Here is a 67,547-nt window from a genome sequence, read left to right as displayed (position 1 = left end):
TAAAGCAATTGTATAAAAAATCAAGACATTCCCCAATTGATAAATGGGCAAGAGACATGAATAGGCAATTTTCAGGTAAAGAAATCAAAACTATCAATAAGCACATGAGAAAGTGTTCTAAATCTCTAATAATTAGAGAAATGCAAATCAAAACAACTCTGAGGTATCACCTCACACCTAGCAGATTGGCTAAAATGAAAGAAGGGGAGAGTAATGAATGTTGGAGGGGATGTGGGAAAATCGGGACATTGATGCATTGCTGGTGGAGTTGTGAAATGATCCAGCCATTCTCGCTGGCAATTTGGAACTATGCCCAAAGGGCTATAAAAGACTGCCTGCCCTTTGATCCAGCCATACCATTGCTGGGCTTGTACCCCAAACAGATCATAGATAAACAGACTTGTACGAAAATATTTATAGCTGTTCTTTTTGTAGTGGCAAAAAACTGGAAAATGAGGGGATGTCCTTCAACTGGGGAATGGCTGAACAAATTGTGGCATATGCTGGTGATGGAATACTATTGTGCTAAAAGGAATAATAAACTGGAGGAATTCCATGCAAATTGGAGAGACCTCCAGGAAGTGATGCAGAGCGAAAGGAGCAGAGCCAGAAGAACATTGTACACAGAGACTGATATACTATGGTAAAATCAAATGTAATGGGCTCCTGTACCAGCAGCACTGCAATGACACAAGACAGCTCTGAGGGATTTATGGTAAAGATGCTACCCACATTCAGAGGAAGGACTGCAGGAGAGGAAACATATAAGATAAACAATTGCTTGAATGCATGGGCTCAGTCGGACATGAATGGGAAATAGACCCTGAACAAGGACACATGTTACAACCAGTGGAAATGTGCGTTGGCCATGGGTGGGGGGAGAGCGGGGGGTGAAGGGGAAAGTAGGGGCATAAAGTATGTAAACAGATTAAAAACGAATATTAATAAATGTCTAATAAAAAAAGAAACAATAAAGCAGAATCAAAGAAATGAAAAAAAAAGAGGAAAGCATGAAATATCTTACTGGAAAAAATAACTGACCTAGAAAATAGATCTAGGAGAGACAATTTGAGAATTATTGGACTACCTGGAAGCCATGATGAAGAAAAAACTTTAAACATTATACTATAAGAAATTATCAAAGATAACTTCCCAGAGATCCTTGAGCAAGAAAATAAAATTGAAATTGAAAGAATTCACAGATTATCTCCAGAAAGAAATCCTCAAATGATGACTTCCAGGAATATAATAGCTAAATTCAAGAGCCACCAAGTCAAGGAAAAAATACTTCAAACAGCCAGAAAGAAACCATTCAAATACCATGGAGCTATAAGCAGGACCAACAGGACCTAGTGGCTTCTACATTAAAGGATCAAAAGGCATGGCATGTGATATTCAGAAAGAGAAAGATTTGAGTTTACAACCCAGGGTCACCTATCCAGCAAAACTGAGTATATTCTTTCAGGGGAAAAAATGGACATTCAATAAGAGAAGATTTCCAATCATTCCTGAGGAATAAGCCAGACCAAATTAAAAAAAAAAAAGTGGAAGTCCAAGCACAAGACACAAGAAATGTCCAAAAAGGCAAATAAGAAAGAGAAATTGAAGGGACTCATTAAGGTCAAAATTTTTATATGTCTACATGGAAAGAGGATTTCTGTAATTCTCAAAAGTTACTCTTAGTAGTAGAGAAGATAGAAGAAATTTACTCAGAAAAAGGGTGAAATAAGCTAATTATGATGATATGATATATGTAAATGTGATGATATGGAACAATATGTATGTATGATATGATATGTATGGATATGAATGATATGTAAAAAATCAATCAGGGGCTGATAGAGAGGGTTGCATTGAGAGAAAAGGGAAGGGAAAGATAGAATGGGATACGTTATATAACATAAAGAGGCATGAAAAATCTCTACAGAGAGGGGAGGATAAGGGTGGTGACAGGTAATACTTAAACTTTTCTCTCATCTTAAAGGGCTCAGAGAGGTTAAAACAAGTATACTCAGTGTTGTATAGATTTCTATCTTACACTCTTCAGTGGGGTATAGAATTCTATCTTACCTCACAGAGAAGTAGAATGGGAATAAGAAAAGGGAAGAAGGAGATAATTGGAGGGAGAGGGAAGAGAGAGGGTGATAAAAAGCAAAACACTGATGATGTAGGGCAATACACAGTTAGTAATCATAATGCAAAATGTGAATGAGATGAATTCACCCATTAAAAGGAAGCAGATAGCAGAGTGGATTAAAAATTGGAATCCTACTATGTGTTGTTTACAAGAAACACATTTGAGACAAAGTGACACACACACAGGTAAAAGACTAGAGCAGAATATATTATGCATTTTCTAAAGTAGGAGTAGCAATAATGATACCAGACAAAGCCAAAATAGAAATTGATCTGATTAAAAAAAAGATAAGGAAGAAAATTATAATCTGTTAAAGGTTACTATAAACAATGAAGTAATATCATTATTAAAGATTTATGCAGCAAATGGCAGAGTATCTAGATTTCTAAAGGAAAAGGAGCTCAAGGAGGAGATAGATAGTAAGACCATATTAGTGGGAGATCTCAATCATCCCCTTTCAAAACTAGATAAATTGAATGAAAAAATAAATAATAAAGTAAGGGAAATGAATGAAATGCTAGAAAAATTAGAGTTAATAGATACCTAGAGAAAACTGAATAGGAATAAAAAGATATCTACTTTCTTCCCAGCAGTACATGGTACATATGCAAAAATCAACCACGTACTAGGACATAGAAATATTGCAAGCAAATGCAGAAAAGCAGAAATAATAAATACAACTTTTTCAGGCCATAATATGATAACAATTATACTTAACAAGTGTACATGGAAAGGCAAATTTAAAATTAACTGGAAACTAACCTAATTCTTCAAAACTTGTGGGTTAAAGAAGAAATTATAAAAACAAATATGGACTTCATTAAAGAGAATGACAATGAGAAGACAACACATCAAAACCTATGGAATACAACTAAAGCAGTATTCAGGGGAAAATTTATATCTCTGAGTGCCTGTAACAACTAAATCCAAAGGGAAGAGATCAATGAATTGGGCTTGCAACTTAAAAAATTAGAAAAAGAACAAATTAAAAATCCCCAGTTAAAAACTAAATTGGAAATCCTAAAAATTAAAGGAGAAATAAATAAAATTGAAGGTAAGAGAACTATTGAATTAATAAATAAGACAATGAGCTGGTACTTTGAAAAAAGAAATAAAAGAGATGAGGTACTGCTTAATCTATTAAAAAAAGGAAGAGAATTAAATTAACAGTATCAAAGATGAAAAGTGCAAATTCATCTCTAATGAAAAGGAAATTAAGGTAATTATTAAGAACTATTTCGCCAAATTATATGGCAATAAATATGACAATCTAGGTGAAGTGGGTAAATATTTACAAAAATATAAATTGCCTAATTGTAAATGGAACATTTTCCATATTACACTAGTTTAACAAAAGAGGAAATAGAATACTTAAATAATCTCATTTCAGAAAAAGAAATTGAACAAGCTATCAAGGAAAATACTGTGAAAAAAACCCCAGGGCCAAATGGATTCACAAGTGAATTCTATCAAATATTTAAAGAACAACCAATCCCAATACTATTCAAATTATTAGACAAAAATAAGCAAAGAAGGAGTCTTACAAAATTCTTTTTATGACACAAAAATGGTACTGATTCCAAAGTCAGGAAGACCAAAAACAGAGAAAGAAAATTATAGACCAACATCCTTAATGAACACAAATTTCAAAATATTAAATAAAATACTAGCTAAAAGACTATAGAAGTTTTATGAGAAGGATTATTCATTATGACCAGGCGGGATTTATACCAGGAATGCAAGGAGAGTCCAATATTAGGAAAACCATTTGCATAATTGACCATATCAACAACCAAACTAATAGAAATCACATGAATATCTCAATAGATTCAGAAAAAGCCTTTGACATAATACAATACCCATTCCTATTGAAAACACTAGAAAGTTTAGGAATAAAAGGGTCTGTACTAAAAATAATAAGCAATGTTTATTTAAAACCATTAGCAAGTATAATTTTCAATGGGGATAAATTAGAAGCACTCCCAATAAGATCAGGATTGTAGAATGGATGCCCATCATCACTTCTACTATTTAATATTGTACAAGAAATGCTAGCAGTAGCAATTAGGAAAGAGGAAAAAAATTGAAGGGCTCAAAGTAGGGAATGTTCGAACTAAATTATCACTCTTTGCAGATGACATGAATCCTAGAAAATCAACTAAAAGGCTAGTGGAAATAATTAACAACTTTAGAAAATGTGTGTGTGCAACTGCAGAAAAAGAGAAAGAATATTTTTATATAATGGTTTAAGATTTTCAGAGAACTTTATGTATATTATCTCATTTGATCTTTACAACAATCTCATGAGGTAGATGATATTAAAAACTCTATTTTGTAGGTTAGGAAACTGAGGTTGTAAATATACAAATATTTAGACAATCAGCCATTCCTTAATGAATAAATTATCAAAGGACATAAAGTTATAAGATTTATAAACTTTATTTAAATGAAAATTTCTTACAAATCACTAATAAAAAATTAAATGCAAATCAAAACAACTCTAAGGTTTCCTACCATACCAATAAATTGATAAAGATAACAAAGGATGCAAAGAGTCAATTTTGGAGGGACTATAAGTACTCTAATGTGGGGTTAGTGGATGAAAATTGATCAAAACATTTTATAAAAGCATGTGGAATTTTGTGGGAATAGCATTGGGAATATAAAGAAAGGAAAAAAATAGTATCTCCTCTCAAGGAATTCATACCCTAATGGGAGATAAAATATGTAGACAAATATGTACAATCAAGATATATAGTAAAATCTGGAGAAAATTAATAGAGAGAAGGCATTAGATAGTATGGTGAAAATTTATTAGAATATTCATACCTTTTGACCCAAGGATTCTATTGCTAGGCATATGAAACAAGGATGTTAAAGACAGAAGGAAAGGTCCCATGTATACTAAAATATTCATGGTAGCACTTTTTTGCATGAGCTAGTAATTAGAAACAAAGTGCTCATAGATTAGAGAGTTGTGGTCAGTAGAATATAATTTCACTTTAATAAGCAACAAATATGAGAATAGCAGAAAATCATATAAACTGATCCCATCAGAACAATAACATAACAGGAAAAAAAAAGAACACTTTTGAAGTATAATGATCAAACTTGCAATTATAATGATAAGAAAATTACCTCTTTTTATTTTTGGCAGACAAGGGAACCTATGATTGGGAAATATTGCATCTATTAATAGAAATGGTTAAACTCATGGGTTTTAAAAAACTATTATTACTTTCCCTCCTTTCAATTAATCAATTATTAAAAGAGATAATCTCATGAGAGGATATATTGGGAACATTAATTTTTTAAATTAATGAATTAAAAATATAAAAAGATGTCCTTTTTAACTAATAAGATTTTTAAATCTAAAAATTCTTCTGTATGACTTCCTCTTTTGCCATAAATAAGAGAAAACATAATAAAAATGCATTATCCTAAGTGAAGCCTTAATCTCTAATTAAACTATTCATCTTTAATTATAAGAGAATAACAAATTTGAGGGAAAGTAGGAATTGTATTCTTTAAAGAGATTATAAATTCCTTCAGAGCAGAGTCTTTTCTTGTGCTGTACTAATCTTTGTATTTCACAGGGGAAAATGTAAATTAAAAAAATTATAAAAGCTATAAATATTCTTACAGCATTTGATCACTAAGCAAATTTTTTAAGCAGTGGTTCATTAAATTGGAAGTAGGTATTTGCTGCTTACTACATTATATTATAAATGTTTAGCAATGATTAGTGATTCCATTTTTATAACAGCATTTGTACAAGGCTGGGTAACCTTTGAAAAATTTATAGACTAATAAAAAAGATGTTATTAAAATATTTTATAGAGTTACAGTTGTAGATCCTACTTTGACCTTAAAACTTTATTTTTCTGCATTCAATAAAATGGAAGTAACCCTAGGAAAGGCAGGAAATAAAAGACATAGCTGTGATTATGCTATCTGAAGCAATTCTTGATAATCTGTGTTATCAAGAAATAAATAAGTTAAATAAGCTGAGTAGGTGGGTGTGAGGAAAGATAAAGGGGAATATGGGATTATAAGGTGATTGGAGGAGGAAATGAAGGTATAGGAAGGTATATGAGATAAGGGAAATGGGGTATGTAGGAGAGGGCAGCTCAAACAAGTTTATTCCCAGAGGCTTGAGAAAGAAGATACAGGGAGGAAACTAGGGCCAGTAAGAAATGTTTAGGATTGACTGGAGGGTTTCTCTTGTTAGTTTCAAAATCTCTTGAGGGAGGAGTCTAGGGGGGCCCCTCCCTGCCAATCAAACTGATGGATGGAGGAAGTCTTGAGGGAGGTACTTCCTTCCAAGATGGATGCCTGAGTTTTCTCAAGAAATAAAAGAAAATGATTCCTTCCTCTTGAGCCCTTGTCTTAATTTTTGACACAATGACTCACCACAGGGTTTGAATAGGTAACAAGGGGATTTATTAATACCAGGGTCAGTCAGGAGGGGAAGGGGTTCAGGGTTTCCTAACTGCTGCTAGGGAGAGGGGTGAGGGTGGGGGATGGGTCGCAGAGAGGTTTAGACAGAGAGAGAGTCTGGCTCTCCCAGTCAGGAAGATTTGACTGCCTTTTAAGTAAAGTCTTTATCAAACCTAGGGGTAACTTATTTGAGGATATTCCAATTATCTAAAAAAAAACTAAAACCCACAATGTTTAATCACCAAGCCTTCCCTTCCAACCAGAACCCAAAGGAAAATCAAGGAAGGGGAGGGATGGAGATGGAAGATCGGGGAGAGGTCCAGAGAAGTGAGATAGGTCCAAATTTCCCCAAAACAAAGTAAGCACAGGCCAAGGCCGAAGCAAATAGGCCAAAGCAAAAACCTCCAGCCACAGCGAAAGCCAGAAGGCAAAAGCCCCCTCAGATGGAACTTCACCTCTATTTATAGCTTTAAGTTCTAACTGACTTTCTGAAGATTCTAAGATGTTTAACTGACTTTTTGTATCCGTTAGAAATTACAGAAGCAAAAAGTTTCTGTTAGCCACCTTGCATTACATCTGCGATCACTTTTTTCTTCCCATTCTCTGTCTTTTCCTCTTTTATTTCATCTTTTTTCTCTTCCTATTCACTTGTTTATGCATTACACTTTACACCTGAATGCCCATTACATTCTGCTGAGAGATGGAATATATTTGGAGTATAATATTTGATTCTGGAAATGACATTTTAGGACATCAGCTATCTGTAAAACATCCAGAAGAGAGAGATAAGACTAGTGTGAAGATGATCTGTGGTCAACTGAAAGAATTGAGAATATTTAACCTTAAGAGAAAAAAACCTAACAAGTTTAGGAAGAATTTATGTCTTCAAGTATTTGAAGGATTCTCATACAGAAAAAAACAAAATTATTTTCTTAGCCTCAGAGAGCAAAAGTAAGACTGATAGGTAGAAATTGAAAGGAGATAGATTTAGAAATGAGGTAAAGAAATCTACCTAATGACTTAAAAACGGGGGTGGGGAATGGAATGGGGTTACTTAAGAAGGAATGGAATTCCCCTTAATAATATTCTTCAAGTGAAGGCTGAACAACCACCTGATGGATATTGTGCAGATTTTTATTTGGGAACAGGTTGCAATAGATAGACTTCTGAGTGAGGGGAAATTCTGAGATTATTTATTCTACTGGCAGTAGAAACAATAATAGTTTATGGAAACAATATAGAAGAAACTAGGCACAGACCAACATCTCATACTGTATACCAAGGTAAAGTCAAAATGGATACATGCTTTATAAGTAAAAGTTGATACCATAAAACAAATTAGAGGCATATGGCACCTGTCAGATCTATGAATAAAGGAAGAATTTGTGTTCAAAGGAGACATGGAGAGTATTGTGAGATGTAAAATAGATAACTGTGATGACACTAAATTTATAAGTTTTCATACAACAATACCAATGCACCCAAGATTAGAAGGGAACCAACAAACTGGGAAAAAAAAAATTCGTTTCAAGATCTGTGACAAAGGCCTCATTTCTCACATATAAAGAGAAATGAGTCAAGTATATAAGAAAAAAAAAGCATTTCCCAATTGACAAATGGTCAAAGATATGAATAGGCAGTTCTCAAATGAAAAATTTAAGACTGTCTTCAGTCATGTAAAAAAGTATGCCAAATCACTATTAATTAAAGGAATGTAAACTAAAACAATCCTGAGACACCTCCTCAAACCTATCAGATTGGCTAAAATGGCAAAGGAAAATGATAAATGTTCGATGGGTTGTAGAAAAACTGGGGCATTGTTGGTATATCTGTGAATTGATTGAACCATTCTGGAGAGCAATCTAGAACCAGGCCCAAAGGACCATAAAAAATGTGTACTCTTTGTCTCTGTATCCTAAAGAGATCAAGGATAGGAGAAAAAGACCTACCTGTAAAAAAAAAAAAAAAAAAAAAAAATAGCAGCTTTCTTTGTGGTAGTAAAGAGCTGGAAACTGAAGGGATATTCATCAATTGGGGAAATATCTGATCAAGTTCTGGTATCTGAATGAAATAGAATATTATTGTGCCATAAGAAATGACAAACAAAATAATCACAAAAAAACCTGGACTTACATGAAGGGAAGGATGCAAAACGAAGTGAGCAGAAACAGGTGAATGTTTTACACAATAACAACAATAATGTAAGATGACTAACTATATTTAATTATTATCAGCATTTCAAGGATTCAGGACATCTTCAAGGGACTACTTAGTTGCTGTTGATACTAGGGGCAAGAGAGGAAGAAATCCCTTTGTTCTGTCTTGGAAATTCCAAGGGAGTGTGATTGGTGTCCAAAGTCACATGATTAGAAGTGAAGAAGACAGAAAGAATAGTAGTCATTCCTTTAAAGCTGGGTGAATAAGCAACTTTTGCTTCTCAGGGGCCAATCCTCTTTTACGCATCCTCTTTCATGGAGGTGGGTAGGGCCTGTGGGACACATAGGGACAAAACAGAAGCTTCTGCTTGTGCAAAAAGTCAAATTGCATGTATTCATGGAAACGACCAGGGCATAGGTTCACACTACACATGCTCCAAAGGATGGAATGGTGGACCAATCTCCAACTATGCTCCCTGGAGAAGATTCCAAAACAATCTCTGTCTTTCTCACCCTACTATGTTATTAAAAAAAAAAAATCCAAATGGTATGGGATGATAGTACAAACTTATTAAACCCATCTCCTGGTACCAAAGTTTAAAAACTTGGCCAACTTTAGTTTAATTTAATCCCTTAAATTCCATTCCCAGGTAAAGAACATTGCTCAGATATGTCATTGTTTTCTTAATATAAGTATGATGTTCTCATAGGTGAGATAGGCTGATTTATTTGTCTGTCACTAGGTTTATAGGTGTCAGGCAGCTTTCTTATCCTAACCCAAGTCTTCCACCCTCCACACCATGTGTCCTGATATCAATCAGACTGTGCCTTAATATAGCTTCTCTGGATTGGCAAGATGTTAGTGAACTGCAGACAGTGTAGTATTAACATGCTTCATGTTAGAAAGAATGAATTCTTTAAATATTGGCAAAATTACTTTTTACATAGGTTGCTTAGACGCCTTCAAAAAGTATGCCATTTTCCAGTAGCCACAACTAAGTCACTTAGTACCTCTATTCTGAAGGTTCTACAGGCTCAGCTTGCCCTAAACCCGGGATCTCCACGTGCACGCCCTCTGCGTGTAACGTCACCTGACGCTTTCTTTCAGGGCCCCTCCCTCCTTTCCGCTCCCTCCCCCTTCGCCATTTTATAGCAACCAGAAGCGTCCTTAGTAGCCGGGGCGTCTCTGGAGATGTGCAAACTTCCGGTTCCCCCACAGGCCCAGGCCTGGCCTCAGCCGCTGGTTCCTCCTCCTTGGCGTCCGCCTCCTCCTCGGCTGCGCCCATGGTTCCTCTCGGAGCCCGGGCCTGGGCTAAGGCCGGTCCGACAGGGCTGGAGACTGCGACGTGGTGAGCCGGCGGCGCGGGGATAATGCAGGCCTCGCGTCGCCGCTGCTGCTGCTGCTGCCGCCGCTTATTATCAGTCGCGCTGCTGCTGGCGCTAAGCGGGCAGCTGTCCTCGCTGCTGCTGCTACTGCTGTTGCACGACGGAGCGGCCACCGATATCTCCCCACCGTTATCGCGGGGGGCCCCACTGCCGCCTTCCGGTCCCCCGCCGCCGCCCCTGGCCTCGGGTTCTGCCATTGCGGCCGGGTCCGGCCTCCCGGGCAGCAGCCGGACGGAGTCACCTTCCGGGCAAACTGGGCTTAGCGGCAATGGCAGCGGCCCTGGAGCTGGGCCTGCCGAGGTGGGAGGGGGCGGGCTGTCAGTGTCCCCCAGTCCCCGAGACAAGCCGATGACCCAGCGGGCCCTGTTGGTGTTGATGGTGGTGAGTGCCGCGGTCCTCGTGTACTTCGTGATCAGAACCATCAGGTAAGGCCGGCCTGGATGGGAAGGAAGGAAGGCCCGGGGTGGGGGGTCGGAGGGGAGATGGAGAGGGCTTAGATCTAGGGTGCACTACCTTAAGACTTCAAGCATGTGGATGACGCTGGAAGTCTTTGAAACGGATTACAATGTCCAGTTTAATTATGAGACTGTGATTATGAGACTGAGACTTCTGCGGATTTCTAAGTAGTGTTAGAGCTGTCAAAAATGGTATTTCCAGTGTCAATAATTACGGAGTTCTATTTATTACAAATATTTTGTCAGAATTCCCAGGATATCTTGTGTCTGTTGTCAGCCTCCAGGTTTTCTGCAAGGTGATGAGTTTTTCACCTAGAGCAACTCTTGAACCATTCTCCAATTTAGGTTATCTGAGGAGGGAATAGCCACATCAGGAAAATTACTCATTGATATGTAAAATATTATGATGTTTAAAAACAAAAAAAATTTACATATAAAGCCTATCTTTGTTATCGTTACCCAATTTATGAACTGTAAATTCTTTACTGACTTTGTTTGCATTATTTTCAGTATAGGGGTCAGAAGGAGGTGAGGCAGGACTAGATCTTGTGAGTCACTTAACTTCTCTGGGTCTCGGTTTCCAGGCCTATAAAGTGAAGACATTGAATTAGGTTGTATCTGAAGGCTCTTGCTAGTTATATATCTATAGACTCTTATGAGAGTCCTACTGTAATTTTGCCTTGCTTAGCCTATAACCTTAATATTGAATTTATTTCTTGGTCCACATTATATTAACTGCAGGCATACCTTTTATTGTGCTTCTTATTATTGCTTCACAGATACTTTTTTAAAAAAACAAATTGAAGGTTTGTGGAAATTCAGAAGGAACAAGTCTGTTCTGTGCCATTTTCCCAACAGCATATGCTCATATCATGTCTCTGTGTCACATTTTGGTATTTCTTTCAATATTTCAAACTTTTTCATTATTATATCCATTATGGTGATTTCTAATCAGTGATTTTTTATGATACTTTTGTAATTGATTGAAGGTGCCATAGACCATCCCCATATAAGAAGTTTAAATGTGGTGAATTCTAACTACTCAATTAACCAGTCATTGTCAACCTCCTGGACCTTCCTATTTCCTGAGACACAACAATACAGAAGAATATTGCATAAACTTAGTTGATAAAGCAGCAACAGGATTTGAGAGGATTGATGCCAGTTTTCAAATTTTACTATAGATAAAATGCTATCAAACAGCATTACATGCTACAGAGAAATCTTTTGTGAAAGGAAGAGTCATTTGGTAGGTCAAACTTCATTGATGTCTTATTTGAAGAAATTGCCACAGCCACCCCAGTCTTCAGCAGCCACCACCCTGAGTTAGTACCTTTCAATATGGAGGCAAGGCCTTTCACCAATAAAAAAATTAGACTCATTGAAGGCTCAGATGATGGTTAGCATTTTTCAGCAATAAAGTATTTTAAATTTATATATATATATACTTGATGCTATTGCACAACAATAAAACTTTAATATGGGCTAGGAAACCAAAAAATTTGTGTGACTCATAGTAATATTCACTTTATTTTGGCACTCTGGAACCTATCCACAATATTTCAGAGGTATGCATCAGCTGACAAGCTTAAGCTCATCCAAGAAATGGTGATCTCCAAAATTATGAAGCTACTCAAAAAAAAAACCCACTGGTAATTCCATTGAAGTTACTGTGGATACTTACCAAGGGGAAGAAAATACTTATGTTAGGGTACGATGATAGTTCTTTAAGAGAACTACGTGTAAGATATATAAGGTGAATTAGACTTTTTTTTTTTAACTTTTACTCAACAGAACTATATGAATAGGTGGAAATAATAAAGAGGCAGTTTCAGCTAATTAAAAAAAAACAACTTACTAAAAATTAATAGAAAGTAGTGAATTTCCCATCACTGGAGGTCATCAAACTGGAACCCCTCTTGTCAGGGATATTTTAAAGAAGGTTCCTGCATACATATGATTACACTACAGTCATTCAGGTCTCTTCTAAGTCTGCCATATGAGATTCTGTGAATGAAAAGATGCTTGTTGTAAAAGTCAAAGCAATCAGTTTTTACTCTCAAAGAGCTTATGTTGTAATACCGGGATGATATTTTTGTTATCTAATAAGGTAATATTAATAGTTTGTCAAGTTAAGTCAACACACTTATTTATTATTCACTTCATAATATGTGAGACACTAGCTTAAATGCCAGGGACAAAAATTTGTATTTGAAACTCTTAAAGTGCATCATATGAAACTGTAAACAATGAAGTAGATAAATTAGAATATCTTAAAAAGAATTAAATTTTTAATGAACAAATATCTCCTCCCTGCCATCTCTATTGAGAAAACAGAAAAAGAAAAGGAAAAACAAAACGGTTTTTTAAATTACATATAGTTGATCAATATATATCTTTTGGATAAACTCTTAAGGAGGATATTGAGCTGGGCATAGAATTGAGTCTGAGGAAGAGAGCAAGCTGGTACTTTTGCTCCCTTATGCCACACTTTATTTTTATTTTTATTTTTAAAGTTTTATTAATGTATTTTTGTTGTTTGCACACATTTCAAGATTACCCCCTCTCTATGAGAGCTCTTGTGCAGATTAAATAATTAAGCAAAATTAATAATACTGCAACTGTTTATCCTCTTCCATGTGGATTCAACTCAAGACTTACTTTATGAATGAAATGAGCATGCACTTCAAACATATCTCTTTATTTCATTTGTTACTAACCTAATTAGAAGATCAAACAAACAAAAACAAAATATTCATAGTAGATAAGAAAGCAAAATAAGTTCCAGCATTAGCCATGTTCCCAAATGCATTCCTTCATTCTGAATCCTGAGTCTAATACCTCTCTTTTAAGAAGTAGAAAGTGTACTTCATCATTGGCTTTGTGTAATTTTGATTGGTCATTAGGTTTTTATCAGAGTTCTTAAGTCTTTCAAAGTTGTTTGTCTTTACAATATTGTTATTGTCTTAATTTTTTTCTGGTTCTGCTCACTTTATTCTGCATTAATTCATTCAACTCTTTCCATGTTTTCCTGAAACCATCTCTTTTATAATTTCTCATGGTTCAATAGTGTTCCATTACATTCATATATATTATGTTGTTCATCCATTCTTTTAATTGATGGACACCATTTCCAGATTTTTACCATAACAAAAAATTTTTATAAGTATTTTTGTACAAATTAGTCCTCCTTCCTTGATATATTTTGGGAATGAACCCAGGAAGATTAGCCAAGAATCGAAGAGGATACAGAGTTAAGTAACGATGGGACATAGTTGTAAATCTCTTTCTAGAATAGCTAGACCAATACATTGCTCTCCCAACATTGCAATAATGTGCCTGTTTTCCCACAGTCCTTTACAAGATTTGCTTTTTTCCCATTTTATCAACTTTTCTAGTCTTGTGTGTGTATGATGGCTCCTGAGAATTTAGTTAATATGCTGTTCTCCAATTTTTGGTACTTTGGAGCCTTTTTTCAAAAAGTTTTGATGACTTGAATTTTTTTTTCTTTAAAAAACTGCTATGTTATAACTTTAGTTCACTTATTACTTGGGAGAATGTGGTACTGAAGTCATGATTTAATTTTGTTAGTATTGCAATATTTTCATTAGTTCTTCCTAATCATGAAAAACCAACACTTCTATAAATATTTAGGTCTGTCTTTGTATAGTGTTTTTAGTTGTATATGTTTAGTACTTGTATGTATCTTCATGGGTAGAATCCCAAGAATTTTAATACATTCTGTAGTTTCTTTATAGAATTTATCTCTTTCTTTGAGTTTTGATGGCAATATATGGAAATACCAATGATTAAGTAAATTTATTTCATACCTTACAACTTTATTGAACTGTCTCAAATTTTGCTTAAATCTTCTAGGGTTCATATATTATCATTTGCAAAAAGTGCTAACTTTCCATCAATTTCTTTTTTTTTTTTCCCTTCCATACTAAATACTCTGAGATCCTTCAACTGATCTTTATGTGTCATGGACTCAAGGTCCTTCACCATCCTGGTTACCCTCATTTATACATTCCCTAGCTGTGGTTTGCAAAAGTGAATACTGTCCTTCATTCTTTGACTTTGAGCTTGCCATCAACTAAACTCTCCAGAGCTTTTTCATTAAAAAAAAAAAAAAAATCAGGACATCTTGCCTGCCTTTCATCTTGTCGTTATATAAATGAGAAACCAAATTCCCTTATTAATCACTGAGTGGGAAGGGCTGTTGACTCAGAAGATATTAAAAAGGGAATGAATCCTCCCCTATTCTCTCTGGACTTCTTATGAGAATTGGTAGATCATGAGCATATATTAGGCAAGTCTGAGCCTAATTCTGGTTGCCTCTTCTTTTTTGAGTTCTCCCCTAAGCCTAGATGATCAAGCCTGGAGTACAAGGTTCTACTTGTGTATTCAAGGAGTTTCGAGAATTTAAGACTCTCAGAGCTGCCTGGCAATAGGAGTTCCAGCATTGGAGAAAGTGTCACCACTAATAGGAAAAACTCTACCTCTGGCCTACTTTGCTGGAAGATATGGTCTTTCCTGTAAGGTCATATTTGATATTGAGGTGAAATCACTCACAAGTCATTGACTATTTAACAAAAGAGATTTACTTTGCTCTAACGAGAAGAATATACAACAAGAATATAGGGACCTTTAGTTTCTCTGGATGAAGAAGGTATAAGAATTTTATATAGTGCCAACTATGTGTCAGGCACAGTGCTAAGTGCTTTACAAATATTATCTCATTTGATCTTCACAATAACTGGATGAGGTAGGTGCTGTTATCCCAGATTTACAGATGAAGACCCAGAGAAGAGGTTAAGTGACTTGCCCAAGGTCACACAGCCATTACATGTCTGGGATTCAAATTTAGGTTTTCCTGATTATAGGCCAAGCATTTTATCTACTGCGCTACCTAGCTACCCTCATTTTGGGGAACAAGTTCCTACAAAACATCTGCTCAATTGTGTCATGGGGCTTTGGCAACTTGTGGACTTTAGGAACCCATCATATATAAGAGGCCTAGATTCTACATGGCTTTGACTTTTTTTTTTTTTTTTAGTACTCCTAAGTGCCCCAGAAAGTCAGGGAAGGTGGATACAGTCAGGTGGCAGCTTTTATCTTGAGCCCACTCTATGTTTGATGAGAGGGTGGGGAAGAAAACTAGGCCAGTCAAGTCTCAGCCTTGTTCTATTAGAAACTGGATGAAGTAATTTATTCAGTCCACAGAAAAACGAACAGGCAAAATGCCATTTTAGTAGTCCTACTTCATAGTACGGGGAATGGCAATACTTATGTTACTTTTTCCTTATTTCCAGTCTCCTGGTCTATATTGAACATTGAATATTCTTCTGTTCTTTGACTTTTGTTTTTGTTTTGTTTTTGTTTTTTTTTAAAACCCTTAACTTATGTGTATTGGCTCCTAGGTGGAAGAGTGGCAAGGGTAGGGAATGGGGGTCAAGTGACTTGTCTAGGGTCACACAGCTGGGAAGTGTCTGAGGCCAGATTTGAATCTAGGACCTCCCGTCTCTAGGCCTGACTCTCAATCCACTGAGCTATCCAGCTGCCCCCCTGTTCTTTGACTTTTGAAGAGACCCTAGTCCTATATGGGAGCCAAACCAAAGCTTTAAATGATTTTCTTCAGGACTCTGGGGTAGGGTCATAATGAATCAGAGAGTTGAAGAAAAGGAATATATGTTCCAAATTTAAGATGGCCAGCATGCATGGATTATGGGGAGCTGTTAGTAGAGGGGGAACACTCAAGTATCCTAGATTCATTGGATCTCAGCATCATTTCTTATTGTTATTGTTATTCTCTTTCTTATTCTTATTCTTAATAAAATAATAATAGAACTATAAAATCTGTATTGAAAAGGAACTTTAACTCATGTTGTTTTAATACCAGATTTTACAAAGGACAAAACTGAGGCCTAGAGAGATGAAATGAAGTGTTGTAAGAAAGGAGACTAGATATTTAAGGTATGGTCGCCAGAAATTGATTAACTCGATTTCAAAATAAAATAGACCTAAGTCAAGATGACTTTTATGGTGGTTTATTTACAATTAGGAAGGTTGAAGGTAGGGAAATTGAGAGAGAGAAGCTCTGGCCCAGACCAGAGTCCCGAACCAGGTAGGAATTTATAGGCCCCAGCAGAGGGGGAAAGAGGTGAATTTAACAAGGCTTCTAGCCATAAGGCCTCCTCTAAGAAGAGAGGCCTCCTTGAGGATAGAGCCTCCAGAAGAGCCAAGGGAAGAGAAAGAGAGTCAGCCTGACTTATCCACGTGACAATTCACAGGGAAGCACTCTGAGGTCTCACCAGAGATCCTTCCACACCAAGTTCAAAGTGCCAAGTCTTTCCACAGGAAGTTACCATCATATTTAACAGATAGCATCTTTCGTCACTTCCTGCATCCACCTCCAATTTCAAGTGGACAAATGGCAACCTCAGCACTGTTTTGGACTGCCCAAAGGGCAGTCCCTTATTTTTTATTTTTCACTTACTATCATGTGTGGGTCACGGACCTCCCCCCTCCCCACTTAATTCTAAGTTGGGTGGGGTGACATTATTCCTGGTGGCTAAAATCTAAAGAATGAATGAGGGTGAGCTAATTCCATTTACACAGTGTCTAAGCTTATACAGATAATCAGGACAAAGTAAGAAAGGTTATGCAAGTCTCTTGACTGTTAGTGTTATGTTCTTGTTTAATGTACTGTAACAATGTCCATATTAGTTTCCCTCTCTTCCCCATTGTGATTTTCACTGTTTCCTTTTGTAAAGTCATTTTTCTCATTTTACTATTCTGCATTCTGAAAGTGCAACTGTTACTGAAAAGTATCAAACTCTTCATTGATCTAAAATTTTGAGTGATCAAAAAGCAAAACAAAACTCTATGCAATAAAACACAGCCTAGAAAAGCTAGTTGGAGATTTATTTTATTTATAATCCAGTGAGGTCCCATTAGTGTGATAAGACAAATGATGTCAAATTTCAACCAGAAGCCAAAGTGTGAAGACTTGGACAAAAACAGGAAAAGACCCTATTTTCTGTGACTTTGTGCTTGTGATTTACCTCTGTTGTATATTGTTTTTACCTCCAGAATTACCTCAAATATACATTTTCATTTTATGCTTTTAAGAGAAAGATAGTATTGTTTGAAAAGAAAAGGTCATGAGCCTAGAAATGAGATTTTTAAAAAGTTTTATCAAAAACTTAACATTAAAAATCAATACAGGGGGCAGCTGGGTAGCTCAGTGGAGTGAGAGTCAGGCCTAGAGACAGGAGGTCTTAGGTTCAAACCCGGCCTCAGCCACTTCCCAGCTGTGTGACGCTGGGCAAGTCACTTGACCCCCATTGCCCACCCTTACCAATCTTCCACCTATGAGACAATACACTGAAGTAAAAGGGTTTAAAAATTAACAAAAAACAAAACAAAAAAAATCAATACAAACAACTTTGTGTCAAAACACTTTTTTATTTTCTCCCTTATAAATCCTCACCCAGATTTTCTGTCCATTCTCATTTGCCTTTCCTCCTATAATTGTAATTGATATATACTCTCTGTGTGGTTCTGCAATTTTTGCTTTGCTTCATTTCTTAAAAAACTTTTTAGATTTCTTTATTATACACATCCCTGTCCATTTAACTTGCTTTCTAGTTCCCATTACTTTAATATACCATGAATTATAGTACTTTAATATGTTGTTCTTCTATTATTGAACATTTTATATGCTTCCAACTTTTTTCTAATTAAATAAAATTCACAAAATGAATAGGCAGCTCTTTTCACTGTTTTTGATAACATTTTCAGGATATTCTTAAGGGAATCATTGAATAAGCAATAGGATTTTTTCCTTTGGAATCTTTGTTGTTTTTCATATTTTGATATTTTTCTTGGTTTCTAGTTTTTGTTTTCCTCCAAAGGACCCTTTATTGACCAAATGAATCAGTGACTCAGAGTTTCCTTAACTGCAAAATGGAAATGATAAAAGCTCCTACAGTTGTAGGAAGGGTCAAGTGAGAAAATATTTGTATAAATTTTAAATTAGGAACTTTTAAATGCTTATTTTCTTCTTTTTTAGAATTATATACATGAAAGCTAAGTTGTTTTTAAAGATACATTTGGAATATAACAGACACTTTTCCTCTTTTCTTAAAGACAGAAACTTTTGTTGACTTTAGATACAGAGGCACACATTTTGATACAGGCTTTTGCCATAGGAATTTTTGGGAGGTATTATTCTCAGAGGTTTCTTTTATCCCAGGGATAAAGATGCTCTATCTCCATGTAAAACTATTGAGCTATCTTCTTCTTCTTTTTTTTTTTTGTGGAGAACTTTTTAAAATTTTAATCTTTTATACTCATGTTTATTCTTTATCCTTAAAAATTTTATTATAAAAGATCATTGTTTTCCTAATTGGGGTGAAAATTGTTTGGGGGTTGAAAATTGTTTGGCAAGTGTTTAAAAAATTTTTGAGCCAGTAATTTTTCTTTTGATTATAAAATAATAAAATCAATATGTCTTTTGGGGGCTATTAACTAGAAATAGAAAGAGAATTTTCCAGAATACATTTTGAACAGAACAGGACCAAAAATCAATTTGATGCCCAGATAGAATGCAAAATCCAGACTGTTTTTCCTAAATGTTTTTGTTGTATAAAATAAATGCACAATACATATGACATTTTCCTCCAGCCTAACTCCAACTGCCAAAAGTGTTGCTTTAAATTTTTATTTTTGCATATACATTTAACACTTGTCACATTCAGGAAAAAAAAACAAACTCGAGTCTAATAAAAAAAAAGGTAGGCTCAGTGAATTACATTGATCTATTCTCTTTCCCTGTCATAATAGTAAAATGAAATAGACTTTTATTCTGTTATGTTTAGTTTATCTGCAGCATACAATTTGTGTAAAATTTTATCATGCTTATTTTAGTAGTTTTTATTTTTTTTCTATAGCTTATGAGAAGTAGTATGGGCTTAGTGGATAGAAAGCTAAATCTAGAGATAAGAAGGACAGGTTGAAAGCTCTTTCTCTGATGTATTTTAGCACTATAGCATTGAGCAAGTCATTTCATCCCTCAGTAGCAATGGACACTACATGTATTGATAATTATTTCATAATAACATTTCTTACAAATTTTTATCCATTAAAATTATTATTTAGAGAAGTTTAAATTTTTGACTTTTCAATATTGTTCATAATTTTTTGTATTTATTCTATATTAGTTATTTAATTGTTTTTAAATCCTTGAAATAACACAATTTTATAATTATAAAATTATATAATGTTGGTCCCTTTAGTAAGATTCTTATTTTTACTATATTTAGTCACTGGATTTTAAAACATCTTACTAGAATTTGATTATTATACTTATTTAATAGTAATACCTCTACTATTTCATTTAGTAACCTTTTTTGGACATAAAATAGCTTTTATGAATTTAGAGAAATAGTTCTGAAGATACATTTCCCCTCAAAAGGCCAATGAAGATTTAAATTTCTCTTATTCAATTAAAATAAGAAATATTGAAATTAGTTTAGTTATATTCAGCAGATATTTAAGTGTCTGATTAATAATTGCAATGTATACAATTAACAAATATTTTAAGCATATATATATATATTTTTTTATAATTAGATTTTATTTATTTATTTTTAATTTTAAACCCTTAACTTCTGTGTATTGACTTATAGGTGGAAGAGTTGGTAAGGGTAGGCAATGGGGGTCAAGTGACTTGCCCAGGGTCACACAGCTGGGAAGTGTCTGAGGCGGGATTTGAACCTAGGACCTCCCGTCTCTAGGCCTAGCTCTCAATCCACTGAGCTACCCAGCTGCCCCTTAAGCATATATATTTTTAAAGTATACACTGTTAGATAGTAGAGGATATACAAATTATAACAGTTTAACAGTGTGCCAGAACTCAAAAAGATTAGTTTCCTAGGCAAAAAGGTTACTAGTACAGCTGGAATAAATATAAATGTGTTTATATACAAATACACAGAGATAAATACAAGCCAATTCAATAAAGGGTTAATAGGAAGGGCCTCACAGAAGAGGTGTTATGAACTGAGATTTGGAAGGAAGATAAGGTTTTGTGTTAGGCAGAGTTGGAGTACAATAGGAGGCATGCTTTTAAGGTACTTTGATTAATATCATTGATGCTTATCACAGACTAGACATAACCTCTCATCTTGTTTGACTTTTGCCCATAAATCTGTAAGCAGTCTACCCAGTGTGGTAGGAGCAGAGCTTCTCTTTGATTTCTTGACTTTGCTTGGATACCAATGAAGTATCAGTTTAATTTTTAGTCAAAAAACTCTGATATTCGTGTTCCTTCTTTTTAATTTAATAATTTGCTACACTCTAGTTTTGCCCAGCAAGTACTACTTCTTTGCTCTTTGGGTGACTTACAGATATTCTGTCACTTACAGCCATAAATAACACTTCCATCTAAATGTCTCATTAGATATTTCAAATTCAAAATATCTTGAGACAGAACTTATTTTCCATTAAACTTATCCCTTCTCCAAATGTTCTTCTTTTGGTTGACACTGTACTTGTAGTCACTCAAGTTCACAGCCTGAGAATTATCCCTGACTTTTCTCTCATTAGTTGCCAAGATTTGAAATTTTTTTTAAAAAAGCATGCCTGTATAATATTTTTAATTATTAACTTTACTCACATATCCACTTAGTTCAGACCCCCCTTCCCCCCATTTTTTACTTCAAACCTACATTATTATAGTATTCCCCTAATTGACCTCCTTCCCTCCAGTCTCTCCCTAGCTGTTCATTTCATATATGGCTACAGATAGTTTTTCTGAAGTATATGTCTGTCTATTTCATCTTCTCTTCTCTCTTGAAAATTTTCAGTGATCCTTTTGCCTCCAAAAAATAAAAAATAAAAACTCAGCCTGGTATTTAAAATATTTCAACTATCTTTCTGGCTTTTATTTGTTATTATAACAGACCTTGTTCATTCTGACTGATCTGCTCCTCTGGCTGTTCCCAGGCATTTCATCTTCTGCCTCCTTGCCTTTGCACAAGTGATCCTCAATATCTGAAATGCATTCTCATTTTGACTCTCTGTCATAGAACTTCTGGCTTCTTTCTATGCATAAGCATAGCTTAGACATACTTCCTCTATGAAGACTTTCCTGTCCCTCCCCTCCTCATGCTCCTAGCTGGCCTCTCCCAAAATTACCTTGTAATTTTATTCTGTATATACTTGCAGAGTAGGCACTTAATAAATGCATATTTCCTTCCCTTCACCTTTTTGATCTCTTTATCCAGTCTTCCATTTACCCCCAGCCTCACCCTCAGTGCATTTATCATGAAATTACTTCCTATCTACAGTGTATGGCTTTAATGTATATGTATATGTATATATATATATTCATATATATATAGTTATTTACATGGTATTTGCCTCCTTAAAATATATTCTTTTAATTCAAGAATTCTTTCCCCATAGTATCACTAACATTTGACATAGTGCCTTGTTGTTATAGTTACCATAGTAATAGCTTAAAAAATGCTCCTTGATTGATTCAAGTTTTTCTCACACTATGTTCAGTTCCACCAATAGTGTATTAATGTACTTATTTGTCTTTCCACATTCCTTCCATGTTAACTTTTTACTTTTTGTTTCATCTTAATCACTTTTTAGGGTGTGAAGTCGAACCTCAGAGTTTTAATTTGTATTGCTCTTAATAGTGATTTGGATTGTGTGTTTATATTGTCATGTATCGTATCTCCTTGAACTCTTTTCTTAAATCCTTAGACTCCAGTTTCTGGCCTTATTCCACTGAAACTACTCTCCAAAGTTAAAAATGAACTTTTAGCTGCCAAATCCAATGATCTGTTCTCAATCCCAGTTCTTCTTGACCTCTCTGTATTCTTTGACACGGTTAATCACTCTCAACTACTGGAAAATCTCTTCTCTTTAGATTTTTCTGACCACTGCTCTACTGGTTATCATCCTATCTATCTAATGACACTGTCTCCCTTGTTGGATCATCTTCTAAATCATTCTCTCACACCCAGATGTCCCTCAGTGTTCTGTTCTGTATCCTCTTCTCCCTGTATAATACTTCACTTGGTGATATTATCCTTCCATGGATTTAATTATCATCTCTAGTTTATGATTCTCAGATCTTCCTATCCTGCCCCAAACTCTCTGCTGACCTCTAGCCTCACATCTCTCCAATTGCCTTTCTGACATCCTAAATTTGATGTCCAGTAGACATCTTAAACTTAATATGTCCTAAACAGAACTTGTTATCTTTTCTCTGTCCTCCTCCCCCAACTCTTAACTTCCTACATACTGTTAGAGGGCAACACTACCCTCCCATTCCCCCAGACTCAACAAACTAGAAATCATACTTGATTCCTTAGTATCTCTTACTCCCCATATCTTTAAGGCCTTTTGATTTCACCTTTATAGCATCTCTCAAATTTGCCTCTCCCCATCTCTCTGATACTGTTACCACTCTAGTGTAGACCTATAATCTCACTCCTGGATTATTGCAGTAGTGTGCCCCATGTCTGTCCCTGCTCCAGTCTGTCCTCCAATCAGATTCTAAAATGATTTTCCTAAATTTCAGATCTGATGTCAACACTCCATTGAAAAAATTCCAGAAGCTTCCCATTGCTTCCAAGAACAAATACAATTTTTTTTTGGTTTGGCATTTGAAGTCTTTCATACCCTAGTCTCCTCCTACCTTTCCAATTTTTCGTACACCTTCTGTAATATAGAAAATAGCAAGGGTGACCCTGTATCCTGCAGGAATTCCATCCTGCCATTTTCTATATTACACTTCCTGCCTACCTCATAACCTTAGAGCCAGTGGCTACCTGGCAGCCCCACAAACAAGATACTCCATCTCTTGACTCCAGGCATTTTTTCTGGTTGTTCCCTTATTCCTGAAATGCTCTCCCTTCTCTGTCCTGATTACTCATCTTCCCAGCTTCTTTTAAGCCCCAGCTAAAATCCCACCTTTTATATGAAGCCTTTCCAACCCCTCTTAAATTTAGTGCCTTTTCTTCCTTATTTTCTATTAATCTTGTGTATAGCTTGCTTTGTACATATTTGTTTGCATGTTGTCTTCCACATCAAAATGTAAAATTCTTGAGGGCAGGGACTCTCTCTTTTGCTTCCTTTTGTATCCTCATTTCTTATAGTGCCTGACACATAATAGGTACTTAATAAATATTGATTTGATTGATCTATGTTTAGGTTATAGTTTTTCTTTTGAAAACTGTTTATGACCTTTATTCATATCTCATACATTTGTATTACTTTCTTATTTAGTTTGGAAAACAGAAATCAATCCATATTTTGATATAAAGATATTCCACATTCAAGTTTCTCCATGTGGAGCTTGTGGTATAAATACTGGTCTATACCTAATTTTTGACAAAGTATTATTCTTCCCCATCCCCTGATAGTTCTTATGAGATAAAGAGGCCTTACTCTCCTCTCTCCTAGGGCTTAACCTCTTTTTTGTTGTTCATTTGTTTTAATCCAATCTGACCCTTCCAGACTCCATTTTCTGACAAAGATAAAAGAGTGGTTTACCCTTTCCTTCTCCAGCTCATTTTAAAGATGCACAAACTGAAGCAAACAGTTTAGTGACTTGCTTAGAGTCACACAGCTAGTGAATGTCTTGAGGTGGGTTTGAATTCAGGTCTTCCTGTCTCCATCCTGAACTCTTTCCTAACTCCCTTCCTTAACACCTTACCATTCTTTTACTTAGGAATTGTGGACAGTAGTTGAATCACTGTTGGAACACTTGTAAGAGTAGTGCAGTCTCTGTGATTTTTCCACTATACCTGTATTTTTTTTCAAACTTTCTTTTTCTTTAGCCATAGTAGACACTTCTCTGAGTAAAAAATCTAAACCCCAGGAGATCTGAGAGTATTCAAACATAGCTTCCATAACTACCACTCAACTGAAGTTCATTTGTTTCCAGTAACATTTTAATGACCAAATCCAGTATCCCTTTTCTCAAGGTTGAATTCTCCTTGACTTCTCAGTGACATTTGAAACTGAATATTCCCTTTTATACTCTACTCTTGTCTTAGTTTCTGTGACATTATAATCCTCTCACTAGTTATCCTATCTCTATTTTTGCTTTGGCCTTTTAAATGTGAGAATAACCCAAAGCTCTGTCTTCATCTTTCTTCTACTCTTCCTCAATCTCTGAATCCTCTTCCACTCTCTTTTCTCATTTGTTTTCATAAGTCCTTTTCTTTAGGGTGAAACATAATAGATTAAATTATCAGCAGTTCAATGCCAGACACCTAAATTTCTATATTTATCTCTGTATCTTCCATTGTCTAATGGCTTTTTTCACTTGTGTTCTAGAAACCCTAGTTTTCACTCATGGCAAGTGACAGGATATTTCTTCATGATTCTACTTCAGGATGATTCTACTTCAGAAATATTTCTGAAATGTTTCTCTTCCATTCTATTTCTTCTTCCACAACTCTAGTTCAAAACTTTACTAACATCTGAACTGGCTTATTCCTCTAATTTTCTACCTGGTGGTTTCATTAGTCTTAGTCTTTCTACTTTCCAGCCTTTCTTATGTCTAGAATTTAGAAGTGTATAGTATTCATACTTAGCAACAAAGAGGCTATTTAAAGAATATCAGAGGAATAAAGCAGCCCCACAAGTTGGAGTAGAAATGAAATCTGAACAGGGTTTATAAACTTTGACTCCAGTATTTTTTCCATAATCTCTGCTGGCTCAGTAACAATATTCTGTCACTTCCAAATATCCTGATCATGGTATTCTTCTGTCCCCACCCTTCAATAGCTACTAAGTGAATGTTGAGTGTAATCTAAATAATTTTTGGTAATATAAAGTCTTTGATAATCTAAGCCATATTAGCCTTAGCACTTAATCCTCCTCAATTTTGCTCCAGTTTTTCTTTCCCTATTCTTTTAGAATAGGGTGAAATAAAAACTATCTGCCAAAACTAACTCCTTATTTCTATCTCTGTAATCCCATCTTTTTTTCAGGGTCCAATTTAAATCCAGCCTCTTTTATATTGCATAAGCATGGTTAGTCACTTGATAAATTTTGAAAACTATTTACCTAGGGAGACATCTATTATAGGCTTACCTTTGTAATCTACCTAAATTACAGCTTCTTATCTCAGTAGCTCTGGTTTTATAGAAAGAAAAAAAAAACCTAACTCAATTCATAGTTTATCTCTGAAGTTAATTTTACATTACATTAATTCTACCTTTTTCTCTTTTTTAAAAGACAAAAAAAGAAGAATCTTAGAGACACTATTTAGATCAGTAGCATTCAGAGTGATTGACTTTTGTGGAATAACCCTTAGGGAGCTATGATTTGATCCTAAGGATTGAAAGTTTAGTAAAACAGAGAGTGAGAAGATAAGTGACCTCCCACCTTCTTCAACATAGTGGCTGTGAGCTTGTCTTTTCTACACCTCCCCTTATACCCCTTCTCTGCCTCACCCACCAAATCATATACACCTCTGGTTTAGAGAATTGTGTCCTAGGGAGTGTAAAGGTGAGGCACCAGGGATGTTGTTATTATTATTAAAATTTTGTACCCTAAATGTTTGTGGGTCCACACTGGGTTGAAGGAGAGACAGGACCAACCAGGATGGGGAGTCCAGGGTTCACTGTTTTAACTGACACAGGAATGGCAGTTGGCCCAACAGTCACCCAGCTCACCCTAGGCCAGGGTCTATGGAACCAGCAGACAAAGGTAAACGTTTATACAATTTAATTGAGGGTAACTAAATAAAGGATGGGATAGGGAATTCTACACTTGAAACCCAAGGGGCAAACCACAGGGGGCAGGGAAGGACTTAACTACACTATCCTATTGACCTAAGCCAGGCAGGGCCCAAGGGAGCAGTACTGAAGTCACAGGGAAAGCTTCTTCCAACCTGGTTCCAGCCAGGTTTGGTCAGCTCAGCTAAAGAGCCTGAGAGTGGCTTTCAATTAGGGGTCTCAGGATAATCCAAGGATGGTCACAGGATGCCAAGAGCCAACTCCACCAGGTGATCCAAGGTACCCAGATAGGGAGAGTGAGTTTGAAATGCTTTCCACCAGATCCCAAACCACTTCCCCACTTGGTGTAGCTTTGCAGGTCTGTTGTCCACTTGCTGAAAGCCTTCACCTCTCAGGATCCCAGGGAATCTGGATGTAGTTTTTCCCTAACTCTGAGATCTCCCAGGGTTAGCAACAGTTATGTCCAACCATTAATGGAGTCCCTCTCAGAGCACAAGCCTACTTCCTTCTTCTTCATTCCATCTTGGAATCCTCCAGCCCTTCCTGCTAGGTCCAACACTATTACTAAATTAATTGTTAAATAAACCCTCACAACAGGAGTGAGGGAAAAGAATCATTCAACATGCATTACTTACATTAATACTTTGTGAGTTGTCTCCTTTGTTGACTCAGAATCCCATGATGTGATTCTACTTTCATACCATAAAATCATTATCCTGAATCTTAAGAATTACCCAATGAATGGGCAGTTGTGGTTCCTATTTTCCAGTTATTCAACTCCTAAAATTCTTCCAATAGCAGGGACTTTTGAATCAAGAGCCATTTACCCACTTAAGACTTAAAGGTCACACTTGCACTTTAGGAAGATCAATTTGACAGTTGATTGGAGAATGGATTGTTTTGAGGCAAGACTTGAGGCTAGGAGACCAAACAATAGGCTATTAAAATGGTACAGGTATGAGGTGATAAGGAGTTGCACCAGGGTGTAGTCACTGTGAGAGGAGAAAAGAGATCATATATGGGAAATGTTATGAATGGTGATAAAGTGATAAGACTGATTGGATGTGGGAAGTGGGTAGAAAGTTATTATACTTGATTTTAGTAGGGAGTCAGGAAAGAAGGAGGTTGAGGAAAAGGATGGTTTTTTATAGTATTTTGTTAATTTGCTTGCTGTAATTAGTACTAAAAAAGCAATAATATAGGTGGGAGAGAGCAGAACCAGGATCTCTTCTAGAAGAGAGGGAGGGAGTATTAGATATGGGAACAGGTACAGATGACAGATATGGAAATGGACTCTGTTGTCTCAGGGACTCCTGTTGAGTGGCACAGTTTATATTTCTACTTTTTGATTCTTTAGGAAACTGCTGATAGGAGTTCATCTTACCATTTGTAAAAGTTTTACAGTTTAGAGGGATCACTGATGGATTAGGTGTTGGTAAATTAGTATTGATTCAAAGATTGTTTTTCATTAGTTGTTGTAAAGTTCTGCTATTGGTGATTTTCATCAGTTTGTGATCACTGAGAAGACTGACCAACACTTGAAGGTATAGTCCAGTGATGGTGAACCTTTTAAAACCTTTTAGGGACCCTGTGCCAGGCCCCACCCTAGCCCTAGACTATGCCATTGCTTTCCTTCTAATCTTGGCCTCATTTGTTTGTAAAAACCCTTTTAAATTTAATATAATCAAAATTAACCACCTTTCAATTAAAGTGTCATTCTTGATTTCTCATTCTCAGCAGTCATATCCAACCTATTACCAAAGTCTATTGATTTTGATGTGGGGGAAATACACCCAAGTTTGTAACAGGGTCTTTCCCCCAAAAATGGGAGACACAAATTCCATTCAATCCAGAAGTAAGAAAAGAATTTTATTTGAAAAAGAAATGGGTTTTGGTGGTATAATAGCCTACTAGCTGGTGGAATAGTCTAGGGACTAATCAGGTAGCCGTAGGGCTGATAGACAAGCCCAGGTCTATTAGAACAACCTTTTTGGAGATGATAGTTTCCTGTCGTGTAGCAGTTCCTCTATAGAGTGGCAGCTTCTTACAAGGAATGGAACTTCCACTATAGAGTGGCAACCATAAGAAATAATGAGCATGCAGAAGATTGGGGGATTCTTCTGGAATGCCAGAGTCCCTGGTGGAAAGATTCTATGTTCCTCCATTGTCCACCTTATCATCATCTGTCAATAAAGGAGAGTTCTTGCTGCCTTTTTAGAGTGGGAACATGGGGGCAGGATGCAGTACATTGGAGGATCACCATAGGTAATTAATTATTTTTGAGAACACAAAGCTGATGCCTAGTATAGATTGTTACAAATCTAGTACACAGAGTGGATAATTGAACAATCTACAATTCATACTTGACTAATGTTGAAACTACAGATTTTGCAGTTGATGTTTAATTAGTGCTAAACAGTGAGAAATGCAAGGTTTCAGAGTATGAGGGTCCTATTCCTATTACTGCTCCTTACTGCCCATTGTCAACCCAATTTCAATTTCACCTTTGCAACATCTATTGAGTATTCCCTCCCTATCCTTTAACATTGCCAACTTTCTGATGAAGGCTTATCTCCTCCTACTTGAATTATTGCAATTAGTCTACTGGTGGGACTGCCTACCTAAATTAATTTGTGAGCTCCTTGAGGGCAGGGACTCTCTTTTGACTCTTGTATCCTTTCAACAGGGCTTATTAGGTGCTTAATAAATGTAAACTGATTGATTAGTGGAAGAGAACAAGCAAATATGTTCCAACAAGCTATATTCAGAATAGAGAGGAAATAATTAACAGAGTGGGGAGGCACTAGAATTTAGGGATAAAAGAGAAAGAGAACAAAAATCAATGACTGCTACATTGACAATAAACCAATTTGGGGGCAGTCCCCTTTGGCATAAAAGTATACATTCAGAACAAATGCATTCAACCCACCATAGTTCAAATTCACATCCCAAAGTTCAATTTGGAGCTTCTGGTGCAGCATGGGGTCTTCTGCAGACATCTTCATGGCACCTTCTCCAAACAGTTCCATCTTCTGAATTCTGGGAATTAGCAAATTTCTTATCCTAAAATTGCTCAAATTCAAATCAAGTTTACAACAATAACATAGTCCCTCCTGAGGTGGATAATAATATAGGGATCACTCAGGGATACATGACTGAGTTATGAGGTATATGAATCAATTTGCAAAGAAATTAAAAATATCAAAAAATCCAAATAAAAGAGAAAAAATAACTTGTGGATGAAATATAAAATATCAAAGTCTTATGTCTAAAAAAATCTAAGTAAAGGAAAAATAAAACTATAACATGTCCTTGAATCAGGGCCCAGTGATTTATGTAATAATGCACTTACCCAGTCAGTAGCCAGTTCTACAGAAAGTTTGCCACACTATGAAAGATAGAACAGGGACTAGATTATAGGAGCCAGGATGGCAGCCAAAATGAGATGCTTGATGGGGTTCAGGGAAGTCCAGCCTCTGATATATTTCAAAACAGCTGTAACCTCAAACCCCAAACAAGTTCCAATCCTCTTTTCTTGGCTCAAAATTACATCAATCCCATGGGATTGGTTTGGTCTCTTGGACCTTGTGCTTGATAGGCACAATGCAGGCTAGCATTGTGCTTTTTTTGGCACTGTGCAATGCCTCTTTTTTTGTATTCCATTCTCCTGGAATCAGAATCATTAAGCAAAGTCCCATAATTTTTTAAAACAATCAAAATAATTATTCTATAGTTTAAAACTTTTTAGTTTGCATTAATATTGGAACAAATGTATTTTAAACTTATATTAGTGCAAAATAAAAAAGAAGATTAATATTGATTATATGTACTTCAAAGTACTCAAATAATATATTGAAAAAAGAATAATAAAAATATGCTTTAAAATTCAAAAACATAGCTTATAACCAGTGACACATTGTGTCACCAGGAAGAGGCAAAATACAAAGGTTCTTCTTGAAAAAATGAGATCCATTTCCTTTTTTTTTTTTTTTTAAACCCTTGTACTTTGGTGTATTGTCTCATAGGTGGAAGATTGGTAAGGGTGGGCAATGGGGGTCAAGTGACTTGCCCAGGGTCACACAGCTGGGAAGTGGCTGAGGCCGGGTTTGAACCTAGGACCTCCTGTCTCTAGGCCTGACTCTCACTCCACTGAGCTACCCAGCTGCCCCCTCCATTTTCTTTTTAAACTTGGCCATGAACCACTGTGAGTGCAAATGATTTTTTACAAAATAACAGACATATAAAAACAAAACAGTAGTAGAGTAGATAATGCATTCAAATAAAGTACCAAATTCCCCAAAATCACAATAGCCCAGTTATTGACAAAGCAAACAAACCCATTATTATATTAGGATTCACTTTGCTGTGTGATATTTTAAAAAACCTATGAACTGATCAACAGATATAGCAAATCTTTCAACCTTAGCAACTACTGATGAAAACCTATTTGGGTTTAAAATATCACCAAGAATTTAGGTTATTCTGGTGGAAGAATAGAATAAGCTGAAGAGTCAAAGTATTAAATCATCCATAAGCCACTTGCTACCTGGGGAATGCCCCCTCTTGAGAGCCTTCTAGGGGTACCATGCTCTAGGAACACCTTCCCAGCTCCTCTGTTACATCACTTCTGCTACTAAATGGACCCTTTAAAAACAATTGAAATGTTTAGCTCATTACATTCTCCAAAGGTTGTTATAAGCAACTTGTGACATTGATGAATCAGATGGACTTACGGACTTTCACAATGATATTTTGTTCAGTACAAGTCATAGGGAAATAGTACAAATAAATTTTTAAAAATTTTAAGCCTTAAATACAATCAACAGTATACAATAATATAAACAAATGACAAGGTACAAGCAGTACAGTCAAAATCCTTTGAGGGGAGGAGCTGAAAATAATTAGCAAGCAATAAACTTCCAGATCTCTTTTAAGGTTCTTTCCCCTCCCCCATATAAATCAACCATTTGCATTTTGTTTGTCATCCATCTTAAGTTTTTCATATACCCACTGGGCAGAATTTCCACTCTGCTTGTTGAGAGCATTTAAGACTTTCAAAATGTTGACAAAATATTTCAAATTGGCCTCTAGTTTAAACAGAATAGTTTTTAGCATATTCTTGTGGGGAAGGAAGCAGAATGGTAAATGACCAATGAAAATACATATTTTAATTAGAAATATCAAGCAGAGCCAATATGCAATAGTGAACTCATGCAGAGATTTAAGCATGCTTTGCAGGAGCATTTTGCCCTCAAAAAGACATGGAATGGAGTTTGTTTATAGAGTAAATAGAGAGAAGGGCAAAATTACTAGGGAAGACAATAGGGTATTTGCATATGAAGGACTGATTACCCCTGGGCTTTCTGAATCAGGAGAGAGAAGGGGGGAAAAAAAAAAGCAGACTTATTTTCTAAAATTGACTTCATATCTACTGATTTTTGGTCTCTCTGCCTCAGTAGAAAAAGCAGAGGAGTCCCCTTCTTGTGGAGAAAAAAAAATCCTGATTTGCAAGTCTCTCTCAGCCAGGAGTCCAGGGTCAGCTTAAGACTTTGACTTAAAAAATGACTAGAAGGGAGTGTGGCTCAATAGGGAGACTTTTCTGCTCCACACTGTTCCCCCCCCCCCCTCCCTGAAAAAATAGCTAGGATAGGTTAGAAAACCCAGGTGGGATGGGGAAGGAATTGGAGTTCTCACCTGTCTATGGGGAAAAAAGCAGTTCAGATTGGCTGGCTTACAGCCACAGGTCTGGTCATGGCAAGCAGAGACTTCAGGCAGGGTGGGAATTACACATGCTAAATCAGCCAGCGGCAGCAGCAGTGGCAGTGGGCAGAGCACACGGGCTGGGTGGCTGTGAAGGGAAAAAAAAAAAAAAACAGGGCAGGAGCCCAGAGCATGGCGAGAGAAAGGGAACCCCCACCTCTCAGCTCTCCTGCAGTCTATGGGTAGACTTACAAACTGTACTGAAAATTTATCTTAAAAAAATTTGAGAATTCTATCCCCTTGTGGTTAGCCAAAATACGGATTTTGAAATTAATATCCAATATTCCAAGTAATATTATAAAAGTTGATTAGTAATAATTAAAGTAAGAGTCCTAGCTATTCAGCCAGTTTGCAAGAGCAAAAGAGGAAGAGGGAGGAGCTATAGAACTTAAACAATAACGTGACCATGAAAACATGGAGGCACAGAAGATATTAAAGGGGATTTGGGGAAACACTAAGAGACGTATGGGAAATACTAAGGGACTTATGGGGGATGAAGTCCAAGATTCAAAATTTCCATTTATACAATGGATAGCTAAAAACAAAGATAAAAACAAACACCTACTGACCACATATATAATATGATTTTCTTGTATATACATATGTATAATAATAATAAACTAAATATACAGGCATTACCAACATGAAATATAATAATAAAATTTATTGTACATTAATATAATGCTTTAAAGTAGTCCATCCCCTTTATTCACAGAGGATATGTTCCAAGAGTCCCAGCAAATACCTGGAACCACAGACAGGTCTCACTTTAACTTTTAATAACTATGTTAACTTTACTATATAGTGGTGTTCTTTCTATCCCCACTACAGGTGCGTGCGTGTGTGTGTGTGTGTGTGTGTGTGTGTGTGTGTGTGTGTGTGTGTGTGGTGGGCTCAGGACCAAGATGGCAGCTTAGTAGCAGCAAAATCTAAAACTGCTCTGATTATCCTTTCAAACCAGTCTTTAGAAGGTGCCTCAAAACAACAGGAGTCAAAGCAGAACAAATGAGGGGGCTCTCCCAGAAACACAACTTGAAAGGTAACAAAGATGAACTCGGACAGACTTTGAGACTTTGAAAGATAGTGGGACATAGAAGGGCCTGGAGTGTTATGTTTCATGGGGTCATGAAGAGCCGGACACCACTGAACAACAAGGCCTGAGTGTCTAAAAAAAGTCCAAGAAATGACTTTAATTCCATCTTTGAGAAATAGCAATATCTTTAACCTCCATTTACAAACTCTTGATTTCTCATCATTTCCATACCATGCCAGTCTATCTGCATGAAAATTTTGTCTTTTTTATGTCAGTAGGGGACAAAAAAACCTCATAATAATGATCATTTTTTTTTCCCTTCCTATTGCTCCATGGATTGAACCTTCCAATTTTTACTCATATTTTTCTCCTTGGATGAGAGGAGAGTTTTCAAATCACTTCAGTTTTCAATTACTTAATAACCCATTATAAACCTATTAAGCCTCCCTTAATAGACTGTGCTTTCAGCTTAAGGCATATTTACATGTTTTCCAACTTAAAAGCATATATACATTCTGAGATCAGCATATGAAAAAATCCCAGCACAGAATAAATACTAAACATTGTTGTTGTCAAGTTGTTTTAGTTGTATGATCTTTGTGACCTCATTTGGGATTTTCTTGGCAGAGATATTGGAGAGATTTTCCATTTTCTTCTCCAATTCATTTTATAGATGAGGAAACCAAGGTAAATAGGGTTAAGTGACTTACTGAGACTCACACAACTAGAAAGGCCAGATTTGAACTCAGGAAGATGAGTGTTCTAGATTCCAGGCCTGGTACTCTATTCACTTTTCCACCTACCTGCCAAATACTGAATATTAGGATCATTACAGTTTTCAAGATGAAAAATCATAGCATTTCTAGAGTATCACTCAATGTGTATTTGATACAGGTAAGTACATTTAAACAATTATTTAAAGTTACTATGAAATGAGGAACTTGCACAAATTTTAACTGCTCTATATTAAAACTTTTTTTAATGTATATATTTTATTAGAATGAGAAGAAGAAACAGGAAGACACGAAGATATGGAGTTTTGGACACAAATCTAGAAAATATGGAATTAACACCTTTAGAACAAGATGATGATGATGATGATACAACTTTATTTGATGCCAATCATCCCCGAAGGTAAATTAAAATTTAGTTTAGACAATATGGTAGATCAAAATTACAGGGAAATCATGTTTTATTATATTAACTCCCTATTATCCAGCTTTCTATGTTTTGGCTATTTTGGCTGCCCTGCCTGCCATCAATCTTTACATATTTTGCTTTACCTGGCAAGGCTATTCTGAAGGTAACCGAGATAAGCCCTGAGAATTCATTCAGAAAAGTTAACATGTCACATCTACCAGTGTATCTTGTGTCAATTGAGCATTAGAGTTCTGTTTTTGGGAAATCTGAATGCAATGAAACCTTTATAATGTTACAAAAACCTATTAAAAAGTGGAATTCTGTCTATGATCCATTTACTCTTAAAATTTATTGAATAAATTAGATGATTTGTTTACATGTTCAAAAATGTTATACTCTACATATGCTGAGTATAATCTAAGAAGATGCTTGATTAAATTAAATTTTGGCTATACAGCTAAAGAAAAGCAATCATTTTATTGCTACAAGACATATGGAATAATAAGAGTATTGCCAAAGGGACTAACAAGTCGTAAGTATCCATATATCTGTTTTCAATCAAAACAAAGAATAATACGTAACTAGTACTTAAAATCTTATTGTTTTCTTAAGTAGATTAAATATTACCTTTTCTGTCTCATTCAAACATATTTCACAGTATAAAAAACTTTATGGCAAAAAAAATGCCCAAAAGATAATCTCAGTGATAACTGCAAAAAATTGATTGAAAAGACCTTCCAGTTACTGTCTGTAAATAAGAACTTTCAAATTAATGAGTTAATTTATGGATTATTTAATAGGCTTATACTATCAGAATAAGAGATTTTTAGTTGTGCTAATTATCTTTTAAACTAAAGTTAGGTAACTGATAATATGAAAATACATCAAGAATATTTCATTGAAAATATACTTAATATTTAACACAAACATGTTTAAGGAGACATCTTAATATCTTTAATAATTTGAAAGAATGACTTAGAAGGATAATATATTTTCATCCTCACTCATATATATATATATGCATATATATGCATATATATACATATACACACTTTTCTGTACCTCTACAAGTTGATATTTTTGCTATCCTTATTGATGTTATTATCATCATTATTATAGCAACTTAATTTATTTTCATAGTTCTTTGAATATGTATTGGGATACAGTGAAGTATGATAGAACTTAACAAATTTTTAATACTTGGAGAGCCACTTCTTTAATTTCACTGAAATAGGTAACTTTCCACCAAGAAATTCCCTTTACCAGTGTTGTGATTTCTAACAAGTAGCTGCCTGGGCATTGAGGGGTTAAGTGCCACAGCCAAGGTATGTCAGAGGCTTCTTCTATCTACCATTCCATGCCCCCTATACATGACATAAAGGGCTCTTTGTTCCATTAGGTTAAGGATCTGCAGAATATCAGCTAACACTGATATACCTCTTTAAAAATTTGTTCCATTTCAAAACCCTCAAAAGGCTTCCCCTTTATAGAGAAGGAAACTATCATTCGCCTCTCCTTTTTGAAGTTCACTCAATCTATGCTATCAAATCAAAATCCAGTTAGCTATTGCCCACAGATGCCAAGGACATTTCCCTTCCTTCCTCAGTGAGTTTAGTGCCAGGCTCACAGTCTTTCCTCAACTCCTGCCTTATACTGTAGAATAACTTCACAGTTTTTTCAACTTAATCATTTCACATGTCCTACTCTTCCATCCCACTTTAGCTGCACACAAAAATGGTTCTCCCCTTGATCTAACCATCACCCCCATAAACATACCATTTCCATGCTCACAAACTCTGAAATTTTCTTATCCGATTTGTCATATTACCCAGTTGTCAGCATACTCATTGTCATTTCACCCTTCCCACTGCTTTGCAAACCCCAAACCTCCTTCCTCATCATGATTTCTTCTTTTTTTTTAAATTTATTTTATATTTCTTATCTAAGCCCTCAGTTCTTTCTCAGGCCATCACTCCTGCTCTAAGTATGCTTTCCTTCCTTCACCTTCTTCTCTCTCTGGTGAGCCAGTTCATATCTGCACTGTCCTCTTCTCTTAGCTTCCTTGTCATCATATTATATTGTTGGTCATGCCCTGACAAGACACAGCGTGACAAAACTACAGTTTTCCGTATGCTTCTGTCCTACACCTGTACTACTTAACAAAGCTGGAGAAAATCATGAAAGATTCTGATCCAGTCCACTACTATTTAAGTTAGATAACATCAAATGGTCCCTCACTATACATAAAACCATCCTTTTATATTTCCCTAATTAATTCACTCCCGAATCACCACAGCAATGAGAATCTAGTCTTATATTTTACAGGGAAAAAAAATAGTAGCCATTCAGAGAAGCTAGATGGCCCACTGGATAGAAAGCCAGTCCTGAAGATGAAAAGTCTTGAGTTCAAATCTGGCCTCAGACACTTCCTAGCTGTGTGATCCTGGGCAAGACACTTAACCCCATTTGCCCAGCCCTTGCCACTCTTCTCTCTTAGAACTGATTTTAAGACATAAACTAAGGGTTTAAAAAAATTTGAATTCATTTGCCTAGCACTTCCCCCTTTTTCTATATCTTACTTATTGAGATGCTTTTTGCTACTATCTCTGCTTTAACCTTGTCACACATGCAGAGGTAGACCTTCTTACAAATGCAAATGCTTCTACTTACACTAGTGATCCCAATTCATTCCTTCTTCTCCAGCAGATTATCTCCTCCATCATTCCAATACTCTCACTTATCTTCACTCTCTCCTTGTCTGTTTATAAACATGCCCATGTCTCCTCCATCCTCAAATCCTCATTTGATCCAAATCCATTCCCAATAGCTATCAGTTTCATATCCTCCTTCTCTTTTTTAGTTAAACTCCTTGGGAAGGCTCTCTATATAATGTGTGCCTCCATTTCTTTCTTCTCTTTTAACTTTTTGCAGTCTGACTTTCAACCTTCTCATTCATTTAAAACTGTTCTCTTCCATGGTTACCAATGATTTCTCAGTGACCAAATCTAGTGGTCTTTTTTTTAGTTCTTATCCTTCTTGACCTTTATTCAGGCTTTGATGTTTTCGATCACTTTTTCCTTGATACCTCTGTCTCTCTAGGTTTTCGTGATATTATTGTATCCTGGTTCTTCTCCTACCTGTCTGATTGGTCCTTCTCAGTCTTCTTTGCTGGATCTTCTTCCAGCCCTCTAAAGGTAGGTATACCCCAGGGCTCTGTCCTGGGCTCTATTCTTTTCTCCCACCTTACTGTTTCACTTGGTGATTTCCATGGTTTCCGTTATCATCCCTATATTGGTATAATATTCAGCACTATTTACTTAGTCTTAACTTTTCTTCTTTTCCTAATTTCTAGATTCATATCCCAACCTGCCTTTTAGACATCTCAAACTGGGACTTACATAGCCATTTTAAATTCAGTGTGTCCAAAACTGAACTCATTATCTTTTCTCCTGAATCTTTACATCTTCCCAGCTATTGTCAAGGGCACCATCATCCTCCCATTCCCCCAGGATTACAAGGAGGTATGGACTTCAGCCTATCACTTTCACCTTCCCATCTCCAACCTGTCACCAAGGACTATTGATTTAACTTTTGTAACAAGTCTTATATATGTTCCATTTTCTCCTTTGACACTGCTACCATCTGATTCACCACCTTTTACTTAGTATGTTTCGGTAGCCTACTAGTTAGTCTCCTCGTTTCAAATTTCTCCCCATTCTAGTCCATCTTCCACTCAACTGTCAAATTGATATTCCTGAAGCAAAGATCTGGCCATCCAATCCAATAATCCAGTAAATATTTATTAAGTGCCAATGATAAGCCAAGCATTCTGCTAAGCACTGGGGACATAATTAAAAAAAAAACACAGTCCCTCTCTTCAAATAATTTGCAGTATACAAGAGGAGGCAAGAAAGCAGGATCCTAGCACTATCGTGTGCTATGGAGTTGAAATTAGGCAGAACAGCAGATGCAAAATGGAGTGAGTTTGAGAGTCCAGTTTCTACCCTTTTACAAAAGGAAGGCAATGGAAGGACTTCGGTATTCCATCCTCCAAACCTCCAGTTCAGACTGGAAAGTAAGCTGAGGAAAGCAGTGCCAATGAAGGTATAATGTAGCAGCATGGTGATGAGATTAGAAGTGATGAGCCCTTGAGAGGGGTGTCTTATTCCTACAGTTGAAATCAGGCCTTTCTGCAAGGGACAAGTAGAATGTCTATATCAGCTCCCATTCAATGGACTTCAAAGGCTCCCTGTTATCTCCAGGATCAAATATAAAATCCTTTTAGGCATTCAGAGCCCTTCACAATCCAGCCTTTTCTACCTTATCAGTCTTTTTACACCTTACTCATTCCACTCACTCTGTGATCCAGTGACTGGCCTCCTTTGCTATTCCCCACACAAAACATTCCATCTCCAGACTTCACATATTCTCCCTATGTCTACCTGTGGACTTCCCTTTCCATCAAGTCCCAGCTAAAATCCCATCTTTTACAAAAAAAGTTTCTTTCTCTCCCCTCAATGCTAGTTCCTTAGTTTAGCCTATTACCTCCAATTTATCCTATATATAGGTTATTTGTGAATAGTTGTTTTCATGGTGTGAGCTACTTGAGAGCAGTAATTATCTTTTGCCTCCTTTCTTTCCTCAAGGCTTGGCTGCTTATTGATTGACTGATTTTTCTATAGCACATAGAATATTTCTCGTTAGTATATGAACATCTCAGGATTCAAACTAGATTGGATTCCAAGTTTTTTGCTAAGACATATTGCTTCTCTGACAATGGTTAAAATTATGAAAACATAGGATCCAAGAAACTTATCATTTTAAGCAAATGCAATTCTAGGATTTTTATTTGTCCAGTATAGGTGGGAAGGAATTAGTCATCGATAAGCCCTCAAAACACTCTTGTAAGAATATTAAAATTCATTACAATAAAAAGATAATTATCCAGAAGATATTAAGATATCTTTTGACAAATTGTTAAAGGGTCCAGAAATTAGGTTAAAATTGTAAAGTGCAGTTATTGTCCTTCTATTGTAGTTTATTCTTCAATAATTGAAATTTAAAGCATCAAAAATATGCTTTTTGCTTTTATTCAGCTAAAATTTTTAAGATAATATTTTATTACTTGGGCAAATATAACAAAAATTTTGTTTAGAAAAATATACTGAATTCAAGTGAAATTGTTTTAAAATGTATAGATAAATGTAATTTTGCCTAAGTAATAAAATTATGATGTATATCAAAATGGTTGCAATTGATAAAAATATTACACATAATTCCCTAAAATTTCCCAAATTGATTACCTAATTTTTTCTTTCTACCTCCACAAAAACCTTTGTGAAATAGTAAAAATGTACTTAAATGGGTATAAGAAGAGGCATTTAAATATTACTTTTTTTTTTCATTGCAGATAAGAATGTGCCTTTTAATGAGAAAACTTCATTGGCAAACATCAAAAGAAGAAGCTTATGATTAAGGAATAAGAAGCCAATATCAGCCACAGTGTGGGGGGTACTTAACATATATATTATGACCTTGAATTTGTTGTGGAAATAAATTATCAATTTGTTGCATCTTTGTATATACAGGAATGGTCTATTAATGAGCTCAAATCTGAAGAAAAAGATATGCAGTATAATAGAAATCTATTTGAAAATTACTATTAAAAGAGGATATTTTCAGCTGTGTTTTACTTACTGCTTGCCATAATATGGTGAACAGTTTATGTTAATCTTAAATGTTTTGCTGGTAGAATGTTTTAAGAAATTATAAGTTGTAACATTGGAGTACAAATTCCCTAATATGATTTCATTTGATTTCTTTTTCTCCAGCAAAATGTATTTCTCATTTTGGGGGGGGGGGGGGAAATGCTGCCTGCCAGTTATATGGCTTTGTTTGTGATTTTTCAAAAATAACTATATGAGCTATTGTACGCAAAGCAATAAATGTGATTTTAACTTGTTTTGAGTATTACAAGGAATATGAAAGGCAGTCTCATTTGAAGATAAAAGTTTATTTCCAAACTAACTGAAATGTCTGTGGTATTATTTCAATAACATCTAATTCTTATGGTTTCTCAAAAAATTTTGTGACTGGGTTGCATATTTCTAGCAACTTATATGTAATTATAGGTTCTTAAATTTGAAATATATGTAATATACACATTTTAAGACTTTAAAAACGATTTTTAGACCTAAAATATTTTTAAAACCATTAAATTTCAAAAGTTTTCTTTATATGTACAGTCAGATACAAGTTCATATACTACAATGAAAATCTGAAAAAATGGTGTAGGAGCTATAGTAATCATGAACATTTATATATTACTTAAAAATTTGCAAAGCACTGCATAGATTATCTCATTTCACCCTCACAACCACACTGTATGTATCTACTGTATATTAAATGATTGTTTAACATATGGTCACATAATATGTTCTATAATGTCTATAACAGCTATTATTTCTACTTAGCTGATGAGGAAACTCAGGCATGGCTACATTAGTAGTAGGTATCGGCATTGGAATTTGAACCCAAGTTTTCCTGCCTTTGAGGCCACCATATTATATACTGCACTGCCAGAGAATGAGCAGCTAGCAGTACAGTTGAGAGGCGACAGAAGTATTTTTTGAAGGAGTGCAGAGATCAGAAAATATTGCTATCAGTGATGAGTTAAAAAAATGGCTTAAAATTTTTTTTGATACCCTTACCTTTCATCTTAGAATCAATACTGCATATTGGTTCCAAGGGAAAAGAGCAATAAGTTAGGCATTGGGGGTTAAATGACTTGCCCAGTGTCGCAAATCTAGGAAATATCTGAGGCCAGATTTGAACCCAGGACCAGTCTCTAGGCCTGGTTCTCAATCCACTGAGCCACCTAGTTATCCCTTGAAATAGCTTTCAATAAATTCACCTGAAACCATGTGGAAAGCTAGCAAAAGAGTAAAATTGGTTTAATTGTAATAATTTGAATATTTACCACAGAATTGGGCATTTTGGAGCAAGAAAAATTTATAAGTACTGTAAACCTTGGAAAAGGTGAACAGTTTTCCAAGGTAACAATGTTTAAGAATATTGCTAAACTGTATGTTTGGCAAGTTTATTGAAAACAAAAACTTCATAGTCATTTTATATTTGATGCTGATCTAATAATTATATTCTACTATTGTTAAAACAAAGAATATTTTGGATACCAGAACTCAATCTTAGAATTTCATTTGCCTCTTTGTTGCAAATCTAATTAAAAGAGCTTTTAAATTAAAAGAATGAAAATGCCACAAGTATTTGTATTTTAAGATATATTTTTGCATATATAAAATATATAAAATTGAAAGAATCTCATCTGGAGTGCTTAGAAATTGATTGTTGTTGGATTGGGTAATATTGAACATTAAGAATACTTATGATTATGTAAGGAACCAGAGGGACCAGGAGAAGAAAATATGATAGCATTCAGGTGAAGATTAATAGAAGAATCAGAAAAAAATTTGTCACCACACTCAATACATGGACATTAAAAGGTATCAGAAGGATAATTCTGATTGTCAAAAACAGAGGCTGGGTAAAAATAAGAGAACCTTAGGGAGATATGACTACCATTTCCTGGAATTTATGATGTAAAGGAAGAGGAAAAAATCCAGAAGTAATCTGAAGTACACTAGATTTGGGAAGAGCAGATTCTAAAGAGTTCCAAAAATATATAAATAGAATTCTGTACACTGAAATTCTACATGAGAAGTCAGCAACAGATGGGATAAGAAAGCTATAAATACTAAATAATATTCTAAAAATGCCAAGGGAAATCATTCTAAGTTGGATATAATGGGAAAAGGATAGAGATAGTATAGGAATTAAGAGAAGTGGAAGACTATCTTTAAGGTACATACTAGGCACTCCAGGGAAAGGATTTTAGCAGGCAGAAGGCAAAGGAGGAACAGTTTGGAAGTCACAACTGCTAAAGTAGTGATTTCCTGGAGGAGGTTAGAGGTTTCCTGTCAAGGAATGGCAGGCTTATCATAACTCATCTAACTCAACCTGGCTGTGGAGGATTAACCCCTAATTCATCTTTGGAGGCACTCTATTTAACTGGGAAAGATCTAGAAAAGGATCTGACCATACATGCTGTGCTTTCCAGAAGGTTTTATCTAAAAAATCCTATCATTTTGGCTTTGAGGTTTTACCTCAGGGATTAGACCCCCTGGGTAAACTTTTCCGTTAGTGATCATTTATAACAGTTTTCAGAGACAGCTTTTGAGAAATAAATCTAACCAACTACTGAGGGTCATAGATAAGTAGCTTAGTCAGACTGATTTTGGGGAACACATAGATAGAAACAGGGAACTGATAAGTTAGCCAGAAGACCAGAAGGTTCCCTCTTATGAGGGACATACATGAATTTGGGAAATTAGCTAGATCCCTTAGAGTTAGGGACCCCTTGTTCTGATCCTTGTTTTTTATCCCCTCTTAAAAGAGATTTTATTTTTGTTTTGTTTTGTTTTGGGTTATTTTTTTTTTTTTTTTTTTTAATCAATTGTCTCCAAGGCATTTGCACAACTGGCCCAGTGAGAGAAAGTGATTCAGTTTCACTCTCACTAAACTAACCATAGGTTAGAATACCCACCTGGGTATTCAGGGGACCAAGGGGATCTACCACTATCCTATCTGTGGGTCTCTTCCCCCATATTCTTTTTTTACGGAAAAGGAAGCATCTAACAGGACTATTCTTCATACACAGAGAATTCATCCAGCAACATGAATTTTAATGGGATAAATATGAGTATGTTATGATGACCTTTTAAAAATTGTCAGGAGTCCAAAAATTCAAAATGAATTAAGGCTGGAGAGGAAAAAGAAGAGCCACAAGAAAGTAGCTTTCTTTTTTGTTTGTTGGTTCATTTCTCCTGTGTTGGGGGAAGAAAGATCAAGGGATGAGAATACTGCTTGGTGGTGAATGGGATAATGATTACTGACAAAGAATATAGCTGCTAAATCTTTATCTTGGCCTCTGTTTTCTCTGAAGGAGAATGACCTTTGCACTAGAAATGGGGAGACAGTGTGCTATGGAATAAAGAGTTCTAAATCTAAATTCAGAGGGCTTGGGTTCATCTCCTACCTCACATGCTTACCACCTGTATAACCTCAGACAAGTCACCTTAACTTCCCCTGGCCTCAGGTTCCTTCTCTGTAATTGGACTTTAGACTCTGAGGTCCCCTTCAGAGCTATCTCTTTTAGTCTATGGCCTAATAAAAGTGATACCCAAGATAAATGTGAAGAGAGTAAGAGCTCCTAGTTGTCCTTGATGAATTCAAGTCACTTGACTCAGTTGAATTACATCTTCACATACAGAAAAAGTGGGTCGATGTGATTGTTGAGTATTGATTTCTGAATTTGAGGATGATGTAAATGGGCCCAACATTTTCCTTATTTTCAGAGAAAGCAAGAGAATCAAGCCTGGAGAGCAAAAAGCCAGTAAGCCTGTCTTTGATTCCTGTGAACATTATATAACAGTTCATTAAATAGAGGACTAGTCAACATATAGAAAAGAAATTGGTGATTACGAAGAGCCAACTTGGCTTCAGCAAGAAGAAGTAATGCTAATCTTTTTTGTTTTTTTTTTTTTTTGACAGTCACTAGCTAATGATGGAAAACAGTGTTAGGATAAGTAGCTTTTCCGTGAGTCTATGTTTATAGATTTGCAGAGAGAACCTAGATAAAAAATTGTTTCATATTATTCAAAAGAAAAAAGATGTAGATTGGAAATGATGGACTGGTCAGACAAGTCATTAATGATTCAATGTCAACTTGGAAAAAAATTTCCTGTAGTGTTCTTGAGATTGTGATTGATCCTAGATTGTTATTTTTTAATTAGTGACCTGAATAAAGTCAGCTGAAATGCAATTAAAATTTGTAGATGACATAAGCTAAGTAAAATAGCTTAACACACTGGATGACAAAGTTAGAATTCAACAAAGGAGCATTAGGTTGAATCATTAAGTGAAATATAATAAGGATAATTTTTAACTTAGATTTATTTTTTTAATTTACAAATACAAGATGAGAAAGGTATTTCAGTTTGCTTGAAAAGGATAAGGGTCCAAATGAATCAAAGAAAGACTACACACAGAAAAAAAAATATAGCAATTCTTTTTTGTGGTGTCAAAGAACTGGAAATTTAAGGAAGTGCCTATCAATTGAGTATTGTATCTGTCATAAGACACAATATAATGAATGACTTTGGAGAAACTGGGAAGACTTGTATGAACTGATCCAGAATGAAGTGAACTAAACCAGGAGGATGTTTTATACTATAACATTGTAAAAATAAGTAGCTTTGAAAGAGTAGGAGACCTGATTAACACAACGACCAACTTATAATCCCAGAGGACCATTGATGAAGAGTGTTGCTTACCTCCTGACAGAAAGATGATGGAGGCTTAGATTTTTGGACATGATTAATGCAGGAGTGGTTTTCATGATTATACATATTTGTTAAAAGGTTTTTCCCCCCTCAGGGATTGAGTGAGGGATGGTGGTATAAGGAAGATAAACAAACATTTGTTTATTGAAAACAATTCATTTTTTAAAGAAAAAATTTAAATGCCATAGGGAGCAATTTAAAACTTCAATCTTGATCTGTTTTGAGAACATACCTTCCAGGAATAAGGACTTGATAGTGTAAAGATGAGATTGATTCTCCCCTTACCTACTTTTAAATTTAATCAACCAAAAGCATAAACACGACTACTTAACACTAAGTAGGGGAGGTTCAAAAGCCATTTACTAAAAGTGGGTGAAAACCCAGAGACAACTTACCACTCCCTGGGCAGTGCTAAGCAAATTGGTTCCTATAAAGTGGAGGAAGGGACAGGAAGTCATGTGGAAAAAGGACTATAAAGGGTCCTGAACTTCCTGTCCATAAGGTCTTCATCCTGAATTTTCAGGTTGAAGGAGCTTGGACTGGGACTGCAGGTCTTGGACTGCTTCTGGTAAGACTGCTCCTGGATCTTCTCCTTTGGATCTTCTGGTGAGTGAAAAGCTGACCTTCCTTTCCTGTCTTCTGGAGAGATTAGTTCTGGAGAGGCCTCCCCTTCTTGGAGGAGGCCCCATGGGTTGAACCCTTCCTTAATTCACCACCAAATCCTCCTACTGAAGGGTTAACAAGCTCTGCGTGGGTTGAGCCAGGAGCCAGAGCAACATTTAGAGTGATGAGCTAGACTTCTTACTCTACCCACTTTCACATTTTTCTACTTTTGCTTGTTCCATCTTTTTGTAAATAAAAGCTGCTGAAAGTCATTTTAACTTGGACTGTATTAATTTTAAAATCGGCAACCACAGTATTATCTTAGAATTCTCATATATTTAGTCCAACCCCTAAATTTAATTCCTTACAATAGTCCATCTTCTCTCCGGGTTGGTGAGACCACATCTGTGGGGAGCATTGGGTGCATTTCTGAATGTTACAGTTTCAAAAGCACATGGGAAAAGCTGGAGTTGCCAAGTCTTGTCATTTCTACCTTCCCAACATCTTTTACATCTCTCCCACTTTTCAAATCATGTAACCATTATTCTTGTTCAAGCTTCACTTTTTTCCTCAACTATTTAAATAATCAACTAATTCATTTTCCTGTATCCAGTTTCTTCCCTCTAATTTGTCATTCACGAAGCTGCCAAAATGTTTCCTGAAGCATAGTTCTGATCATGTCTTTCCAAAAGTTAATAAATTTCAATGATTTGAGATAAAACAAACTTCTTTTTCATATTTAAGGCTTTTCACAATTGATTTTAATCCACCTTTGTAGCCATATTGTACATTATTCCCTTTGAAAATCTATTATCCAACTCTATTTCTCACATAAATGTAATCTCTTATTGTTGTCTATGCCTTGGCACAGGCTATCCCCAAGCCTGTAATGTATTCCTCACCTTTGCCTCTTAACTGCCCTAGTTTTCATCAAAGGTTAGCTCAGGCATGGCCTACTAATGAGGCAATTTCTAATTGCATGTGCTAATGCCTTCCCTATTAAAAAAATTGTATATACACCCAAACATACATTGCCAAATTGGAATGAAGAGTCCAATAGTGGGGATCTCTCCTGATCCTTGTGAAATTAAATTTTGTGTAAGTGACTTCAAAACACACATACAATCAATTTCCAAATCTTAGTGTCATTTTCTTGGATACATCCCCTTCTCTCCCCTCACAAAGACACCACCCTAATGTAGGTCCTCATTATAGTCCTCTGGACTACTGCAATAATTAGTGTATTTGCCTCTAGCCTTTCTTCTCTGTCACTCATATCTGCATAGTTGATTCTTTGATATTCCTAAAGTATAAATCTGACCTTGTTACTTCCTTGCTTAAGAAAAAGCTCTTTTCAATTCCAGTCCAGCTGACCTTTCTAGACTTGTACATTTCTCAACTTTACACATTATGTTCCAGCCAAATTGACTTCATAAGTAAAAGCCTTTGTACTTTTTTTTTCTACCCATATACTTTTTTTTTTTTAAAACCCTTAACTTCTGTGTATTGGCTCCTATGTGGAAGAGTGGTAAGGGTGGGCAATGAGGGTCAAGTGACTTGCCCAGGGTCACAAAGCTGGGAAGTGTCTGAGGTCGGATTTCAACACAGAACCTCCCATCTCTAGGCCCAACTCTCAATCCACTGAGCTACCCAGCTGCCCCTTCCCTGTATACTTTTGAACATATTGTCCCCAATACCCAGAATACCCAGAATACAGTCCTTTTTTACCTCTGCCTCAAATTTCCTAGCTTCTATTGTCCTATCATTATTATTGTCTGTCATTCAGTCCTCTCTGACTCTTTGTAACCCCATAGACCATATCAAGTCAATATTTTACAGGATTTTTTTAATATTTAATAATATTTACTTTTTAGAAAAGTTAACATGGTTCCATGATTCATGCTCTTCCTTTCCCCTTAACACCCCAACCTTCCCCACCCCCAGCCCCACAGCTGACGCACATTTCCACTGGTTTCAACATGTGTCATTGATCAAGACCTATTTCCAAATTGTTGATAGTTGCATTGGTGTGGTAGTTTCGAGTCTACATCCCCAATCATGTCCGCCTCAACCCATATGTTCAAGCAACTGTTTTACTTCTGTGTTTCCACTCCTGTAGTTCTTCCTCTGAATGTGGGTAGCGTTCTTTTCCATAAATCCCTCAGAATTGTCCTGGGTCATTGCATTGCTGCTGGTACAGAAGTCCATTACCTTCTATTTTACCACAGTGTATTGATCTCTATGTACGATGTTCTTCTGGCTCTGCTCCTTTCGCTCTACATCAGTTCTTGGAGGTCTTTCCAGTTCACATGGAATTCCTACAGTTTATTATTCCTTTGAGCACAATAGTATTCCATCACCAGCATATACCACAATTTGTTCAGCCATTCCCCAATTGAAGGACATACCTTCATTTTCCAGTTTTTTGCCACCACGAAAAGCACAGCTATAAATATTTCCTTACAAGTCTGTTTATCTATGATCTCTTTGGGGTACAAACCCAACAATGCTATGTGGCTGGATCAAAAGGCAGGCATTCTTTTATAGCCCTTTGAGCATAGTTCCAAATTGCCGTTCAGAATTGTTGGATCAGTTCACAGCTCCACCAGCAATGCATTAGTGTCCCAATTTTGCCACATCCCCTCCAACATTCATTACTCTCCCCTTCTATCATTTTAGCCAATCTGCTAGGTGTGAGGTGATATCTCAGAATTGTTTTAATTTGCATTTCTCTAATTATTAGAGATTTAGAACACTTTTTCATGTGCTTATTGATGCTTTTGATTTCTTTATCTGAAAATTGCTTATTCATGTCCCTATCCCATTTATCAGTTGGGGAATGGCTTGATTTTTTATACAATTGTTGTGACTCCGTGTATATTTGAGTAATTAGGCCCCTGTCAGAGTTTTTTGTTATAAAGATTTTTTCCCAATTTGTTGTTTCCCTTCTGATTTTGGCTGAATTGTTTTTGTTTGTACAAAAGCTTTTTAATTTAATATAATTAAAATAATTTATTTTAGATTTTGTAATTTTCTCTAACTCTTGCTTGGTTTTAAAATCTTTCCTGTCCCAGAGATCTGACAAGTATACTATTCTGTGCTCACTTAATTTATTTATAGTTTCCCCCTTTATATTCAAGTCATTGACCCATTCTGAATTTATCTTGGTGTAGGGCAACTGTTGGCAACCTTTTGGGCCTTGAGAGCCATAAACGCCTGCAGAAGGAGGAGGATGGAGGTGGAAGGTGCTGGAATATGGGGCGGGGGCCTCCTGGGGCACATCCTGGGCCTCTTCCCGGGCTGCCCGGTTGGGAGCTGGAGCCAGATATGGCTTGAGAGCCATACGTTGCTGACCACTGGTGTAGGGTGTGAGATGTTGATCTAAACCCAATCTCTCCCATATTGTTCTCCAAATTTCCCTGCAGTTTTTGTCAAATAGTGGATTCTTGTCCCAAAAGTTGGGCTCTTTGGGTTTATCATAGATTGTCTTGCTGACTTCATTTACCCCAAGTCTATTCCACTGATCCTCCCTTCTGTTTCTTAGCCAGTACCATACTGTTTTGATGTCCACTGCTTTATAGTATAGTTTAATATCTGGTACTGCAGGCCACCTTCTTTCACATTTTTTTTTCATTATTTCTCTTAATAGTCTTGATCATTTGTTATTCCAAATGAACTTTGTTATAGTTTTTCTCTAATTCAGTAAAAAAGTTTTTTGGTAGTTTGATAGGTATGGTGCTAAATACGTAAATTAATTTGGGAAGAATGGTCATTTTTTATTATGTTAGCTAGTCCTACCCATGAGCAATCAATATTTTTCCAATTGTTTAGATCTAGTTTTAATTGTTTGGAAAGTGTTTTGTAGTTGTTTTCATATAATTCCTGTGTTTCTTTTGGTAAATAGATTCCTAAGTATTTTATGTTGTCTAGGGAGATTTTGAATGGTGTTTCTCTTTCTACCTCTTGCTGCTGTGATGTGTTGGAAATATATAGAAATGCTGATAATTTATGTGCATTTATTTTGTATCCTTCAACTTTGCTAAAGTTGTTGATTATTTCTACAAGCTACTAAGTAGACCATCATGTCATCTGCAAATAGTGATAGCTTAGTCTCCTCATTGCCTATTTTGATACCTTCAATTTCTTTTTCTTCTCTAATTCCTACTGCTAATGTTTCTAGTACAATGTTAAATAAGAGAGGAGATAATGGGCATCCTTGTTTCACTCCCGATCTTATTGGAAATGCTTCTAATTTAACCCCATTGCATATTATGTTTGTTGATGATTTTAGGTATATACTGTTTATTATTTTTAGGAAAGGTCCTTCTATTCCTATACTTTCCAGGGTTTTCAATAGGAATGGATGCTGTATTTTGTCAAAGATTTTTTCAGCATCTATTGAGATACTCATGTGATTTTGTTTGTTAGATTGTTGATATGGTCAATTATGTGGATGGTTTTCCTAATGTTGAACCATCCTTGCATTCCTGGTATAAATCCCACCTGATCATGGTGGATGATCCTCTTGATCACTTGCTGGAGTCTCTTTGCTAGTATTCTATTTAAGATTTTTGCATCTCTGTTCATTAGGGAGATTGGTCTGTATTTTTCTTTCTCTGTTTTTGATTTACCTGGCTTTGGAATCAGTACCATTTTTGTGTCATAAAAGGAATTTGGTAGGGCTCCTTCTTTGCATATAATATAAAATAATTTGTATAGTATTGGGATTAGTTGCTCTTTGAATGTCTGATAGAATTAACTTGTGAATCCATCAGTTCCTGGTGATTTTTTCTTACGGTGTTCTTTGATGGCTTGTTCAATTTCTTTTTCTGATATGGGATTATTTAGGTATTATATTTCTTCTGCTGTTAATTTGGGCAATTTATATTTCTGTAAATATTCAACCATATCTCTTAGATTGCTATAATTATTGCCATATAATTGGGCAAAATACTTTTTAATGATTGCCTTAATTTCCTCTTTATTAGAGGTGAGGTTTCCCTTTTCATCTTTGATACTGTCAATTTGGTTTTCTTCTTTCCTTTTTTTTTAGTAGATTGACCAGTACTTTGTCTATTTTATCTGTTTTTTCAAAATACCAGCTTCTGGTCTTATTTATTAATTCAATAGTTCTTTTACTTTCGATTTTATTAATTTCTCCCTTAATTTTTAGTATTTCTAATTTAGTTTTCATCTGGGGGTTTTTAATTTGGTTTTGGAGAATCATATTATTTAATTTCCAATTGGTTTTTGATTTTCCTGTCCAGGTGCCCTTACTAATTATTTTTATTGCATTATGATCTGAGAAGGTTACATTTATTATTTCTGCTCTTTTGCATTTGTTTGCAATGTTTCTATGCCCTATTACATGGTCAATCTTTGTGAATGTACCATGTGCAGCTGAAAAGAAGGTATATTCCTTTTTGTCCCTATTTATTTTTCTCCACATATCTATTAAATCTAATTTTTCTAGGACTTCATTCACCTCTCTTATCTCTTTCTTATTTATTTTTTGGTTTGATTTATCTAGATCTGAAAGAGGAATATTTAGATCTCCCACTAGTATGGTTTTACTATCTATTTCTTTCTTGAGCTCTGCCAGTTTCTCCTTTAGGAATTTGGATGCTATGCCATTTGGTGCACACATATTGAGCAACGTTATTTCCTCATTGTCTATACTGCCTTTTATCAGGATGTAATTACCTTCCTTGTCTTTTTTAAACATATCTACTTTTACTTTGCCTTTGTCAGAAATCATGATCACCGTTCCTGCCTTCTTTTTCTCATTTGAAGCCCAAAAGATTTTGCTCAAGACCTTTACCTTAAATTTGTGTATGTCCACCCACTTCATATGTGGTTCATGTAGACAACATATGGTAGGATTTTGGTTTCTAATCCACTCTGCTATTTGCTTCCATTTTTTGGGCAAGTTCATCCCATTCACATTCAGAGTAATAATTATCAGTTGTTTATTCGCCAACATTTTGGTATTCTCTCCTCATTCTACACCTTCTTCTTACAGTATTTCCTTTTAAACCAGTGGTTTGCTTTAAGCCAGTAACTCTTGTCCCCTCCCTTGATTGATTTCCCTTTCTACCCGCTCCCTTATTATTCTCCTCTTTTTATTTTTAAAGGTCTAATGAATTCCCTCCCCCTTCTTCCCTCCATTTTTTGACCTCCCCACTCTCCTGCTCCCCTTAGTTTATCCCTTATGACTTTCTCAGTAGGGTTAGATAGAGTTTTATATACCAATGGATATAGTTACTCTTCCCTCTCGGGGTTATTTACACTGAGAGTAAGGTTTAAATATTATCTCTTAATGTTCTCTTCCTGTCCTTATGGTATTCATCCCTTTTCCTTCCCATGCCCTCTTTGTGTGTAATAGAATATCCTATTTTTCTTATTTATTCAAGTTTCTCTTGGTGTCCTCTACTATTCACCCCCCTCTTTCCCACCCTCATATCATCTTAGATTATTTAGTATTCCAACCTCTCCCTATGAATAATTCTTCTAATTACTATAATAGTGAATACTATAATAGTGAGTAGAGTTCATTACAGAGAATTATATAAATAATTAGATCTTATTGAAGCCCTTAAAAAGGTAAATTTTAAAAATATGAGATTTCTTACTTTCCCTTCTGTTTCTTATTTACCTTTTCATGTTTCTCTTGATTTTTTTGGTTGGATATTGACGTTCCATTTAGTCCTGGTCTTTTTTGTGCAAATATTTGGAAATCTTCTTTCTAGTTGAATGCCCAAACTTTCCCCTGGAAGTATATAGTCAGTTTTGATGGGTAGGTAATCCTTGGTTTTTAGACCCAGTTCTCTTGCCTTTCTGAATATTATATTCCAAGTCTTGCAGTCTTTTAGTGTGAAGGCTGCCAGATCCTGTGTGATCCTGATTGTTGCTCCTTGATATCTGACTTGTCTCTTTCTGGCTTCTTGTACAATTTTTTTCTTTTACTTGGAACCTCTTGAATTTGGCTATTATATTCCTGGATGTTGTCTTTTCTGGGTCTAGTGTAGAGGGTGATCTATGGATCCTTTCAATGTCTATATTGCCCTCTTGTTGTAAACCTTCAGGGCAGTTTTGCTGAATATTTTTTTTTAGTATGGAGTCCAAATTTCTATTAATTTCTGCTTTTTCAGGAAGACCAATGATTCTCAAGTTGTCTCTTCTAGACCGGTTTTCTTGGTCTGTCACTCTCTCATTGAGATATTTCATGTTTCCTTCTATTTTATCAGTCTTTTGACTTTGTTTTATTTGTTCTTGCTCTCTTGATAGATCATTGGCTTCTACTTACCCAATTCTGGTCTTTAGTGACTGGTTTTCTGCTCTCATCTTTTGATTTTCCTTTTTGATTTGGTCTATCCTGTTTTTCAGCTGTTTGATTTTGGTCTCCAATTTGCTTATCAATTCTTTTGATTTGGGGGCATCTTTTTCAAATTGCCCAATTCTAGCCTTTAGAGACTGGTTTTTCCTTTTCAATCTGGTCATTTTTGGTCTTCAATTTACTTGCCTCACTTTCCAATTATTAAATCCTGCCTTTTAAACTATTTTCTTGCCAGATCTCTTCCATCTTTCTCATAATCTCAGATTTGAACTCTTCAAGACCTTGTGATCCATTTTCATTTTTTTGGGAAGGTTTGGATATGGATACTTGTTTGTTCTCCTCTGCTGGTTGCTCTGATGTTTGGAATTTTTCTGTGTAAAAGTTGTTGAGTGTTAAAGGTTTCTTCTTGATCTTTCTCTTCTGTGGTTCCTGAGTCTGGCTTGCCAATTTTAGCCCAGCGCCCTCTCAGCTTTATCCTTACGCCCAGGGTCTGTCTGTGCTCTTTAGGCTCCTGAGGTCTCAGGTCTAGTTGTTCTCAAGGTCAAGCCTCCTGGTCGTCCCCGTACTTTTTCCTCTGTCTGAAGCTCCTTTAACTGTCTCAGGGCACTGCTTCCACAGTTGTGCACCCCTCTGTACTGGGTCCCCACTCAAGGTCCGCGCCCGAGCCTAGGATCCATGTCTGCGCCTGCGCTCAGGATCCGTGTCCGTGCCTGCACTCAGGATCCCAGTCTGAGCCTGAGCTCAGGGTCTGTGTTCAAAGTCCATGTGTTCTTTAGCATCTTGGGGTCTTATGTCTTGCTGTTCTCAGGAGCAGGCCATGGAGACCTCAGGTAGCTTCCAACAATTTAATGGGTGCCCAAAACTTGCTTTAACTCTTTTGTGCTGGCTTTGGCGTTGTAGGTGGTGTGGGAGGGAAGGGGTTGCTCAGCTCGCGTTTTAGTGAGAGCTATTTCACCCCCTTATGGAATGGAAATGTCCCGATTCCTCATACCTTCAATGCTACGCCCTGTTGTGATGTCCCTTCGTTTGTCTGAATTTGTTTTTATGTCTTCTTGAGGAGTCCTATATGCGTAGGTTAGGAGAGGTCAAGCAGCTGCTTTTTACTCTGCTGCCATCTTAACCTGGAACCCATCCTCTTTTATAGGATTTTCTTGGCAAAAATATTAGAGTGGTTTGCTATTTCCTTTACCAGTAGATTAAGGTAAATGGAGGTTTAGTGATTTGTCCAGGGACATGTAGCTAGTCTGAGATCTGATTTGAATTTAGGTCTTTCTCAGTCCAGTCACAGTACTGAGCCACCTCCCTAACTACCCTATCTTCTATCAAAGTTAAACTCAGATGTGACCTACACAAGACCTTTCCTAATTTGACAAAGTGCCTCCTAATTGTTTTATTTTTATTTTGTATATATTTTGTTTATATGCATGTCTTCTCTAATACCACCCCCCACTCCCTAAAATTACTTATAAGTTTTCTAAATGAAGATCATGAGAGACATTGATAAATATCTTTGGAATCTTTCACACCCCTCTTTAAGGGCTACTGAAATTCCTGTCTTGAAAACAAGAGTAGGTCCACAAGGCTGGATACACTATTCTCCAGTCTCTATTCTCTGGACCAGGATTATATCTAAACTTTCCTGCTTCTAGAAGGATAAAGATTGAGAGCAAAACTACTTTCCTGGTCTACTTGAAGAAAGGATTAACCCAAGCTTAACTCCTTCCTGCAAAACACTAATCATGATAAACAATGAATAACAGTAAACACATTTATTCAAGCCATCACCAAACAGAAATTCTCTTTAGATGAAAGTAAAATGAAATCTCACCTTGACTGGAAAAGAGTAGTCTAATCTCACTCAATGGGAATGAATCTCCCCAAAGTGTCTATCTAGCAAGGAAGGTTGGAAATTAGGAACATATTGAGGAATCAACTTCCCTTACATATATGCAGCTCTCAAAATTTGACTCTACATGTCTGGAGACCACAAATGTTCTCTTTCAAAGAAAGAATAGTTTTCCTCTCCAAGACTTCTGCACATTATTCATCCTTTATTCACTGAGGCATTGAATTCATCAACTGAATCATCATTATTTCTACCAATTAGGAGAGTCTCAGACAAAATGGTAGGTTTAACTAGAAGCCCAGGCTTCATTTGTGTTTTGTTGCTGTTGTTTTGTTCGTTTGTTTTTCATTTCTAGTACCTAGCACAGTTAGATATGTTCCTAGAGCAGCTCTAATGTCAGCACCCTCTTTGTTCAGGTTTGATGTTGAATGCAATGAGGCCCTAGCAAGTCACTGAATGTTTAACAAAGGAGATTTAGTTTAACAGCAAGAATATTTAACAAGAATTTAGCAGTACTTGCTTCTCTAAATGGGAGAAGCTAATATTATTATAGTGCTTATACTTCCCTCATCTCTATCTGGAAAAGCAATGTATTCAAAGAATATGATCTTGGGCACTCATCAAGTCTGAGAGGCATAGCTTCCCCCTGGCTTTTTTTATCTATCTAGGTCAAGAAATTATGTCAGGAAAGCTGGAGCTAATCAGTTTGCATGCAGAGGGAGAAAATTACGTCAGGAAATTGGGGCCAAAAGAAATTATATCAGAAAAATGTTGGTCCAATCACAAGATACTTAATAAAAGTGTTTACTGAATAAATGAATAGTTGTAATCTAGCCTTCTCATTTTAACATGAAAAAAAAACTGAGTATCAAAGCAACAGGACCCAGACTTGAAGCCTAGGTTCACTTGCTCCTAATTATCTCTTGTCTGTCTGGAATTACAAAATAGTGATGAGTCTCTTCCTTACAGAGGGAGAGCCTTAAAAAGCAGACACATCATATTTATGGGATTTAAAAAAGAAATAAAAGCTTTTTTGCGGTGGCAGAATGTTCCAGATTTTGCACCTTACTGTCATAGAGTTATCGCCATGACACATTAAAGATTCAAAATAGGTCTTCATAGAGGAATTATGCAGGTTAAATTTATGGAGATACAAACTAAGGTAGACTCATCAAAGTATGGAATAAGAATAACACACTGACATTGAGAAGGAGTTGTAAGAACTAAATATCTGAGGTTTCTTCACAACAGCCCCATCAAAAAGAAAGGGCAAGGATGATTATCCCTGTTTTGTTGAGGAGTGTCATGCAATTCAAAAGTGTCAGCTGGAATTTGAATCTAACCTCTTTTCTGATATATTCAATACCTTTCTAATATGACACATTCATAATACTGAAACTCTGCTAAAATCTAGCTTACATTTCAAAAAGATGAAATTCTGTTGTATCAAAATGTCAATTGACTAGGAAAATAAGAGAAAAAGAATAAAAATATTCAGTAGACAAATACTTAGAGGGATATCTGATAAAATGTGCCACATCAAGAATCATATTTTGTTTTCTGTTCTTTTTTTGTTTATTTTTTACACATATTATAATGAACAGTGTTTTGGAAAATCAGATATTCTCTTGCAAAGTTGGAAGTTTAACCCAGAATAATATGTCCAAATTAAATTCATTATACTTGATACTTATACCTGAAAACCACACTGCATCTGTGTCTCACTGCCAGCATTGGCAAGTTAGTGTGATTTATTTTCAGATTGATATGATTTTTTTTTTGGTCTTTATATGACAATTAAAATTGGCTAGACACAGAGATCCAGAAGCAAAGCTTTCACCATGTTATCTTACCAGCAAAGATTTTTGTTACCATTTATGTTTTAGAAGTAAATCTTGACTCTACTACTTTTAATATTCAGGAGTACATCATTCTAGCCTTTCTTCATACGTGCCAGTTGAACTCTCTTTTCCAAGCTACATTAATTATTAATAAACATATATTTTTCTTTAATAATTCATTTTGGAAATACCTCTACTTCTAGATGTCTTTAAATTGTTTAGAAATTGTTAAAAGAAAGCCACAGAAAAGGTAAAATGACACATACATGTGTGTGTTACTCTCTAATAAGCTACAAGAAATTTTAAATAGTTTTTGTTGTCTGACAAAAGATGAAAAATATGGCACGAGTGCTTCATTTGAAAAATGTCTTTTTCTGAATTTAGCCATCTTTGTTTCTATAACTGTCATCTAAATAATTTTATTCCCTTTACTTAGACTAATATGTCTCTGTGCAGTTGTACAAATTTACCATTGAATCTTCAGAATGTAAAGGGTTTTAAAAATTAGTCTGCACTATGATTTTCAAAGTTTTTAGTGATATTAAACTCCATAATAAATATATAAGTAAAAGACCAAAGAAAATCACAGGTTTGTCACCAGTCTGTGAAGAAATAATTTTAAAATTATAACATAAATGAAATTATAGCCATAATGAAGAAAAGAATTGGAAGGTAACCAAGGCATTTAAAAGAAAGTCTTGAAAGGAGAACAAATAGTTTCATGTATAGTAGGTGAAAACTCTTACTCAGGTTACAGACTGCTTGAAGACTGTATTTTACAGATATCAGTGACTCCAGGATACAATAAAAAATGATAGAATAAAATCAAAAGACTAAAAATATCAGTGAAGGTAAATAATCTCTTATCTAAAACTAAGACATCTTGAACTGGATGTCTACAGAAATATTAAACTCGATAAGTTCAAAACTGAACTCACTAGCTGCTCTCCAATCCTGACCTTTCCATTTTCCCAACTTCCATTTTGCTGTCAAGGGTACCAATATTCTCCCAGTTGGTCAGTCAGTCAATAAACATTTTCTATGTGCCAGGCACTGTGATAAGTAACAAAGCAAAAGATAGTCCCTGCTCTCAAGTAGCTCATAGTCTAATGAGAGAGTCAATATAAAAACAACTTTGTACAAACAATTTAGATTCCAAGCCTAGGTGAGAGGGAGTCAACATTATTGTTCAACAACAATATTGTTCCTCTGGTATAGTGTCATTTCTATAAATCAGTAAAGGAGAAAAAGTAGAAGAGCTATAGAGTTAAAAAAAATAAACAAACAAAACGAAATATACTTAGAAATAAAAGGAAAGGGGTTAAATGCCTTCATCATTTTAATTGAGGTTCTATCCACTGAGCTATCTAGCTAACCTAGCTTCTATCAAAGTTAAATTTAAATGTGACTTACATAAGGCCTTTCCTAATTCAACAAGGTGTATTAATGCCTTCCAATTGTTTGATTCTGTTCTGCACATATTTTGTATATATGCATGTTGTCTATACCTCCCCCTCCCCATTTCTGAAGACTATAAATTACTTTTCTGCAATTCTGCACTATTTGTGTATGTTCATACAAATTTTCTAAATGAAGCTCATGAGAGACATTGTCACCACTCTGCTTCAGACCTTCATTGACTCATGCCTAAACCATCACAGCTGCCTACTGGTTGGTATCCCTTTTTTAAGTCTTTTCTCTATTTAAGTCTTTTCTGCATTTACCCATCAAGTTGATCTTCTTAAAATGTGAGTCCAACCATGTATAAACTAGGTCTTAACCATATCTAACTACTTAAACAAACTCATTAACATTAGGATCAAATATAATCGTCACAGCCTGTCCCTTGCATCTTTCCAGTCTTTTTACATTTTCTTCTCCTTTGTGATCCAGGAACACTGACCCTCTTGCTATTCATCACACATTACACTCTCTCAAGACTTTTAACTGTCTGCTCCCCATACCTGGAATCTTCTCTCTCCTCATCTCCGTCTCCTGGCTTCCCTGTCTTCTACAATTTTCTTTCCTAAGCTACTCCAATTTACTCTTGTATTTAATCTTGCATATACACAATTGCTTATGTGTTATCTTCCCCACTAGAATGTAAGCCCCTTGAGGTCAAGGACTGCATTTGTCTTTCTTTTTATCCCTAATAATTAACAATGTCTGGTACAAAGTAAGCACTTAATAAATATTTGTTGAGTTGTAATTGATCTGAAAAGAGATAATCTAAAAATCATCAGACTACTTGAAAGTCATGATGAAAAAATAAACCTAGACATCATATTTCAAGAAATCATAGAATAAAAGTTTCTAGATCTCTTAGAATCAGAAGAGAAAGTGAAACCTCATGAAAGATACCCCAACATGAAAACTTGTGGAACTTTAGAGCCAATAATACAGAACTACCAAATCAAAAAGAAAATGCTGGAAGAAGTCAGAAAGAGTTCAAATACTAAGAATCTAGTCAGGATCATATAAAAACTATCATAATAAAAAGAGGAAAGCTTATAATATATTCCAAAAGGCCAAGATTTTCAATCAAGAATAACTTACCCAGAAAAATTGAATAAATCCTAGTGGGAGAAATGGGCTTTTAATGAAATAGAGGAATCCCAAATATTCCTGATAAAAAGACTGGAATTAAGTAGATATTTTGAATTGCTAAATTAGGATTAAGATAATCATAGATAAGTAAATGCATTCAAACAACTAGAAGTTATATAATGATGAATTGTTAAGTGTGACATCAGAACTCTGATGTCTTCATATTTATATGGAGTAAATCAGACAGAAGGCTTGGAAAGAGCCTTGTTGTGTGTGTGTGTGTGTGTGTGTGTTTTTAATAATCTTAAGGTAATGAAAGGAAAAGAGAAGGGAAAAACCCAAATATTTTACTAGAGAATACAGAGAGAAGAAAAAAGTGATATTTATAAATTCATGTAATTGTGTTATATAACAAATATAGAGGAAGGAATGGGGGAGCTAGAGAAATATATAAACACAATAGGGAACAAGGTGGGGACAGAGAAGGGAGTGGATGATTAAGACAGAGAGTGAACTGAGGGAAGGATTAGTTGTAAACAAATTAAATATGCATTGAGTGAAAGATGTTTATAAAAGCAAACCTTGTAATAGATATTGAAGGGCAGCAGATACAAAATGTCATTTTCCATGTTCCTGAAAATAAGGCAAATAAAAGAAATTTAAAAGATACTAACCCATTTAATTCCAGCTTCCTATTTAAAATTAAGAAGAACTAAATCACTGCAGTAAAGTACTGAAGGAGGAGTCAGGAAGATTTTATTTTGAATCTGACCTCAGTCTAGCTATGTAACCTTAGGCAAGTCACTTAACTTCAGCCTGCCTCAGGTTCTTCTTGTGTAAAATATAGATAATAATAACACCTACCTCCTATAATTGTTTTGAGGATAAAATGAGATAATAGTAATAAACTATTTTGCAAACTTTAGGTGTTATATAAGTGCCCATCATCATCTCTAGAAGTAGTAGTGAAGTTTATCACAGTAAGAACTCCTTAGCCAATTTCATTTGTCCATTTATTTAACTTGATTCACAGAGGAATCCTCATTTACCAAAGTAATGAATATGTAAACCACTCTAGTATCTAAAATTTTAGCACACAACTTTAAACTATTCCCCGAATAGACTTCATTTCCTACTTTGGATTGATTAGAAGAACAATGGGAGTGTTATTGGTTGTTAAAAGCCTCTGTGGTTATGCTCAGAGTATTAGCTGATGGCAGATTTCCTATATAGATGTGAGACAATCTGGTAATCAAATTGGAAGAAATAATTTTCAAGTAAGTCAGAGTTAACTAAGTGCATCTGGAAGGAAATTACAGCATCCCTGAAGGCAAATAAACATTATACCCTGAGACACAAAGAAGATATTCTCTTAAGGCAACAGAGTTAAACTAAAAATTGCCTTTGTGGCTGCTAAGATGTATCTCCCTTTTGTCTTTGTGATGCAAATATTTGTATTTGTTTATTAATTAATAGCGATTTCCTTTCATAAATGATGAAATCTTGCCAATTAGTACAATTATATTAAACAGATTTTTAAAACTTTCTTCCCAAATCTAGGGTTGTCCTTTTTGATAGTTATGTTGTATTCTATCCATATTGTTTGGTTTTCAGGGTTATAGCCCTGCTCTTGGGTGCACCCAGATACAATACCTTTGATACAAGATATGTATCTCTTTTCCAAACTACAGCAAATATTGTCAGATTGGAGGGTAGGAGAGGAAATTTTTCTCTATATATTCTCCCTCTCTTTCTTGATCCTTTATCAGGTTGCCAACCACTACTCTTTAAAGAATGGAAGGCACCATATAGATGGACTAGACCTATTAAAAGCCTTGCATATTGTTGGAAATAAACACAAAGTAAAATATGGATTGATGTCAAAAACCAGCATTTATATTGTCAGTATAAATTTACTCATCTATTATGTGCCACCCTGGCCATCTTCTCAATAGTAGCCTTGTCCAGCCTATAATCTATGATTAGGAGGACTTATCCCTTTCGCCCCCAGAAATTCTTATCCTGGAATACGACTGTCCTGATTAATGGCTGTTCTAGTTGCTCACAATATCTATTTACCCTGAGCCCATGTCACACTTCACACTCTGACCATCATTTAACCAGCAGCCTTATTGCTTTATGTGTACCCATATCCCTCTCCCCCTCCAATTCTTAAACTATTAATCCTATAAATACTTATGTCAATCTATTCCCCTATAATTCCATTCACTGTCCTTTTAGTTTTCCAAACCAAAATACCATTGTCTGACCATAACTTTTCTATAGGCATTGTCTGCTCCTTTTGGAATATAAGTTCCTTGAAAAGGCACATACTGTCTTCACCTTTCTATTTGTATTGCTAGGACTCAACATAGTATTCAGCATATTATGTGAATCCTAAGTACTTATGCTTAAGAAATACACTTTTCATTCATTCATTCAGTCACTCATTGCTACAAAGAAAGTCAGCATGTTTATGACCTTTTTTTTTTTCTAGTAAAGGACATAGCTAGTACATAAGTAGCAATTGCCATGTGAATGGGATTGACGAGTATTAAAGTAGAATTTTTCCTTATTATCTCATCTTGCATCATTGATTTCCCTGGTAAGTTATTAACTAAATATTTCTATGACTGATAACTATACATTTAGAGACATTTATTTATAAATACTTAATCAATAGAGCTGTGGTTAATGTGAAAAAGAAGAAACCGACCTATTCTATATTTGAATCAAAGGGAAGAGGAGTGGAATATTTATACTCAAATGATAATTTGTTTATTTTGTAGGTCACCACAACCAATATTTTCATAATGAGGCCACCTTCTTTAAGCTAAGCTGCCTATCAGATGACAGATACAAAATCTATTGTTGCCCTGTTTTCTAAGGCTTTCTAGCTTGGTGTAAAACTTGATGGAATCTGTTTTGTGAGTATAACCTGTAAATCCCAGAGTGGCCTTTAAGACCAATGTTTTCCTGATGATTTGACAAAATCAAAATCACAAATAATCCAAAAGACAATAGAAAGATATATGATGGGCATAAGTACATTTCAGATGCAATATTTGGCTCCAAACTCATTTTCATAAGTTTTTTCTGATTGGTGGAAACTGATTACTCAGTGCTATGTGGCTGCATGAAGGATGAAATTGGTGAGAATTAGGGTGAGGAGAGATCCTGGCTTCAGGCTTCCAATTTCAAAAGTTCCCAGATTCTCTTCAGGGAGAGTTCCAAGAAACCAGAAAAAGATTGAGAAGAATCTCACATCTTCAGTGGAAGCCACAAGACCAATGCTGGAAGAGATGAAGGATATCTGCTGTAGGTGTGAACTATTTCATTTTGGAAAGGAATTTGGAACTATGCTCAAAAAGCTATGAAATGATGCATTCCATTTGACTCAACATGCCATTAATGGGTCTATACTCCCCAAAGATGCAGTGTATAAGGTGTGGAAAGGGCTTGCCAAGCCCTTTGAAAAGCAGTTCATCCCTCTTTGATGTCTACCTGTTACTCAACCCTCACCTGTGTCTCTAGGAAGCTATATCATGTGCAGAGGCCACAATCTGGTAAAACCATCTTAGTAGATAGGCTAAACCAGATTGAGAGTGACTGATAGTATCAAACCCAGACTTACCCTGATGGAATGGGTGGATGAGAACAATTTCCTCCAATGGTCATGAAGGTGGCAGAAGTAGGCTCTGTGGAGTGATTAGTGATTAGACAGACATGGAAGAAGCTAAGGTAATCCACAGAATCTTGGGCCATTGCCAGTAATATTGACTTCGTCTTGCTACTGGACTTCAATGATATTTTTGGAAGAGACTGTGAGACTCATGACTTTGTGCAATTTGGCTAAAAAACAATGAATGAAAATGCAAGCATTTATTATATGCTTACAAGTTTTGTTAAATGTTGGGGATACCATTCCTGTATCACTGAATTTACATTCATATGGGGGAGGCAAAATCTATTGTATTGTGATGGCCAGAGGAGGGTTGTTTTGTCTTTGACAGTCACAGGGATAGTAAATGACACAATAAGACAATCCACTGACACTTTCCACAAGCTTTTCCAGGCTATACTCCAGACTTTTCCATCATATCCCAGAAATCTCTTTATCCCAGAAGATCACTTCAGCCCTGAGATCTACAACTCAAATGTAACCTCTGCCTCAGAGTATCTCCTGATTGGACAACAATAAGCAAAGTGTATTTATAATCCAAAGAAATCCTATTTCACAAATCATTTATATTGTTGACAGTTAAGACAGAGTACAATTATTTTTCAGTCTAACATCAATATAAACAGGTATTGGAATTGGCTTATAACTTTATACATGACAATCCTTTAGAATATCAATCTTTTGTACCTATCAAGCTTATTCAATGTCTTTCTCCCAGCTTCCAACTCTTTTATTTAATTTCTAACTCCCAACACTGATTCAGGTTCATTTGCAACTTAGAGATCCTTTTCATACCTTATACAAATAAATTTTGATAAAAATGAAACAATGATGTTGTGATATTTTGCTTTGGAAGTGATAAGTTCTTGTTGCAAAGGGTATCTTTTTCTCAGTCATTACTATTTGTGAATTTATTGAATGCTGGACTACTGTTTTTTTTTCTTTTTCCCCCCCGATTCGTGCTTATCTAGTCTTTTCCTCCAAATTACTTTTATATTTTAATCATAATAACAAGTGCTAAAGGGAGATTTATGAACATTTAAAAATTGATTTTTTCAATTATATGTAAATTTTTTTCGTATTTTTTTATTTTGAATTCCAAATTTTTTCTGTGATTTAAAAACTGATGGCTTTGTTTAATTATCCTTTTATCATAGTATAAGAAGATGTACACAATAGGAAGACTACAGAGTTGCTAAAATTATTTTCCACCATGATGAAAATCCAAATAAACATGGATTCCCTATGGAGAGCAATGTCATCAAAATTCTCTTATTTGTAGAACAAATACTGGGTTGTATCAGCCTGAGAATATTGAAGAGTCTTCTTGATGAGATCTGTACTTAATTAAAAGAGTTTAATAGAACCATTCTCACAAAATAAAACAAGTGGATGAGAAAAGGTCGAAGCCCAGATTACATGTATTATGTCTATGCGTTCTGTGTATTGTGTATATGTATGCCTATGCCTATCCATGTGTGTGACTGTATATACATTAATATACATGGTCTTCTAGGAAAATATACATCTGGGAAGGAGCTTCCTCTTCTTTGTGTCTTCTTTCCTTTGTTCAAGCCTTCTCACGTTTGGTGGCTGCCAGAAATCACTCAAGTTACAAACTCTGCTAACCTAATGTCCAGATGCATTTCCACATGGAGACAAGGGGGAGCCTTGTCAAAAGAAGTGAAGTGCCACTCTATTCTTTCTGCATATCCTTGCTGTTTTAGGACAAATTATACCTCCACCTTTGTTAAATATTAAATGAATTGTGAATGATTCATTTCATCCCAATATAGATCCTGAACTAAGAGGGGACTAGTGTAGAGTAAGACCTCCAACAATTGTTCTTATTTAAGAATTACTAATGTCCCAAATATGAGTTTAAGAAACAGGAAAGGGGTTTGCTTGTTCCTTCAGTGACCTCACTTATTGTTCCTAAAGTTGGGGAAAGGGGAAGCAGAATATATAAGACACTTCAGAAGATATTCTAGAATTACTTTTACTCTTTCAGAAGCAAAAATCTGTTAGATATGGAAGGCACTTGAAATTTATTCATTCTAACCTCAGCCCCCTTGTTTTAGCAGTGAAGAAAATGCAGTCAGAGCTAAAGCCCCATGGTTAATGATAGCAATGAACTAGATCCCAGATGTTCTGAATCCAACTCAGTCCAATGTTCTTTCCATTGAGCCATGACATTTTCTACACTGAAAATGAATTGTTCCAGAATACAGTCTTAGTCTTAAACCTTAAATGGGATTCATGTCTACTACACATACTGAGTATTAACTGGAATTCATTCTACTGTAGAAATACACGACCTGTCAACTTTTCTTTTGTGTGCCGTGTAAAGATTTGGGTGATTAGGCACAATTAATACAAGGAGAATTGGATTATTCTAAATATTGCAGCAATAGAATTTTATGAAATTATAGATGTATATATTGTAAATTTCCTTTGCTCAAGAACTCATCGAAACATTCATTTAAACAGACTATCACATTCAAAGAGCTATGAATTATAAAACAGACAATTCTCCCAGGAAATCAAGCCATTCTCACTGAGAAGCCATGCGTTTTCCTAGCAAAATTGTAAATGGCATATTTGTGGCTTCCTGAGCAACAACCAGGGCACATAAATTATTTAAACACTGTCACCTTGACTTTTACAGCTAAATAAACTGTGTGGATACTCATGCTCTCTTTAGCATTGATGTCTCAGATTTATCTTCTCCCCATCCCTATGCAAGTGAGGTTTTTTAATTTGGCATATGAATTGAAGGTCCTCTCCTTGTATTATTCATTAAAAGTAAACATTAAATTCAGTGGAAAGGAAGGAAGGAAGGGCCTGTAAGTGCTTCATTCTGAATTGTCCTTTGAATGGATTATATATAGTCTGGTTTACAAAATTCACAAATCTGTCTGTCAGAAACTTAATTGTGTAACTCTCAGCTCTCAAATGGTTTTATAGTGTTTGAATTAAAGAATATATACTACCAAGGTGACAGCAACATTGTTTTTCTCATTTTGTACTACAAGTTATACACAATGAAATTCCAAACAATATATTAGCGTTCATTACAGATAATGTACCAGAAATGGAAATATTTGGGAATAGTTTGTAATTTTATGAAAAAGTTTTATTTTTTAAAGAGAAAGAAGCATGAAATCTTGGAAAACATACTGGGCTAAGAATCAGAGGGTCAAAATTTGAGTTCTATGACCTTTTGCTACTTATATGATTATCAGAAAATAACTTCTGAGCCTCACTTTATTTAGTAAAATGGCACAAATGATATTTCCTCTGCCCACTTCATGGGCCGCTTTGGAATATACATTATAATCATGTTTTATAAATGGTTGTTGTTGAACTATAAATTGCTAAGTTATATGGGATATAATTTGCACACAAAACTAGTTCTTTTGTCCTCCTACCAAATGTAGCACTTAAATGAATCAGTTTGTGTATCTCTGTGTACTTAATTTAGATTTCCCTTTCCTGTCACCGCCTTCCCCTCCAGGATTTTTGTGCCACTAAATTTAAAAAAATAAAAACTTCTGAGTATTGGTATCATGTATGAAATAACTTAACATGCTTATTTTCCTTTCATTTCTTGGTTATAATGGCAGAAATTCAAGAAGCATGGCTTAATAAAAAGAGTACTACTCTTGGAATCGAGAAGACAAGTTTAAATCCTTGTTAACATTTTTTATGCTAGTTGTATCATGCCAGGAAACTTCCATGACCTCTATGAACTACAGTTTCCTCATGTGTAAAGTAGATATTACAATATCTGAAACATTAATCTGCTCATCATTTCTTACCAGACAGTAAGAACTGTGTGGTATTCCAATCCAACCATATGCCACAACTTTTTTAACCATTTCCCAGTTGCTAGACATTCCTTCAATTTCAGTTTCTTTGCCACTACAGAGAGCTGCTATAAGTATTTTAGAAACATAAGTTCTTTCCATTTTTCCCTGACCACCTTGGGAAACAGACCTAATAGTAGTATTGTTGAGTCAAAGTGTATGAACAGTTTTATAACTCTTCAGGCATGAGTCTAGATTGCTCTCCAAAATGGTTGGATCAGTTCACAGTTTCACCAACAGTGTATTAATGTTCTCATTTTTCTACATTGTCATGTTGCCCTTTTTGTCATTCTAGACAATCTGATAGGTGTGAGATGATATCTTAGAGGTGTTTTGATTTAAATTTCTCTAATCAATAATGATTTAGAGTATTTTTTATGTAACTATATAGTTTTGATTTCTTAATCCAAAAACTATGTCCCTTGGATATTTATTAATTTGAGAATGACTCATATTCTTGTAAATAAGCTCTCTATTTATTTGAGAGATGTGACCCTATTCAAGAAACTGTCTATAAAAATGTTTCCCCCAGTATTCTTCATTCTTTCTCATCTTGGCTATATTCATTTTATTTGTTAAAAAAAAAACTTTTTAATGTATCCAAAATTATCCATTTGACATCTTACAAAGTTTTCTCTCTCTTATGTATTCATAAATGCTTCTCCTATCATAAGTCTGATAGGAAATATGTTCCACATTCTTCCAATTTGCTTATAATAACTCCCTTTATGACTAGGTCATGTATCCATTTTGACCTCATCTTGGTAAGATGAACTTGAAATAAGATTTTGGTTATTCCTAGTTTCTGCCAGATTCCTTCCAGTTTTCCTAACAATTTTTATCAAATAGTGAATTCTTATCACCAAAACTTGGATATTTACTTCTGTCAAACAAGTTTTCTATAATCTTTTACTACTGTTTATTATAACATTTCTTGGTTCCATTGATCTACTTTTCTATGTCTTAGGCAGAACCAGATAATTTTGGTCATTATTGCTTTATATTATATAGTTTAAAATCTGGTAATGCTAGACCTCCTTCCTTTAGGTGTTTTATTAACTCTTTTGTTCTTTTAAATGGGGTATCTCTTATTGTCTCTTCTTGGAGGTATTTGTTAAT

General features: G+C 35.5%; 1 protein-coding gene across 2 annotated transcripts; it reads left to right on the top strand.

The window, feature by feature from the left end:
* Positions 1-10,015: 10,015 nt before the first annotated feature.
* On the top strand, positions 10,016-40,312 carry FAM174A (family with sequence similarity 174 member A). Of its 2 annotated transcripts, XM_044657634.1 has the most exons (3): positions 10,016-10,544; positions 34,146-34,280; positions 39,697-40,312. In XM_044657634.1, exons 1-3 carry the CDS (start codon positions 10,105-10,107, stop codon positions 39,698-39,700), a joined length of 579 nt encoding a protein of 192 aa, XP_044513569.1. In that variant the 5' UTR covers positions 10,016-10,104; the 3' UTR covers positions 39,701-40,312. The 2 variants fall into 2 exon arrangements, with proteins under 2 accessions (XP_044513569.1, XP_044513570.1); XM_044657635.1 differs by lacking the exon at positions 39,697-40,312 and having other exon boundaries at positions 34,146-34,284.
* Positions 40,313-67,547: the final 27,235 nt, after the last annotated feature.

Source organism: Gracilinanus agilis, chromosome 1 (assembly GCF_016433145.1).
Source record: "Gracilinanus agilis isolate LMUSP501 chromosome 1, AgileGrace, whole genome shotgun sequence".
Taxonomy (NCBI): Eukaryota; Metazoa; Chordata; class Mammalia; order Didelphimorphia; family Didelphidae; genus Gracilinanus; species Gracilinanus agilis.
Note: the sequence above shows the minus strand (reverse complement) of the source record. Positions and strands in the feature narration are given on the sequence as shown.

What these genes read in the sequence shown, in the direction of transcription:
- FAM174A (XM_044657634.1), top strand. Translation starts at nt 10,105, where the DNA reads ATGCAGGCCTCGCGTCGCCGCTGCTGCTGCTGCTGCCGCCGCTTATTA. An exon ending in TTCGTGATCAGAACCATCAG is followed by an intron (nt 10,545 to 34,145) that starts GTAAGGCCGGCC and finishes ATATTTTATTAG; the next exon opens with AATGAGAAGAAGAAACAGGA.